We start from the raw sequence: 68,890 nt of genomic DNA, 5'->3' as shown, positions 1-68,890 counted from the left end.
GCCCAGCCAATCCACTTCGATCACAGCGCCCTCTATTCTCTCGACAGCCAGCGCCTCGCTTTGAACGCCTTGTTCGTCTCACTCAGATCTTTCTAGTACACTCTACCGGAAGCGAGGGCTCCGCCCTGACACTTGGCCGTTTTCTCAGCCAATGGCATGCGAGCGCCGCGAAGATCAATGCGAGCGGCGCGAGCAGACGATTTCGCGCCGCGCCAGGCTGTCGGCAGCTGTCAGACACGGCGGAAAGTGAGACTTCTGCTCCCATTGACAACAAAGACGCTGCGATGCCCAGCTGCTGCGTTCCTGGGTGTCGGCCGCGCACGCCAGGACAAGAACCGGGCGTCACTTTCCACACGTAAGTATACTGCATTTTGTTTTCGTATTTAATTGACTGCGTAATGAGTAAAATGCATGCTCGCAGAACATAACGCACGACACGGCGTGAACGTGGTATTCGTACCGCCCCGGCCTTATTGGTGGCTCTTTGTCCGAGTGCAGTGAATAGTATTGTTTTCAGACAGGTTTCCGAAAGATCCAGAGCGAAGGAGGCAGTGGACTGAGGCCGTTAGACCAGGCCAAAGAGACTGGGAGCCAGCAAAATGGGCCTGCGTATGTTCAAAACATTTCCTGCCCGAGCACTTCGATCGGATGTCGCCGCTCGTAGTTCATATACGTGCGGATGCCGTCCCCCTTCAGGTGAGGAACCACCTTCTATACATTCTCAAGAGATTGGAAAGAAATGCTCTTATTGAGAAGGTGCTTTATTATAACTTGACTGCATAAGCATGCGTTCAATATGATGTTTTAGGTGTTCATGCAAGAAATAGAACGATTTGTGAATAAATGGCTTTAGCTAGACGTTATGATCGAGTAGCGCGGCTACAGTACTCCCGCACTGATAAAAAGTAATTGTGTCATTATACTCCTAAACTGGCTGCGGTTTATATATGGCTCTGGTGCAATTCTGCTTACTGTACATGATAATTTATTCATTTATTAGCTTACGACTCCATCATTAGAAGAAAATAAAAAAAAGAGCATCGAGCACACCACAGTTTTCTTTGGGGCATCATTTCTATTTAATTATTACTTGTAGTGTGCAAATGTTTGCGCCTAGCAGTAGGCGGTGCATTTTTTGTTGTCATCTCGGCCATAGCACCTGGGAAGTGTCACTGAGAGAGCACTGTAATTCTTTAAAACTATAGTTCGTTTACAAAGGAGATCACAAAGAAGTTCCATAAGGCAATTAGAGCACCGTACGTATTTGCTCGCGTGATTTGCGCACGTTTTTTCTTTAATTAGGGCTCCAAAAAGAGGGTGCGCAATTTACGCGCAAGCGAGTTATCCGAACACGTCCTAAAAAAAAGGTTGGCACCCCTCGCCCCATGGCAACAAGGTTGACACGTCCCCCCCCCCTTCCCCACGCTATAGCTCCCCGCGGGGTGGCATGACATGACAGCACGTGCTTAGCTCAAAGCAATAAACGCGCAGATTCAATCGCGAAGTCAGCCGTGGGAGGAGATAACGGGCAATAAAACGGGGCCCTTGCGTGTGGCCCGACTGACTAGCGGCAAACCGTATAGCAAACGGTACGGTAGAGTTTTGGATTCGGGCGCGCGCGCAACTGTTCATCCGGGACAGCGACCGCCAGTGCGAGCAAGCCGGGTAAACGGCACAGTTCGCACCCGCTTACATGCTGGTGGTCTGGCTCAGCATAGTGCGCAAAATGTGCGAGTAGTTTTTTTTTTTATCGGGTTAAAAGTTTGAAACTTTTTGGGGTGCACAATCTATGTGCGGGCGCAAATTACGCGAGTAAATACGGTAAATGTCATACACATAAGGAAAAAGGGAAGCATGAGACAAAGAAAAAAGACAAAACACAGGCAGAAAGCTTGGCCAAATGTTTAGGGGAATCCCGTTTTCTTTTGCGAAGTTTCTGTGGAAACAATTTATAGCTTTCCTTTAGCCGCATAGCTGCGCTTGGGTGGATGCCAATGAGTATAATTAGCTCCCTTATTACACAGATACGGCAGTTCTGCATATATAATTCCTCATACACATACCATACACACTTCATGGGGTATAGCTGGGTGAGCCTGAGGAGAGACACCCCACTCTCCCTTCTCAAAAATATGGTAGACCTGCTGTACTAACAATGCATTTCTCTGCTGTTGCTTTCTTAAGAAATGGGTGCACTCTCGCCCACTGGCTGTGTTCCATATTGACAGTCTCAGATTGGTACATCTGTCTGTTGAATTACATGCATCTTTTTAGCTAAGACTGGCGTTCCACTGCGAGCATGTGATGCACCTCATTATTCATTTACAGCAGGAACCCCTTTCACAGCAGCCAGGCGATGGCACAGCTGTTGCTGCCACTGCTCAGCATGGCGCCCAGCAAGCACTAACACAAAGTCACACATCTCCAGCGTCTCCACTGCAACAGGTATTTTCAAACAGCGCTGTTTTGTGACTACTACAGCTATTCAAAGCATCACAGTGGCTGTGTATATGTTGGAGTAGGAGCTACGAACACTGCTTCCTGGCACGGGCTCACCAGAAGATTTATCCGAATCCCATGACACACTAGTCATCATATTTCTTAACCCTTCAGACAGCACTCAAAACAGTCTTAAAGTGTGATGCTCCACCTCCATCTTTCACTAGCTGCTTAAAGCTGAACACCTTGTATGCTTGGTACATGATGTATGCGTTAACAGACAAAGAGGGCAATATCATTAGCAATATGGATAAGATATCAAATAGCCAAAGAGACACAAATCTATGCAGTAGCCAATGCAATCAGAACGTTAATGAGAGAAGCCGCAGCGCACAGCAATGGGACATCCCGTAGCAGTAAGAGAAGAGGAAGTAACGGAAGCCTTAGTAGGAATGAAAAGCGGGAAAGCAGCTGGTGAGGATCAGGTAACAGCAGATTTGTTGAAGGAGGGAGGGGAGATTGTGCTAGTAGAACTAGCCATCCTATATATGCAATGCCTTGTGACCTCGAGAGTACCAGGAGCTTGGAAGAATGCTAACATTATCTTTATAAAGGAGACATCAAGGACTTGAAGAATTACAGACCGATCAGCTTACTGGTCAATGTCTACTAAGTATTTGCTAAGGTAATCGCTAATAGTCAGGACAACCTTAGGCTTTAATCAACCAAATAATTAGGCAGGCTTTCGTAAAAGATACTCAACAATAGATCATGTTCACGCTATCAGTGAGTGATAGAGGAATGCACAGATTATAACCGACCCCTATATATGGCCTTCACTGATTACGAGAAAGCATTTAACTCAGTGGTAAGCTCAACTGTCATGCAGGCACTGCAGAATCAGCGTGTGGAAGAGTGTTATGTGAAAATATTGGAAGATATTTATAACGATTGCACGCCTACCATAGTCCTCCATATAGTCAGCAATAAAATTCCAATAAGGAAGGGTGTCAGGCAGGGGGACACGATCTCGCCAATGCTATTCACTGCCTGTTTACAGGAGGTATTCCGCGGCCTGAAATGGGAACATTTGGGGATAAGAGTTAATGGAGAATACCTGAGTAATTTGCGATTCGCTGATGACATTGCCTTGCTAAGCCACTCAGGACAAGAACTGCAAAGCATGATCAATGAGTTAGACAGGCAGAGCAGAATGGTGGGGCTAAAAAATAATATGCAGAAAACCAAAGTAGAAACAGCAGTTCGCAATTGGTAGCGAGGTGCTGGAAGTAGTAAGAGAATATGCCTACTTAGGGCAGGTAGTGACCGCTAATACAGATCATGAAAGGGAAATAACTATAAGAATAAGAATGGGTGGAGCACATATGGCAGGTTCTCCCAGATCATGAATGGCAGTTTACCATTATCCCTCAAGAGAAAAGTCTACGACAGCTGTATCTTACCGGTACTCATCTATGGGGCAGAAATGTGGAGGCTAATAAAGAGGGTTCAGCTTAAGTTAAGGGCAACACAGTGAGCTATGGATAGGAAAATGACGTGTAACGTTAAGAAACCAGAAGTAGGCAGAGTGGATGAGGGAACAAACGTGGGTTAATGACATCCGAGTTGAAATCAAGAGGAAGAAGTGGGCTTGGGCAGGGCACGTAATGCAAAGGCAAGATAACCGCTGGTCCTTAAGGGTAACAGAGTGGATTCCAAGAGAAGGCAAGCGTAGCAGGGGGCGGCAGGAAGTTAGGTGGGCGGGTGAGATTAAGGAGATTGCGGGAATGCGGTGGCCACAGCTGGCAAAAAACAGGGTTAATTGGAGACATGGGAGAGGCCTTCACCCTTCAGTGGGCGTAGTCAGGCTGATGATGACGATGGTGACATTCCTCCAGAATAATTTTTTTTTTTACAGGCACCGATGGATGTCGCTGAAAGCCAGGAGACTTTGGCAGGCCCATCACAACAGGTATTTTACAATATGCCATTTTGTGACTGCATCAATTCGAAGAACAACAGTGTCTGCGTTTATGTCGCAGCACGAGCGACCAAAAACAGATTTCTGTAACAGAATGCATCCTGGCACTGGCTCAGAGGAAGTTTTCTCTGAATCGCCTCAACACATTAGTCATTTTTTATAATTTTTTTGACAGAACTGAAAACACAGCCTAGCAGTGTGATGCTTTTCTATTTTTCAGAAGTTGCTTAGAACTGAATACATCTTATGCTTTGGTAGAAGCATATTTCTCAAGAATAAAATTTTTTTTCACAGGCACCTATGGATGTCACCGAAAGCCAGGAAACTTTACCAGGCCCATCACAACAGGTATGTTACGATATACCATTTTGTGACAGCAACTGCTAGAAGATTGACAGTGTCTGAGTTTATCTCGCAGCACGAGTCACGAAACGGGTGAATTTTTATGTAAAAGAAAGCTTCCTGGCGCAGGCTCAGAGGAAGTTTTGACCAAGCCACCTCAGCACACCATTCATATCTTTATTCCTTCAGACATAACTCAAAACGGTCTAGTAGTGTGATGCTTCTCCACTTTTCACTAGGTGTTTAAAACTGAACGCTTGTTATGTCTCGATACACACACATTTCTCCTGAACAAAATTTTTTTACAGGCATCTATGGATGTGGCCACAATGCTGGACATTCAGCCAGGGCCATCTCAAGCCTTTCAACTTACACCAGTAAGTTTCATATCGTCCTGTGTGGTTTCCATCCAGGTTTATTCACTGCATGAGGTAGGATGTCGTTGCAATTCTGCAATGTAAAGTGCAGTAGAACCTGCAGTTGTTTGTCAGGCCCCGTGCTTACCGGAGACAGTAGCAGAGGGCAGTAGGTTCTGCAAAGATCCTTCATATAGGATGGTAGCTTTTTGTGGAACCACATAAGCACATTAGTAACTGCCACAATATTCTTTCAGCCGCCGCGGTGGCTGAGTGGTTACGGCGCTCGACTGCCGGCCCGAAAGACGCGGGTTCGATCCCGGCCGCGGCGGTCGAATTTCGATGGAGGCGAAATTCTAGAGGCCCGTGTACTGTGCGATGTCAGTGCATGTTAAAGAACCCCAGGTGGCCGAAATCTCCGGAGCCCTTCACTACGGCGTCCATCATAGCCTGAGTCACTTTGGGACGTTAAACCCCCATAAACCAGACCAAACCAACAATATTCTTTCATGTACCTTCATTGCTTATGTTCGTTACACAAATCAATATAGTCATCTCGTCAGAGTTCCACTACAAATAATCTGTCAGTATCAAGAAAAATTTGGTTATGCAAGACATACTCCACCAGGTCAGTGATATCTTTTCTACAAAATTTTCTCACGTTATTCCAAACTGGTTTTACTGATTTTGGACAACGTCATTGACAGCTATGTAGAAAGTATTCGGTGCAAACTGGCATGCGTGCTACATGAAAAATTTGTACAGTCATGTTTTCTTCTTTTTCAGTTGTTCCTTGTATAAGTTTTCATGAAATAATTCTTATATGGGTACATGCCAACCTCTTTAACGTCAGTTCCAGTGGGCATTCAGAAAAGGAGATTGCACGACACAAAATTTAATGCAATAATTTTTAAAGCTGTATGTATTCACGCTTCTACACAGTTGTGCTATTAACCCTGCTTTATTTCTGCAACACTTTGAGTGTATAATAAAAATAAAATGTGTAGACATATAACATTACCTTAACATGCTAGGTGATATGAGTTTAACAATGTGCGAGCGTTTTTCTTTTGCAGTGACATCGAAAGGCATTGAGTACATATGCACTGAAGCTGTTGCATGGCCCAGTAGTGGGCATGCCGAGTAATTTTGTGATTAGCTTCATGTCTTGCTTTCCTTCTTATGCCTTGATGCATGGCGGAGAACAGGGCAACAGGCATTCTAAGGTGGGCTGCATTACTAAGCAGTTTATCTTATGCAGGAACTTCCGACTTTGCCAACCGCCCCAGCCTCTGTTAGGACGCCACGAAGGAGGCCAGCAATGGTAAATGGACCTGTCAAATGTGCCTATTTCTGAAGCAGAATTCAACACCATGAATGTCAAATTCTTGTGCATATGCCAAGAGCGTATTTGATAGCGTGAGTGGCCCATCCACAGCATGCATTATTAGCATAATCTTTAACACAGCATGTGCAGGCACCCAGACTGTGTGAATGAACTTAGCTTGATTTCGCCGTGGCAATTTTTACTAATATCTACTAACTGATCTGCATGTTATATTGTATGCAATGATGAATCAATAAACGAATAAATTTTTAAGTGTGTGAGTGGCCTGCATATCAAGCTGAGGAGCACATTATGGAATCTTCTTCTTGGACACCTCTCCATCTACCAGAGGAGAATCGGTGAGTCACAGCTTCATTTATTGATCTATTTAAGTACCCTAAGGGTCCACTAGGGGCATTACATAGGGGGAGATGGGGGGGACTCAAAGCGGAACAAAATTGTTTCAAAAACAAAAAAAAGCAGCGTAGGTACGGCACTCAGGTGCAAGTCGAGAAACATCATTGCCAAGTAAATATTCTTACGAAAATTCACAAAGAAAAAAAACAGCAGGTGCAAATTAGTCATCTGAGAAATCAAATTTTGTTACTGAAAGTGTGAGGAACCCATATAAGAAAGTGATCCTGACTGAAATAACAAACCGTTGTAGGCATTACCGGCTTGATGCGAGGTGAGGTGCTGGTAAAATATGTGACAGGGCAAATAATCTGTTGCTATGGCACGATGTGCGAGAAAAAAATGATCAAGTGAATTTTCTGTGCGTTGTGAGTGATGGCATGCTGAGCATTTCCATCAGAGGTGAAACACTTTGATATTAAAGTAGGACGAGAAGATTAACTGAGCTCCTTCATTCTTCTTTTAATGGAACATTCAGAGTGCTTTGTGTTTTATATGTGCACACTGTTGTAACTGTGGTATGCAAGGCTTGGGTGTGCATTGTTCTAATGATGCATTGCATTTTCTATCTCTCTTCATAGGAGGACACACCCGAAAAAGCTTACTTGAGAGCAAGGGCTGCATGGTTTTCTGCAATGCATGCTCAGTCAAGAAAAAGCATAAAAAGGCTGCAGCAAACAAGGCAGAGACTGCAAAAGAAAAATGCGGAACTAAAATCTGTTCTGTCAGCTTTAACTACGGAGAATATCCACCTGACAGAGCAAGTGTCTGTTTTAGATGGCCTGGGTAAAGTAAATAAGCACCTACTTGAAAGACAAGTCGGAAAGCATGGTGGAATTGGCACTCCAAAGCAGTACTCCCCTGAACTGAGAACTTTTGCCTTAACTTTAAATTTCTATTCCCCACGAGCCTATCAGTATGTCAGGAAAGTTTTTGACACGTGCCTCCCACATCCCAGAACTCTGCGAAAATGGTATGAGACTTGATGGCCAGGCAGGACTTTCAACAGAAGCTTTCAATGCACTAAAAATGAAGTGTGCTGAAACAGCAAGCAAGGGGCACCGAACAGTTTGCAGCCTCATGGTTGATGAAATGGCTATTCGGCAAAACATCCAGTGGAACAAACGCAACTTTGAAGGGTTTGTTGACTTTGGCAGTGGCATTGACAGCGACTCTTTGCCACAAGCAAAGGCTGCATTCGTTATAATGGCTGTGGCTATTAATGGGCGATGGAAGTTGCCCCTTGGGTACTTCCTAGTTGATGGCCTAATTGGAACACAGAGGGCTAACCTTGTCACCCAGTGCCTTCATAAGGCACATGATGCTGGAGCTATGGTTGCTTCACTCACTTGTGACGAGGCGCCCGCAAATCTGGCTATGTTGCAAGAGCTTGGGTGTGATTTCCAACATGTGGGAGACCTAAAAACAACCTTTCGACACCCAGCTACCCAGGAACCAGTGGCAGCTTTTTTGGATCCCTGCCATATGCTAAAACTTGTGAGGAATGCACTGGCACACAAGAGGTACTTTATTGACCACCAAGGAAGGACAGTGTCATGGGAGCATATTGAGCGGCTGCATACTGTGCAGCAGAAAGAAGGCCTACATTTGGCTAACAAGTTGCGCAGAGCTCGTATTGAGTGGCAGCGGCAGCCCATGAAAGTTAGACTTGCTGCCCAAGTAATGAGCACTTCTGTTGCGACAGCACTAGCCGAGTGCAGGGAACTTGACCTGGAAGGTTTTTCTGGCACACAGGCAACAGAGAATTTTTTGTTGAAAATTAATGAGACATTTGATGCCCTAAATTTTAGCCCATATCAGAAAGGTCGGAAGAAACCTATAAATGAAAAGAACATCGAAGCTTTCGAAGGCATGTTCAAAACCACAACCCATTACCTCTCTTCCTTGAAGGAGTCTGCAAATGGAAGACGAATGATTGAAACAAACCGAAAGACAGGTTTCTTAGGTTTTATCATCTGCATGCAAAGCTTGATTAGTCTTTTTCATTTCCTTGTCACTGAAAAACGAGTGCTGAAGTACATTCCGGCCCACAAAATTTGCCAGGACCATTTGGAACTGTTTTTTGGCCTGATTCGAGTACATGGCGGGCATAATGACAACCCTACTGCACAGCAGTTTCATGCTGCCTTCAAAAAAGTGATTGTTCAAAGTGGACTGGCTGATGTATCAACAGGCAACTGTCTGAGCCTGGACAGCATCTCCATATTGTCATGCAGCAGTGCAACAGTTATTTCTTCTCAGGTCTTGAATATATCTGCACCAAGGAGGCAACTTCTAGACAGTGATGCTTTTCAGCAGTCTCAGGTAACAGCTGCAGACCATGACTACATCATAGCTCCAGGCTACATCAGTGAATGTGGAGGCCAAATTGTGGCTTACATAGCAGGTTATGTAGCTCATAAATTGGCTGCAAAGCTGACTTGTGAGCACTGCACAAGTGCACTACTCACAACAGAACGAGGAAACATTTACTCACTAATTAAGAGGAAAAGCAGAGGAGGGCTGAAATACCCATCAGAAAGTGTACTGAAGATCTGTCAATAATCGGAGGCGGTGATCAGGACGGCAGTGCGCCTGAACAAATTGGCATCAAGAACACTACTCACTGATCTCCACGAGGTTCTTTACGCATTCCAGGGTAGAGAGCTCTTCAATGAACTTCATGAGCACACGTTCGACAACTCTCCACTCGACAATCATTACATACACCTTGTAAGAAGTGTTGCAGAAAATTACATCAACATGCACTTGTTTCATGTTGGCAAGCAGGCAACCGAGAGCCTGCACACTGCTCAGGTCCGGCAGATGTTTAAAAAAATAACTCAATTCAAGGGGCAGTGACTGATGCGACAGTGAGAATTCAAAAATCAGACTTGGTTTTCGTCAGCACATGTCTTAATTTACCGTAGAGTATGAATGCAACCAGCCCATAGGGGTCCCATGCTTCATGTTGACACTGCAGCTTGCTGCCGCAATATGAGCTGAATAAGAATCTTACATGTAACAGACTTTCATGTCTGACTTTGTCAGAATAAAATTCTATTCAAACGGCCGCTCACAGTTTAGAGTACATTACAACCTGTCATACTGAGTATTGAAAAGAATAGCTTTTTAATGTGAATGTGTCATGTACACCACCGACTTATGCTCATGCTTGATGGCAGTCACTGTCAGTTTTTTCAGGAGTAATCAGGGTTTTGATTTAGCTTGATTGCTACTGAATCAACCAGAAATTACCTGCTTCCTGAAATCAGATTTTCGTCTTTTGTCGTAAATGAACAATACGCACATTTTAAAAAAGAAGTCAGTTAAGTAAAATCAGTACATGTCCAGAGCACAAATGCTAGTTCTTGTTCATGAATCTATATGCTGTAGATTCACAGATGGACATGTACTATTGGTCACTGATGTTCAAGAATAGGGGCTGCAGTTAGCAGTCTCCCAGAGCTTTCTTTACAGCGTGCCTGCACTACTGTCCTTTAGGGTACAGGGTGACTGAAGTATCTCGTATTTTGTAAAAAATATGGAGTGCATGTTTTTCATACTATAGAAGCCAGAATAATCAAGAGAGTAATTAGTGTACCATACTTACAATTTTAGTTCTAGATATTCAACACAACTGAAGGTCATTTTGGCCTTTCAAAGTAATAGTGTCAAAAGGGGGTGATCATCCCACTGCACGCAGCAACAGAGTAAGCACTAGCATATAAGTTTTGCAACAAATTCATGTTCTTAAATGATGAAAACACTTTTCCACATGCACTTGGTACATTCATGCATACAGAGGACAACCTTATCATTCTACCAGCCGCAATTTGTACATTATATTAAACATTCTTTAGCTGTCATCATGCCTTAGTTGTGCACAGCTCAAATGCCCGACTTATGTGCAGACTATGTTGGTTGGCTCGTGGTTTTGACAAATATAAAACAGCATGTGCACACAAGTACCACATAGTACACAACAAACAGAACAGAAAATTGGACAGAAAACTATGCTATTTCTATACTGTTTCAGGCTAGGCAGATAAGAGTCAAATACAACAATGCAACAATAGAAACAGTGCCAGCAGGGTGCTCTCTTTCTTTACATATATTACAGAAAGGAATACATGAAGCAGAAGGGAGGAAAATGATTCACTTTTTCCACTAGCTGCCACAACTGTTACCAATTTTTCAAGTCACTTCCATGCAGTGCTCCAATTACTTTGCATTTGCATCGCTTAAATTTTATCAACTTTGTGATGCAGAAACAACTACCGAGAAATGAAAGCTTTCACAAAATTTGGCACGATCGGTCCACAAATATTTTTCTGTCTCAAAGCCCCCATTTACTGCCTTCCTATATATGTTTTACTCTCTCTGTTCAAATGGTTCATGGTTGCAAAGTGATCTAATTTAGTTGTGCATTTCTTCTTCTGGTCTTTTTTGTTGAATCCTTTTTATGTGTGTTCTCCTTCCATGTGTTATCACTTTTGTTAAAAGATTTTGCTTGCTTCAGGTAGCAAGCTATGTTTTGTAATAAGTGTTATGCTGTATCAAACCTTTTTAAAGCTCATATTTTGATTGTCCAATAAAATACAAATTTTCGACTTCGTTAATCCGTTTAATCAGCTGAATGCAAGAAAGTGCAACTCGGCGAGGTGGTCGCGAGGGTCAACTCGGCATCTCGGTAAACGGTAAGTTGCGAGGTACACTCAATCTTACAGAGGCATGGCCTTACACTTCACCACCCTTAAGCGCAAATGTTTTAAACCTAACACTGCGCCTCCTAAACCCGGCTATGTGTCCTTACGCTCGCACAACAGCACTTGATCGAGACAGCAGCGCGGGTCGGTCGATCCACTGGGTCCATATTGGAGAAAACTTGCACGCAGTTGACATATCGCTCGCACAGCGTACAGTAAACATATGGTACGCTTCAGACTGCTTCGCGTATCGCTTTGCTGACGGATACCATCGCATGCGGCGCGGCTTCCTTGGCACTGCACGCTTCGGTGAGCACACCGCGGCCCACGCATATCGGTCGCCACCAGTTGTGACCGTCATGCATAGGGGAATGTAGACGCAACGGGTATGCTTACAAGGACACGGGCTGGACGAGTTTGTATTTATTTGTGGTTAAAACAGCGCGGGAAAAATACACATAAATGAAGGAACACGCAGAACACGTATTCACACACAAAACAATTAAGCGCCGACTCGCACTTTTTCTTCCCGCGCTGCTGTAACCATAAACCAGCGTGTCACCGTCGTCTATCGCTTTATGAGCCGTCGGCACTGTCAATTTCTGCTTGGAACAAGGCTAGCAGCGTTGAGGGATGCAACCGCACAAAGCCGAAAGAGAATACCGCCAAGCTAATCCTTTTCAGAGAAAGCTGTCGCGGGCTTCCAAAACAACCGCTTTCGTCAAGACGGCATCCTGAATGAACTAAGCGCACAGCAATGAAGACCAGCACCAACTACAGGCCTCTGGAACTTTGTGCCTCCCGCGGACCACAACGATTGAATAAAAATGCGAATTTCCAACTCTACTCGACCGGTCTGCCGACATGGGTGATGCGTGAAGCAGACGACGCCGCTGCGCCCAACGCTGCTATTGGCTGCGCCATCGGCCAACAAATCCCAGTAGGCCTTGCAAAACCACGTGACTTCCTGCACGTTTTTTGTCATGCGGCTTGGATAGCGAGGGCCTCTCGTATGGTTTCCTTCCTCCGTGGCTGGATGGATGATAGTGGCTTAGCCCTTTGTAACGGGCGGTGGCTTGCGCCCCCTAGCCTAAGATCCCCCCCCCCTTTTTTTTCCCTTAATTTTGTTCGTATTGTGAACTGTAATTTGTCCCTCTTTTATAGACTCACTCGTCCCTAGCCCTTTTCCACCAATCTTCCAACCTACTCTTTGTCACCATTACCCTTCTCTCATCCACCCGTCCATCCTCCCCTGCAAATCCCAGGGCACCCTTTATATCTATTGCCGCGTCTTCGGCAATGTCCGGGCGAAGTGTTCTGCACCGCAAAACGATGTGCTCCGTGGTCTCCGCTTCCACATGGTCTTCTTCCAGTCCATACTGGCCTTCGGTGGTCAAAAGAATGGTGCAATATTAATATGCACTGCAACACAGTGCAGGAATATTCGCGTATTACCCGCACCCCCACTTTTTAAACACATTTTTTCAATTTTTGGTGCGGGTTATATGCGAGTAAATACGGTAATCCCTAAGGCAAGTCTTAGTTTCGAAATTAACAGTAACCAACATTAGAGTAGCCAAAATTACATGAGAAAAAAATGATAGAAAAGACAAAATTTCATGAATGTTGCTTTTCACTACAAAGTTAGAGGGTCATGAAAAGACCTGAATGAAAATTGAGAACACCACAATGAGCCATCAAGAGAAAAACTACAGCTATATTGTTAAGAGACTGGAGTTTGTAAGGAACAGAAGTTGATGATACCTTAGATAAAATAAAGAAACGAACATGGGCAAGATGTGCAATTCAAACGGAAGCTAAATAATGGTCCCTCACAGAAGCAAGGCGGATTCCAAAATATGGCAAACATGGCAAAGGACGGCAAATGGTCCGGTGGGCATATGAGATTGAAAATTTCCTGCGGCAATGTGGCTGGCACAGCATAGGAATTAAATGAGATATCATAGAGACCCATCAACAGTAGTGGATATCATCAAGCTGATGGCGATATGAAAAAATGCTGTGCAACATTCACCAATCAATACATGCGTATCTCCTTGAGGCGCTACATTCACATTTGTACATGCATACTAAATGCTGTCAAAATTCTGTATAAAACATGCATGCAATGGGCCGACGTCTTGCAAGTGCTGAAGTCTGCAAAATCCTTTACATAATTTCAAGTAAAGCATGCGAAACAATCACAATACATTGTTTTAAAGATAAATGCTTCTGTATTTTATGGCTGGTGTTGCACGCCTCTGGTCAATGCAACATTTGTTTCACTCATTTTGAACAATTAGTATTTTAAGTACTTCAAATGCACTGCTTTCTCTACATATTAGGCCATGACAGGACAGATTCAAAAGCAGCTTAAGTGAGACTGTCAAATCAGTGTCGAGTCACAATGTGGAGATTTTAGGCACCGACAAGAACTGCATTATAAGCCAACAGGGACCCAATTTTTTTTTCTGGGTAATCCTGGCAAGCTTCAAAGTGAAACCTCAATGCTTCACCATTTTCATTCCTTGAGAAAATAATCTGCGCCTGAGGGGGACCAACATGTGTCACTTCAACGTCACTAGCAAGTTACTGAAAAAAACTTTTCACACTACTTTTGCAAAGTACACTTTGTCACCTAGATCCATAAGGATACAAGGAGCAACATCTGGAGTAATTTCAACAAGTACTCTGTGAAGGTGAAGCTGTGCTTCTACAATGTGAGTGGTCATGAGCGCTGGCGAGGTAGAATACTTTTTGGCAACTGCAAAAACCCTCATCTTATTTGCGGTGTCTATAAAAGACACTATGTTCTCGATTTTGATGGCCGATCCTGTTGACGCCATCAGAGCTGTTGAGTCTGCTTCGTTTGGCCTGCAGTGCTGTTTACTATGAAATATATGGCCAGACACTAAAGTTCTGCAATTTTCTAAAATTGGCCCATTCACAATGCTGCCCATGTTAGATTTGACAAACGTCAGTACTGGTTCACATACTTCTCGTGGCTTACCCTGGAGCAGCACTGCATTCCTGCTAGACAACTTTGGAGCTTTTGACAAAAAGCTCAAAGTCTGAGCAGAGGCCAATGCCATCAGGCTTTTACTGTTGCTGATCATCAGTAAGCGTTCCACAATTTGCAGTGGAACACCTTTGGCTGATGTCACCAGCTCTTTTAAACGGCCCATGTTTGCCTCAAAAGCAAAGCAAGAATGCGCCCATAATGGCCCCTGAAGCATCGCACTCTTTGGCAAGTGCATAATCTGATGCACGTTAAATGTCATCTGTCTCTTGCTATAAAGAAACTGCGTGTCCACAACAAATTTCACAAGGCAATGAGTGCTCTCAGTCACATTTGGCACAGTCACTGTGTCTTTCAGCAAGAGATAGATGCCTTGAACAAGAAGAGCAAAATGCTTTAAGTACCGTGAGGGCAAAATGCCTTCAAGACATGGCAATGCGAAGTACAACAGCCATTGCTGCCACTCTGTGGCCTTCCAAAATTTTCTCACTGACAACGTACGCTGAACTCGTCTGATACACTGTGGTGGCTTCAGTATTAAGAGGCGGGCATCTAAAAGCTGAAAAATTTGGGGTGAACCAATATAGTATGGTTCATGCACCTCAGTTAGCCAGAGCTCAGTAAGCTGCCGTGTCACTCCAAGCAATACGCAATGCATGTAATCTGGGGTAAGTCCCCAAATTACATCACAGTGCTTTAAGTTCATAAAGGGGGATGGCCCCTTCACTCCAGCAATGACTGTTTTCAGTGCTGCAGCATCAGCCATTTGCACTCTGGTCGCAGAGTCAGTCCTTTCTTGCACAGTGGTGCCAACCGGGTACTTTATGGTTCCTGTGCGTACAAGAAGTGAAAGGTAGAGAGAGGATGTAGTATACACACCCATACTGCGACAATCATTTAGCATAAAGCTATATTGAAATGGAGGAAATTTAGTTGTCACAATTGTCTATTCCAGCATTTGTAACTTTTTCAACATTAAACTTGTAACCCTTCCTTAAAGAATGACAAATATGCATTGAAACTGAAGACCATAAGCAATCAATGAAGTTCAAGGAATCAGATTATGACAGGTGTATAACTACAACTCACAATTTACACGCAAAACAACCATTCATATAGCACAAAAATGAAATAAACATCAACGCAGATACACGAACAATTTGCCTACCGTCAATAGTTTGTCCTGGGTGAAGGCACCAACCACAGCCGTAGCGGCCATTGAACTGAACCATGTTTTGCAAGAGTGCCCGTGCCGGAGAATCGGCGCAACAGCTGAGGCAGTAAACCTGCAGTAATAAAACGAAGAACTCGAATTAGAAAAGTAGCACTAAATCTTTTCTCCATATCGTTTGCATGCCTAATGCACTTGCAGGCAAAGAACAACAACAAAATGTTAAACATTAATCGTCTAATAAATTACCTTGGAGTGCATGGTTTGCAGCCCAGCTTTCCAGGCAATTCCAGTTTGCTCAAGCTGATGCATCTGCTTGACGAATGCTTGCATGAAGAGGGTCATATCCGCATGTGACTGGCCGTACCACAAAGCTGGTATGAGAATATTTCTGGAGCGCAGGTGTGCAGGTAGTTCATTAATCATGACTTGAATTGGCCATATTGAATATTTGGATGACTTGAACATCGGTGCACCATCCACGCTGAGCGTGAGAGTGAGATCGTGTTGAGAAAGATTGGTCCGAACTTCTTAATACAAGCAACCATCAGTAAGGTCGCTCATTCCTTCGCTTCTTCCTTCATCAATGTTTTCAAGCCGGCCTAGACGTGCGTTTGACACAGCTTGGTCAGCGAGTAATGAGTTTAACTGCAATTCAAGAGGCAATGTTAAAAAGAAGTGACCATCTTGCAATATTTTTTTGCCACTGTAGGAATTACCACATACTGGACAGCATCCATTGACACCGTTCCTTTCATTTAGTTTTCCAGACGTTTCCTGTACAGTAGTCATGCAGTTTGCACAATAAAAATGAAAATGTGCAGCCTCAACACTTGCACCAACGTATTTCTTGAACAGGTACTTTGTTTTTGGCACATCCTGTCTGTCAAGGATGTGCGCTATGAGATTTTGGAGTGCCTCGACACCTTTCCAAGGTAGCCCAAACTCAATCGCAAAGTTCAGCGTCAGGGCCAGTAAATCGTGCGGCGAAAGAGCTTTTGTGCAAGTATCAGTTTCTTCATCGGGAGGTGCTTGTGAATTGTCACCAGGCTGAACAGACCCTGTTTCAGAAGTGCCACTGTGCACTGTTACAGAGCCTTGCGTAGCAGGAGACCCAAAGAGCGGGGCAGCGGCACCTGGTGACTCTTGAAGCCGGCTGTCGACTGGGCTTACTGCCGTTTCCGGTGCTTTGTCAGTGTTCGACGTACTACGTCGATGCACGGTGGTGCCTGGCGACTCTTGGCTGTCATAGTCGATCGGGTTTCCTGCTGTTTCCGGTGCTGCGTTGTTCGGCGCACCAATTACCCGAGGCACAGAAGCACCTGTTGCCTCTTGAAGCTGAATGTCTAACGGGCTCTCTGCTGTTTGTGATGCTATGTTAGTGTTCTGCGTATCTCCCACCTGAGGCATGGAGGCACCAGATGGTTCTTGAAATTCACTGTACACTTCGCATGTTGTTTGCAGTGCTGAGTCAGTGTTTGGTGCACCTGTAGGTTGAGGTCCACATGGTGAGTCAGTGTTCGGCGCACCTATAACTTTAGGTCCACATCGCGGACCATTCATCATTCAATGTTTAGTGGTCTTTGGAATGTCTTCTATGTCACCGCCGCATTCCAAGTAACGCTTCCGCCGCTTCATCGTTCTCACAATGAGCTGAGAGCGCGCTAACAAAAAATCGAAATCGACTTCAGCTTCGAACGCTCTAGTATGGTAAACTACAACTAATAGTAGTAAGCCGCACTATAAATTGTGCAAACCGAACAGCAGAGTCGCCATGTTGTTTATCCTGCAAAAGATTGGATTGGATTGGACTGGAGATTGGATAGCACACTGGGTATGTCCAAGTGTACTAAAGTTGATATTGAGCTTAATACTCGCATCAAAGAATAATATCCTTACAAAGATAAGTTTTATACTCAATCTAGTAGTACCCATGCAATGTCATTAATTTTACCTTCCTCCATTAGTTTAGGGATTTGTTCAGTGACCCTACGGATTTCGAAAGCGTAGCGCCATGAACATCACCAATGTGGGTTTTCTTTAGTTTGGTGTTGCTGTTCGCACGTGAATCAAAATTCCTCCCTGTGTAAGTGTTTTTTCACCTTTCCTTCAAGCAATCTGCAGTTTATGGCAGTTGGCATTCTTTCTTTTTTTTTCAGCACCGCAAGTGACAAAGGACGAGACAAGTGCACGGACTCGGCGCTAACACAGTGCACAGCGCCGAGTCTGTGCACTTGTCTCGTCCTTTGTTCCTTACGCTGCTGAAAAACAATGTCACACCAACTTGCCCAAGCTTATACACTTTTTGTTTTTTGTTTTTGAAGTTCTAGATGACGACTAAGAGCATCTTTGCACTCGTGCGCTTTGTGCACAAAGAGGATAACCGCTTGCACGTGGTGCCAGTTGAAGATATTGATGGATTCAACCCCCAAAGCACCACAGATTTCGACAACAGACTGTTGTATTCAGTGATGTGGCGGGACTCCGTCAATGAAGAGAACACGGGCACTTACAATGCTCAAGTTCTTATGCTGGACTGTAAGTGCATTCTTTTTGACGTGCTCTGTGTGTGTAGCATCGGGGACAAAATTTTACGAGACACCGGAGCGCCGTTCCGAAGCTGCCTCTGGGACACTAGACGGCGCGGTGCATGCGTCGAGGCTGCGCTGTGCCATGACTAGGCGCATGCGCGTCCTATATGCGTCCGCTTGCCTTCCTTGGCAATTCGTTTTGCATGTAGTGCTGCTTATTCCGCGCTTGGAAGCCGGTAGTCGCTTTTCACCATGCTTTCCACTGCTTGCGCTGCTCGAGCCATGCGGCTGTCGTGCTCCGCGCGCAGCCAGTCGACAGCGATAACAGAGCGCGTTGGCGGGGCCCATCGCATCCAAATCGCGTTTTTTAGAAAAACAAGTGGAGCACGGTCAGCTTTTTTTCTTTGGCTAATCATTTCTAATTTCTTGCATGCGAACAAGGCCGTGTTTCTGCAAACTGCCCGTTGCGATTTATACATCTCTCGACGAAAAAACTCGGCCCGTGTGCTTCAACTGCGAGCTTTAGCGTGCATTGCAACCCATTCATACTATCGTGCCGACAGATTCAAATCGAAAAAGAGAGAAAGAGTCCTTAAGCAACGCATTTCTTGTCACGAAATATGAAACTGAGAGCAAGAAACAACCACGATCCAGGCATCACTGGCAATGGACAATTCCAAGCTCTAGGAGAAATCGCCATTAGCAGCGATAACGCCTGCCAAACGACGTGATATCTATTCGTACAGAGAACGGAGCACACCTATGTCGGCGCGAAGCCCTTTGATGGTTTCCCCCAGTGTGTTTGCCCTGGCGTTCCCGAAGTGGGAGCTCAATAGATTAGCTTTTATTAGGCCCCACACATTTTCAATGAGGTTCCTGTCGGCTCGCTTTGGAGGCCATGGAAGCTGCCACACCCCTGCGAGCATCGGAGAAGGCGCTCACTCTTCGAGATGTGAGTACGAGACTCCTATTGTGTTGAATCAAGTAGAATCCGTCCGGGAATGGTCCAATAAGTACGTATGACAAGAACACGTTCTCGATGATGCCGACGTAAAACTTCTCGACGAAAGGCCCGTGGATTCTCACCAGAGGCCCGGGCCTGTTCCTAGATATGGCGCCTCACACAGTGACGAAACAGCAAGTGCCAGCTGTCGAACACGTTTTGCGCGTGGAAGCTCCTGGTCCCGCCACTGATTTCCGTCATTACTCAAGCACTACTACAAAAACGAAACAGCTGAAATATTACGCTAGCAAGTAAGACAGTGCTCTTTACGCCTTCAATCCCCGACGTACTGACGCGCAGGCGCCTAGCTTGATCACAGATAAAGGACATAGCGGGAGCACTGTTTCCGCAGAACGCCTCTATTTTCTGCTTAGTCGTCGATGTTACTCGGTTTATGAATGGCTAGTGGTATCGAGGAAACGCTATATATCTTCATCCCAAATTCTTCCTGGTGCAAAATACCTCCGAGGGTGCCGATCAACGACAGGAGACTAATTGCGCGCCTGTTCGTGGAAGGGGTTCCCCAGAGGGAAATAGCTCGTCAGACTGGCCATTCAATATAGGCTGTGGCCTGCACCATTCGCGTTTTCCGCAATGAAGACAGCATGGCTGATTCCAAGCGCTCAGGTCGACCGGGAGCCACACGTGAAGGTGATGACCTCCTTATCATAGCTGCATCGGTGGCCGACCCCTTCATGACTGCTCGACAAATCCGCAAGGAACTCACGCTAAAGATATCTACAAAGACTGTCAAGCGACGGCTGAAGGAAATTGGCCTCCGATCCTGCATGGCTGCACAGAAGCCCCACCTAACTGCCAAACAGCGCCAAGAACGGCTCGAGTTCGCTAACTCTCTGAAAGAGTGGCCTGTGGACAAGTGGTCCGAGGTTATATTCTCGGACGAGTCCACATTTTCTCCCTGCTGGGACAAGAAGTGCCGAGTTTGGAGACCAGTGAATTGCAGGTATGGATATCTTTTTTTGGGGGTGTATATGTAAATCCTTATCATTCTGTATGAAGAATACGAAGAAGGCTGGGTTTTGTGGGAACGGGCGACCTCCGTGGTCTCAAATGACAAATGCTGCAAAAGAAACTCATCATTCTGATAGAACCACCCCTCCCCAAAGGGCCCCATAACCTCATCCTTCATCGAGCCGAAGCCGCAAGTCCTTGAAGATTATTTCTCTTTAGAGACGACTGTTGTATCTTAGTGGCGCAATTAGTAATATTATGAAATATTTCACACATGCGACTAAACCTTGGTACACTGAAAGGATAGTTTTCATTCGCGCTACAGCTAATCCATAAGACCCAAATTATGATCTCTTACCGGTTCCCTCTTCTTATACATGTATATCCCATCATACGTGCAGAGCCCGTTCTCGAGCGGTCGCTGCTCCGTAGCTGTCTGGGGCGCCATGTCAAGGAATGGATTAGGTCCTTTGGTGAGAGTCGACGGATCGTTCACTTCGAACTCTTACGTCGACATCATCGAGAATGTCTTCCTTCCATACGTCCTTGACGGAACCTTCCCGGATGGATTCTACTTCTTTCAACAAGATAGGAGTCCTGTACACACATAGATGAGTGAGCGCTCTTCTAGACGCTCGTGTCGTGCGGCAGCTGCCATGGCCTCCAAAGGGAGCTGACATGAACCCCATTGAAAATGTATGGGGCCTAATGAAAGTCAATTTAATGAGGTCTCACATTGGAAATGCCAACGCAGACACGATGTGGGAAGCCATAAAAGCAGAATGAGAAAGGCTCCGCGCCGACACAGACGTGATCCGTGCATTGTACGAATCCATGCCGCGCTGTTTGGCAAGCGTTATCGCTCCTGATGGCAGTTTCTCCAAGTACTGTTAATTGCACCTTTGACAGTGATGCCTGGATTGTTGTTGTTCTCAGTTTTGAGTTTAGAAACTGTGCTCCACTTTTCTAAAAAATGTGTTATAAATACGGCTGCTTCGCTATCAATGCGTGCTGTTATCGCTGTCGACTGGCTGCGCACGGAGCACGACAGCCGCATGGCTCTAGCAGCGCGAGCAGTGGAAAGCACGGTGAAAAGCGATACCGGCGCCCAAGCGCGGAATAAGCAGCGCTCCACGCAAAGCGAATTGCCAAGGAAGGCAAGCGGACGCATATAGGACGCGCATGCGCCTAGTCATAGCACAGCGCAGCCTCGACGCACGCACCGCGCCGTCTAGTGTCCCAGAGGCAGCTTCGGAACGACGCTCCGGCGTCTCGCAAAATTTTGTCCCCGATGGTACTACCGGCGTCAAATGAAACGCGAACAGCGGAAAGCGTGGCGGTAGGCCCAATTGAGGCCGCCTGCTTGTCGTTATCAGAGAGGCGAGAATTTCCGGTTCGCGATAGTTTACTTGTATTTTCTTTGGCGTTCGTTTTCTTGCTTTGCCACTGGAGCGCCACATTCATACTTACCACCAATTACACCTTGCGCAGCGCTTTGATTTTGCTTCCACCGATGCCATGTTAGTAGCGTCTGGTTGCGATGCGAACAGCGCAGGAGGCAGATCGGGAACAGCCGGTATGCAACGTGACGTTTTTAATCGCTCTTTTTCTGATAATGCGCACAACTTATCGCCACCAGAAAATATAAATGCACCAGACGGTATCGCCTTTGCGCGATCATAAACAACGATACCTGTTTTATTGAACCGGTTGACCTTTATTTGTTCTCACCGCAACCAGACGTTGACAACACAGCAATGATAGGAGCAAAATCAAAGCGCTATAACGGAGCTATCAGCGCTCGCTTCACCCGCGCTGGCGACAGCCTCTCTCGCCAGAGAAACCGCGCTGCGGCAATTGCGATCGGTGGTAAGTGCGAATGTAGCGCTCCAGTGGCAAAGCAAGAAAACGAACGCCAAAGAAAATAGAAGCAAACTATCGCGAACCGGAAATTCGCGCCTCTCTCGATAACGACAGGCAGGCAGCCTCAATTGGGCCTGCCGCCATGCTTTCCACTGTTCGCGTTTCATTTGACGCCGATAGTACACACGCCGATGTAATCAACAGCAAAGGTGAAATGTTCTTTTCATATGTTCCAAGGCACCCGAGATGGTCTCGAAAACCGCTACGCAAAGAAGAGGGTGCATATCCCTAAGCTCTATGCCGAGGAACTCGAAACCAACAGTGAGGAGGATGACCAAGAGCAGCAAAGAAAAGAGAGGAAGGTAAGCAACCGAGCAGAGTTCCAGGTGCCCGAAAAGAGCAACGAGACGGCGCGGTGATGACTGCCGTTGTTCTTGCATACTTCACTTGACGTAAATGTGTATTTGACATCATAGCTATGAAATACGCCTTCGACTGTTGAAACGAAATGACCTGGGGAAAGATTCAGTTATAAATCATTCAGCTGGCGTGGGTGAAATTCATGTGGTGGCTAATGCATAGCATTGTCTGGTGCATAACTGTAAAGAAAAATGTGCGGCAGCTTTCTATTGATGAAAATTTCTGCACTGTGTAGCATAAAACATCTGGAGTGATTTTCTTATGCATGTCCAGCCAGTTTGAATACCACAAAGCAAGCGGTATTTTAATGGCAAAATGTTAGACCAGAGGCACTGCCTAAAGAACTTAGAACCAGTACTTCTGGCTGCAGCAGAAAAACAGCTGCCATTAGTTTTCTGCTGAACAAAATACAAAGGTGGCCTTTGGATAATTACTGCTTACTGTCCTACGGCACATATCAATATATGCTTCTTTTTAATATATGTTATGTGTGCCACTGCTTCAGCAATGCAATTTTTTCCTTGTTGCAGAGACGGAAGATCAACCGAGCAGCTGCGAAATCGTCTGCATACAAGGCATTTTTAAATGACAATCTGCAAGCATCCTTGATGAGTAGCATAGGGAAAGCGTCGGGAAGTGCTAGGGGAACTAAAGTGGTAAGCTTAGTATTCCCCTGTGCCATGGTGAACAAACTGGTTCAATTTAAATCTCTGCAGGGTGGTAAACGATCAACGACACCATCTTTCACATCGAGTGAGGAAGACTCCTTGTGCGCGAAAAGCGAACTTGATAGAGCCTTGAAGGAAAAGAAAATGTGGAAAAACAAGGCATTGAATTTGGAGAAGCAAAATGAGCTGCTTCTGTCGCAGGTTGCTTCATTGCAGCGATGCCTTGAAGCAAAAATATTTGACTGTAAGTGTTCCACATCACAGGAAAACCTAAACAGCTGTGTCTCTGTGTCACATCTTTTGTCTTTGAATTCTGGCTTTCAGTGGAAACACGTGCAACTACTTCGAACAGCGAGGGAGCTGCAAGGTGGCAAAATCTCGTGGCGAATGGTAGGCTTGATAATTTCACCTAACTCCTACCAATTTGTGGAAAATCCCGAGATACCTTTACACTCAAGGCTACAAGGCAGCCTAACTAAAGTCATTAAATTTACTTATTGTGATGCAATTTCAACTGTTGTCTCAGACCATACTGTGCCAGAGCACAGTGCATCTAAGGGCCCTGGGTGCAGCTCATGGAGTCCTGCAGAGAGAAGGGATGCAGAGTTTGTGGAGCTGCCCCTTCCAGTTCAAAATGAAGCACCGGCAGCTGTCCAGCCACAAGGTAGGCTTACATTTTAGACCAGCCTACACCGTGATATACAGTTAGAAATGTATGGGCACCAAATTTGTGGTTACTTGGAGTGGCAGCACTATGTACATCGATCGCAATGTAGAATTCATGTCGCATGGTAAATAATTTACACTTAGCTTCTTTTCTCATGTTCCTAAGGTTACAATAGACAAATTGCTATGTGTTCCAGCGAACTTTACTTTAGGTCACATGAGGCATAAAAAAGTGCAATATGATCTCTGCTTTCTTATTTCAGTTCGTTTGAACTATGTCTACTGGTCCAAAGTACCAGAACGACAGTGGATGAAGAATAAAGTGTGTTAGTTTTCATGTGCTTTTTCTGCTCAGCAGTTCACACCAAAGAGTAGCATTTGAGAATTGTCGGTTACAAAGTTTGAGGCCTAGGTGTTGTGGTTTGTTTATTAGGGTTGCTTTCTGGGGGTTTAACGTCCCAAAGCGACTCAGGCTATGAGGGACGCCGTAGTGAAGGGCTCCCGGAAATTTCGACCATCTGGGGTTCTTTAATGTGCACTGACATCGCACAGTACACAGGCTCGACTGCCCCGGCCGGGATCAAACCTGCGTCTTTCTGGTCAGCAGCCGAATGCCATAACCACTGAGCGACCGCGGCGGCTGTTTGGTTATTAGTATAATGGGATAGATATGACGTTCTTTGGCTAAAGGACAACCTAAGCCTCTAGGATGTATTAGTCAAAGGAAGCAGCATGCAATGTTTGTGGTTTTTTGGGTTTAGCTTTCTGACCGGCTAGTTGGTACACTTTCATTTTTGAAACGCTGTGCGCTATAAAACGTTCACAGGAGAAAAAGGAGTAGAGACGACAAGATAGAAGCACAACATCCCAAAATGACCTGCATTAAGAGGGACGCCACATTGGAGATGTCTGGATAAAGTTTGCCCCCTGAGGCTCTTTAACTTGCACCGACATTCACAGTACACAAGCCTCTTGTATTTAACCGCCATCTAAACGTGGCCTCTACCACCGGGATCAAACTCGCGTCCTTGGGGTCAGCGGTCGAATTCCTTCCACTGAGCCTCCACACCGGGGCAGCAGCGCGAGGAGAAGAGTAGTGGCCTTCCTGCCTGAGTGATGAGGCATGTGCTGACAAATTGTTTTAGGAATCCTTTAGTGAGTAACTGCCTTTTTAAGCATGAAATGCTTTTAGCGCTTCCATTGACAGCAACCTTGACATGAGTCTGCCAAAGCTACGAGAAAAAACCTAGAGGGGAACCAAAGAGAACATCTTGGCAACCAGGAAGTGAATCTAAGCGACCTTGGGAAACCACATCTGCTTAAGGGCACAGGGTAAGCCCTATACTTCCCATGCATTTTAGGCCATGTTGAGGTACATGTTTCTCACTAACTAATAACAGTAGCCTAATAATACATATATCATTGTTTGCCAAATTTTGTGCTCTTTTTACTGAACTAGAATATTTGAAATGTGTTGAAAATTCGATTTTTAATAAAATTTTTTTCGGTAGTACACAAATCTGGCCTTTCTTTGCGCATTTCAAAATTCATAACAGAATAACTGCTCAGTGAAATTGCTTAATTCTAGTTCAGTAGGCCCCGCCGCGGTGGCTCAGTGGTTAGGGCGCTCGACTACTGATCCGGAGTTCCCGGGTTCGAACCCGACCGCGGCGGCTGCGTTTTTATGGAGGAAAAACGCTAAGGCGCCCGTGTGCTGTGCGATGTCAGTGCACGTTAAAGATCCCCAGGTGGTCGAAATTATTCCGGAGCCCTCCACTACGGCACCTCCCTCTTCCTTTCTTCTTTCACTCCCTCCTTTACCCTTCCCTTACGGCGCGGTTCAGGTGTCCAACGATATATGAGACAGATACTGCGCCATTTCCTTTCCCCCTAAAACTAATTATTATTCTAGTTCAGTAGTTGGCAACACTTATGTAGATGATTGAAAAAAAAAATCAGCCGTCTGTCTTGAAAGGCATTGGAAATAATGGTACCTTTGTAAGAAAAAACACTGTTTTGAGATAATAGAGCGTAAAGAGAAAAAAGATGTGAAAAACCATTTTTTATTCACAGAAACGCCTCCATAGTAATTTGTTTAATAGCCCCCTGCTTCGTAATCACTGTCGCCGTCATTTTTTCGCTTTTCGGCTTGTCGTTTTGACTGTCGGGCCTCTTTTGTAAGCTGTCGTGTTGCTCGGTCCGCAAAGTACATGCGCTTATTGTCAGCTTCCCTCAGCCACTTGATGGTGTTGCTCCCTGGGTTCAATCCACACGCCTTCAAAACGTTTGCCCGTGCGATGCTACCATCATTAAATGAAAGAACAGCATCCAGTGTTGCCATCCGTAGGGTCCGAAGCCTAACAAACACATTCTTTGGCGCGCGTTCCCAAACAACATGGTTGAACGACTCATTTGCATTTTGAGTTCGCCCATGCAGGCACTTCTCTAGGAGCTCAGCCTTCGATAGCTCCCTATAAATGGGTTTGATAGCCTCCAAGACAGATGCAGGCAAACTCTCCTTGTGGAAAAATGGCTTGCCCTCTGACTGACTTCTGTTGAAGGCACACCACGTATCAGGTCCCTTTGGGCAAAGTCCATGGCATGGGTCATCGTCTGTGGCCGATAAGTGGAAGAAGGTTGCCCAAACGGCCTTTCGCATTTCATCCAGGTTTCCTACATTTCTTCTGATGGCCAAACCATAGTACGTCTGGAGCTTGTCTATTACTGCATCAGTCAGTCGGCCTCGGCCCGAGAGGCTCTTTCCATCAGAGAGTTTTCCTCCTTTGTTTCCTTTTTTTTAGCCTTCGTAACCTTGTGCCCATCCTTTTTTGCACGTGCCCTATGCACTCAACCTTGGATATTTCAACGGAATCACCATATGGCATTTGTGCCTTCACAGCCATAAAAGCCTTGCTGTCACCATCCCCAAGGTATTTGACGTATCGAACGCCGTGAAGCTCCTCACTCCTGCCGAAAATTTTCAGTGCTCCTGCGACTTCCATTCCACCGCTGGTGCCTTGGTAGTTGCTTTGGCACACCTCTCTATGAAGGGGGTCACTGTTTGTACCCTTGATGCTGCACTTTGGACAACGTTTAGACAAAACCTCCACATCCAGCACTTTCCCAGAGTCTACACTGGTCGCAGAGACTATGCCGTTATTGGAAGTATGGCCTCGCTTCTGCCAGCTTCCATCAAGAGCAACTGCGATGTCTTTATCCCCCTCATTCAGCTGCACAGCTTCGTCAGCTGCCCTTTTCATCGACTCCTGAGCAGCAGCTTCGATGTGACCTAGAAGCTCTTGATTGTATTTCGCAAACTTTGTCGGTGGCTTAGGAAGGTTTAGCATAGCACAGAGTATATTTCCTGCAGCCATTCCCTTACCAATGGACCTCAAGGCATACACTAACCTGAGGTTGGCTTCATAGAGGCCAGAAGTAGTTTTCTTCGACGTCTCAAATCGTTGTGTGGCACTACACACTTCACAGTTCAAACTGTAAACGCTTGCAACACCTACCCGTTTTGTCACAATTTCGATGAGCTCAACACTTCCACCGCACTCTCTGCACACACAAATCTGTGTAATTGCGGCACAAATGCCGTCCATGTCCATTAAGGCATATTGGCTGCTGCTCTGTAGCACATCCTCTTCCTGGAAGCACAGAGAAAATCTTGAAAGCTTCGATGTCGAGGAGCTGGCGCGTTCGGCGTTCAGGATCTCATTCGGTCGTGGACATCCTTTTGCTTTTTCACGATGAGCGTAGCGGTTGCCGTGAAATTCACGCCTGACGAAGGCCTTCTTTGCCCTGGGCATCTCAACTTATCAGCAGCAACCAACACCGGCACAATTTACAATACTGATCGAAAGGGATAGCCCTCGGACGCAGCTGCATGAAGGTTGCAGAAACGTGGAAAAAACGTGCAAAGCGTCTCAGGATTGTCTTGGCTAAAAAAGAGGAGCTGTACAATAGTTGCCAGACAATTTTTTATATGTAGCTGATTTTAGACAAGTTTTGAAATCAGGTGGTGGACTTTTTGGTTGAAAAAATTGACGTTAATTCTGAAAGGGGGCGTGGCCGCTCACTACTTGGTTTCGGAAAAAGCGTTTTTCAGCCGTAAATATGGCTTTCTGAGGAAAGTGCGATCATGGAACATGTGTAGAAAGAATTGAACTTGTAGAAAGAATTGAACTTCTAAAATTCCAAAAGAAAAAAAAACGATTTTTTTCTAATTTTACCTTACCCTGTGCCCTTAAGCGACTCCTGATGCAACTGATATCCCCACTCACCTGAACAGAACAGATATAGCTGCATCACAGCAATTGCCCCAGTGGTCGCTGCAAGAGCATATACACACTGTCCACTCTATCCATGGCACTGAATTCAATGAAAAAGTGATCTTTATCATATCCTGATTCACTAGTGTAATAAGTGTCACAAAAAAAAAGGAATGTTGCCAAAAGCTGTCTGTGTCTGTTCCTAGCAAAGCAAATAATTATAAAAAGGCACCGTACACTTACAGTGCCAGTAAGCTCCTCTCATTATTAATGTTGAGTAATCTTTGATTCATTCGTACTGCACTGCAAACAATTGATTTTTATAAAAAGAAAGGCTCACAACTACCTCCCGTCTCGGTAGACACCTCAACCGCACAGTGAGAAAAAAGATGAATGTGACCTAGCAGAACTGAGATGCCCTTGAGTATGGTGCACCTTTTTAATACATTTCTTGCTTTCACCTACTCCCAGGGATGGGTTTTATTGTGATTTTTTTGTACTGTGCCTTTGGCTGCAGCTAATAAAAAATGGTATGTTTTCTCGTTCACAGCACCAAAGCAGGATTTTTCTTATACAGAAGATGGGTTAGTAAGCGATACTTAATCTTTCTCCTTAGCCCCTTAGTCAATTCTTCATGGTTTCTTGGTGCGTATAGTATCTGATTCAAGCTGTGCAAAAAGCTCCCGTTTCCTCTGTGACAAGTTTCTGCAATAGTTTTGCTCTACGATGTTTCTGAAGATTGCAGTAGGACTTGCGTTAATATGGTTCAAACTGAAGGCACAGCTCACGAAGGACAGGACTAAGAAAGAAACAAACAGCCCTGCTGTGTTTGTCTGCTGTGTTTGCAATACAGATCTAATATGTCTTATAGGAGCGGGTGCAAATTTCTTATAATGCTTTACTCATTCAGGCATTCTGACAAAAGATAGCGCTTATGGCAGTTGACATTTAAGAAGACTGCACCTACATCATATCTTTCTGCTACACCTGGCTTGTGCAGTTGTGATGAGGTTTGAAACTATAGCACAGGTATACAATATAGTGTCCAACAGTCAGTTACTGTGCGCTTTATCTTTTTTTCTCAGTTCCACTTGACCGCTGGCATCATTATTTCTGGGGGCCAAGCCTCGAAAATAATGTCTAACAAGAAGCCATCATTGGTCTGCAAAGACACTGCTCAAGCTGTATGGGGTAACGAAGTGCTTGCTACGAGGAGCTTCAGTGGCGCAGTTGCTCCTAAGCAGCGCGCATTGGGGGAAAAACCAAAACAACCTTTGACACCTCACAAGGTTGATGTCGTGATAGGTAAGCAGTGCCTTCCTGCATGTTGATTGTGCTTATAAAAAGACTACATGTGACTTTGTTATTTGCAGCCACAATGAAACACTGGGGCACTGTGAAAGGAGTGGACGTGTCCGAGGCTGTGTGGAATGTGCCTCGGATGTTGACTGAAAAAATACAGGATGTCAAGAAGGCACTGCGGAAAGTTGATTCATTGAATTCTTTCAAGGAATAAAAAAAAAGTAAAGTGATTCTGGCTGAGTGATGCTCTCTACACCTGCTTTTGGTACCGGTACGAGCCGAAACCAGCTGCAGTGGGGATCAATGGGGACTACCTGCAGCGGGGACCAACTGGAACCAGTTGCAGCGGGGACCAACTGGAACCAGTTGCAGCGGGGACCAACTGGGAATTGTTCCATAAACCATTTTAACTGGAACCCGTTGGAGTTGGATTCCCAGTTGGAAATTTTCACCAGGGTTCCCTCTTCCGATCCCTGCTTGTGAAGTAAAACCATCCGGCTCTGTCATCCGCTGCAGCCGCGATGTGCACCGCGCTTGGAACGAACGCCGCAACGGCTGCCAAGGTCGCGTCATCCGCCGGTCCACGCTCAGGCACTCCGCTGCTGCTGGTTTACATCCCTGCCGACGTACTTGTGTCTTCCGCTTGCTTGCTGCGGCCTTTTTTACGTTTTTTCCCAAACTTAGGGGCGCTGCGAACTTCCGATACGATTTCACGCCACGGTGGTCTTTTTCAAAATGGCGTCGCAGGACGAGCGCGGAGCCTCAAAAAATGTCGCCGGCCAATGAGGCGCTTGAATTTCGCCGCGTAGTGTCCAATAGCATTGCAGCTTTTTATATTTTGTTTTCTTTTTTTCGGCGACCAATCGCAGTAGGCCTTTCGTTCTGGCGGGAAAGAAAGCTGAGGCGTCGCTCTTTCAAACGAGACAAAAGTCGCCTCGCTGCGCCGGCTACTTTTGACGTGACACGCGACTCAAGACGGGCATTTTCTAACCGATCTTCGCGAGCTTTCGTGTAAAAATTGCATCTTTGCGTGTCGATTTCTCGTAAACTACAGGGCATTCAGCCATGAAACTTGAGATTATGATGGAAAATGATGACACACACCCAACTATGATTTTTCAAGTCGATTTTTGCGCGATTTTTTGGTCCCAAAGATCCGCGTCCCCCCTTAAATCTCGACTGTGTTAGCTTTCTCGAGCTTGTCGCCTATATCGAATTATCGCTTATAACGAATTTTTTCGCCGTCCCGCTGACTTCGTTATAACGAGGGTTTACTGTACTTGAAACATTTTATTTCTGCCTTTGTCCTGTAATACAGGGCCCTCCTGTATAATACAGGGCTAGCCTACATGATACAGGGCTAGCCTGATACAGGATACTCCGGTAATCCGGTAACGCAAACCCTGTATAATAAACCAGTATGTGGCTCCAGTTAAAAATTCATATCGGATTATTCAACAGGGGAGCGCCCACAGTGGAATGTGGCACCAGTCCCGCTGGACTGAGATCCGCCTCCCTTAGGACTGCCGGACGGCCTGCCCGGACTAAGATTTTTGTTCTGACATTCCCTGTGTAGTCTGTGCTTTTGTGTCTAAGTGTGTTCGGGCACATTTGGCGCGTTTCCTATAAGCAACACATTACAACACATAAGCAACACATTACTAAACACGGATCACCACGTTTTATTCACCTATGACCGTTAAATAATTGTAATTGAATTTTGTTTCTCACCTGCCTACAGCACAGCAATGGCTATGACAATGGCTATGCACTGGTCCATTCCATAGGAATAAAATAGACGATCAGAAATCATCTTGTGACGATGCACTGCAAGCACTCATGAATAACTCTGTGCTTTGTGAAAACAGTATCTACGAACAGGAAGTTTGCCAATGCACTTCCCTAATGCACTGTGCAGCCTGCATCACCCACTGTGCACAACGGTCGAGCAGCATGTATTAATCACTAAAAACTTCGTTTTTGAGGGCACTGAACTGCTCAAGCGCTCTGTAGATGAATGACGCAGACAGTATGTGTTGTCTATCACTCAAAAGAGTAAATCTGATTGCTGTCTAGCTTTTGGCATTAGTTTTTAATGCAGCTGCTTCAGTTACACATAATTGTTTCTCCTGCCAGTAAGGTGGCCTCATACAACTTCTTGCAGCTACTTTCTTCAGACATGCTGCTGCACAACGGAAATCTCGTTGATACTCCACAGTCTCAAGACGTTATTCCAATCCAAGACAGTGCTTCTTGCAACTAGGAGTTTGGATTCATAAAGACGACATAAGTGATTAAGAACGTGCACCTTCCAGCAGCGTTCACATGGCAAGACAGGACTGACTGCTGAGTAGCTGCAGCTTATAAAATTTTCAATTTAACAATGAAGATGCATATTGCACTGAACCAACAGGTGCTAAAGATGAGGCATCCCATGATGATAGTGTGGGTGAATGGTGAGGATACTGATTGGTGCCCAAGTGCAATAGAGCAAGTCAAGGCCTGTGAAGTATTGCAGTCCAAAGCACTTTTGAACTTGAACTTGATCTTTATTTACCAGAAAGGCTGGTGGGTCACCCGGGCTAAAAGCTGTAATCAAACAGCTTGACGAGGCCCAGGCAACCCTTACAAGGCAGCATAGACGAGACCACTAATGATGGAAAAAGGGTTAACATGAAATATTCAACTTTACAAAAAATAAGAAACACTTTCAGGTAGGTCGATAGAAAATGTGTACACAAAGACTGCATTTTTTGATACAGGGTGTACACAAAGACTGCATTTTTTTGTTACAGGTTGACACAAATCGCATGAATAGTGAGAAGGCATCTTTGTGAGCAATTGGAGGGAAACTGTAAAAGAATAACTAAGAAACGCTGTAGCGAAAAGAAAACCGCATCACAAATTGGAAAAAAGCTGTAGCAGTTAAACAGGTGTCAAACAGTTGATGTGTTGATATTTGTTTAATACGGACGGAAGATTGTGACGTAAAGACTGGAGCTTGTAATCGGTGCGGAAAAAGGGTACGAGCCGTGTGTCTTTACTGTGTGTTTAGGTTGTTAGTGTGACGCTGCAATGGACCAGTAAATGCTAAAAGTGACCGAAAGCTAACAGGTGAAAAGTAATGTGAGCATAAGAGTCTGTACTTATACATGCAGTTTACATGAATTTTGCACTGCTGGAAAAAATGTAGGGTGGAAGGTAGATAATCAAGACAAAATATATGACGAATAGCCTTTTTTTGCAGCACGAGAATTTTGTTTAGGTTCTGTTTAATTGTTAGCCACACCAAGCTGCAGTAATTAATTTGTGAGGCAAACAAACCGTAATATATTTGAAGTTTTATTTTTTACCGGAAGAATGGTGCGTGTACGTGATATTGCCCTAGTTGCAGAGGAAAGCTTCTTGCATAATTTCTCGTGTAAATCCCATGTTAAATATGAGGAGAATATAACGCCAAGAATCTTGTGGTGCTCAACCACTTCAATATCCTGTCCATCAAATTTAATTGGTCGATCTAAAACTAATACTTTATTTCGAGCTTGGAAAAGCATGACCTTTGTTTTTTTAGGATTGATTTTAAGCTGATTTGATTGTGACCAATGACCAATTTTTTCAAGCAATTGATTACATCTGATCACTAAATTTGCATCAGTACCTGAAAGGAGAGTATTGCAATCATCAGCATATATAACGAAATTAACTGTCGTGTCGACACAAACTATGTCGTTAATGAACAAATTAAATAAAAGAGGACCTAACACACTCCCTTGCGGGATGCCATTTAATATCTGTGATAGGGATGACATTCAATTGTTAATACAAATGCATTGTGATCTGTTTTCCAAATATGACTTGAACAGCTGAAGAGGTCTATCAGCATATATAACGAAATTAACTGTCGTGTCGACACAAACTGTCGTTAATGAACAAATTAAATAAAAGAGGACCTAACACACTCCCTTGCGGGATGCCATTTAATATCCGCGATAGGGATGACATTCAATTGTTAATACAAACGCACTGTGATCTGTTTTCCAAATATGACTTGAACAGCTGAAGAGGTTTACCACGAAAGCCATTTATTAAGAGTTTTTTAGTTAAAATATCACGATGAAGAGAGTCAAAAGCCTGGCTAAAGTCTATAAACAACCCAAGGGTAATTTGTCGGTTTTCAACATTTTGGATAATGTGTTCTTCTAGCGTCAGGAATGCTGACTCTTGACCTTCCCTTTCTGAAACCATACTGCACATCCGAAATAACGCCTATTCTATTGAAAAAGTTATTTCATCTCGTGTATAAAATTTTCTCAAAGCCCTTCGAGAACACGAGCAGAACAGATATAGGTCGATAGTTTGTGGGTTCTTTCGTATCACCGCCTTTATACAACACCGACACTCTAGCTCGTTTCATGGCACTGGGAAATTCACCAACGTCAATGGCAAGGTTAAAGATATAACTACGTACTGGAGTAATGATCTGAATGACTTCTTTTATTGGCTTGATTTGCAAATTGTCTATATCCAATGATCTACTGTTTTTTAGTGACATGAATGTTGTATATACTTCTATCTCATCTGTGGGAGTAAGAAATAGGCTATCAACAGAATTCGAAGCAGACTTATTATGCCGTGAAAGCAAGGAATTGTTTGGCTTCGCTATATTAACAAAATATTTGTTAAAAAAATTCGCCAGCTCTACACCGGAAAGTACTCGTTCATTGTGTTTAATGTAATCAGGTAAAGCGTCTTTCCTTTTATCCCGGCCTAGTAGATTATTTACCACTTTCCAGGCAGCTTCAGGGTGTTTTTTAGTCACATTGGAAAATAATTTCTCCAGATAATTTTTCTTAGAGCTCCGTAGTTCGAAATTTAGCTTATTTCGGAAAGCCTTAAATTCCTTTATTAATGCTTCAGTTCTAGTGCTAAAAAAATATGAAAAAGTCTGTTTTTCATTTTAATCATCTTAGCGTCAGCAAGAGTTACCCAGGGTTTCCGGACTTTTCTTGACGGTTTCATTGTTTTGATGGGAAAATGTTTTTTATAAAGTTGCGAAAATACTTGCATAATTTCTGATATGCGTCATTAACATTGCATGCATCCTGAACAAACGACGAGTCACATGCCTCGATGTCATGCCTGAAGGCAGATATTGCCACATCTGAAATACACTGCACTGTAACAATTTTATCTGCACAAGTATTAGCGTGGTCAAGAGGATAATAAAACATGAATACAGGGCAGTCGTCACTGATATCACATGCAATTGAACCGGCATCGGAGATTACAGTTTCAGCGTTAGTTATCAGGAGATCTAAAGCAGATGATGTTTACAGTGTGACACGAGTGGGTGTTGTAATTATATTAATGAAACCTGATGAAGACAGCCTTGAGGTGAAGTCGTGTGTGATCGATGTATCTTGTAGAACGTTAATGTTGAAATCGCCTCCGCATAATAAACGAAAGTTATTTGTGCGTACATAATCTAAAAACATTTTAAAAAAAGTCAAGGAAAGACGGCAAGTTTCCACTTGGAGGTCGGTATACAAACGAAGCTGTTTTGTTTCTATATTTCAGTGTCAAAATTTCACAATCATCACTTGATATAGGAAAATTGGAAAGTAACTCGCAATCATGACCAGTTTTGACATAAAGAGCGACGCAACCTCCTCGGCGGCCCGCACAATTTACAAAAAATTTCCTATACCCCTGTGGACTAAAAACATCGGAGTTATCGCAATACCAAGTCTCGGTTAGCATTATTATGCCTGGTTTAAAAGAAAGTTGGCCAAAAAAACACTCCAGATCTTCTGTTTTGCCTACCGCAGAACGAACATTAATATGCAAAACAGAATGCACTGCGGGTGACGGAAGGAAAATAATCTGGGCTACAACGAAGTTAGATAGTTTATGACTACTGACGGAAAACAAGTACGGATAACAGTACCGTTCATTGTATTTTCTGAAGGTCTTGCTCACGAGTTATCTCTGCCGAGCATGAATCGTCACTTTGCTCAGCGAAGACTCTGCCGTTGTAGACCCAGACCGACTTCCACTTATACAGATATTTTCGTTTTACAGCCATGCCGAGCATTTTCTTCAAAGCAAGGCAGAGGTGCTCGTTTACGTAGAACGGTACTGAACTGTCAATTCCGATGTCTTGGTTTGTGAGTCGCAACTTTTTTGCCTTTCTCAGCACTGTATCACGCGTTGCTCTGGACCTGAACCGAACAATGTTAAATTTCTCAGAGTCCCGAGTGAGGACACGATGACAAGACTCAATCTCGCCTTCGGCAATTGGCTCATGTATGGCTTTCCCGATTTCCGACACAATTTTCCCAACATCTTCACCTTCTTCCTTAACAACGCCCTGTATTTCGATGTTTGTATTCCTCCAGTATAGCTCCAGTTGGACTACTCACTTTTCAAGCTCTGCATTTTCAGCAGCCAAGGTCACACATTTAGCCTCCATCGTTGCCTTTTCATCTGTCAATTTTGCATTTTTTGCAATCTTTGCATTGTTTTTTTTTTGCAGTTCTTCAATAGTTTCATGTGCGTGTTCAAGGCTCTTAGTGAGAGCAACTGTGAAAGCAACTGCATACACTGTACAGAGAACACTGCACTAGACAGCCTTCCGTTAAATTTAACGGCATGCCATTCACGGCATGCAGTCATTTTAACAGCATGCCATTAAAAAGAGCTAGGGCTGTTGTGTCCATAGCTATCCTGATATTGATGAGGCTAATTTCATCCAAGGAAACACAAGAGCACCAGCAGGTTGAAAAAGGCACTAGACATTTGGACATGTCACAACCGCTGGAGATAAAGACCAGCGGCCTGCTAGCGTCTAAGTAAAAACCTGGGCATCAGCCTGTCGTGGACAAGAGATGCCTGTCCGCGATCCTCCCACAGGCTCCACAAGAACTGGACAATGACTGAGGAAGCAACCCAGGGGGGGGTTTGACCCTGCCCGACCCGGAACCCAAAGGGGCATCAGAGGCGACGGAACAAGCAGAAGACTACCACCACCTGAAAGTGTATCTCTGTGATTATGGTCTGCTATATTTTATTTTAAAAAGGAATGTATCAGCCACTCTTTTCTTGAAGGGCAAAAAGACAGGTTTTGCCTGCTGGATAAGATGGTATAATGGCACCTTGGTTGCTTTCATTTTCATTCTGCAAACTGCTGCAATTTTAAAGCTGTAAAATGCTATATATTTCGAAGTACATAACTGCAGTTGACAGTCAGGAGTTTGCGGAAGCCCTTTTACCCTCTAGTCCCCTTTGCACGCTGTTCTTTAAGGTGCAACATTTTTAATATCTGCAGGCATCGGAAGGCTTTCATGAAGTGAGGAAAAATGCAAACTCTGCATTCTTGTGCCGTTAATTTCCCTATTTCAGCTGTACATAACATGACCAAGTCTTCTGTCCTCACAGAAAGAAGCTTTGCACTCCTTTGCATAGTGCTAAGCAAAATGTTTAGTACTTAAACAATTCCAAAGGCTTTGGAAATGTTTTAACTGTTTGGCTTGGCTCTGGTGTTCTTTCAAACCCTAGACTTGATGTAAACATTCATGAGATGAAAATGAGGCCTTGGGAGACACCCATCCAATATTGGAAATATGTGGCCACGTTTCCAGACTCATGGCAACTTTACAGCATTCACTGTTGTCACAGACCAAGTGCGGCCCATAGGGAGAGGAAAGGAGATGCGTTCATATAGAGCAATATGAGGTCATCAGCACGGCTGCTTGCGGGACAGCGCACCTGAGTGCAGCATCATACGGGAGGGCAAGAAGGAGTGCACAAGGCTTATGTTTCTTGTGACAGCCGTCACCAAGTCCACCAGGCCTGCACGCCAGAGTTTAGCAAAACAGCGCATTCGCACTGCCCTTGAAATCACCATGCTTCCTGGGAAGAGGCAGTTTCGTGGGTTACTGCGTCCCCTCTGCTCTGTTGTCACCGCACTGAAAAAGAAGGGGTAGAGCATCCCAATCATGGGAGTGGAAAAGTATGCTTCCGACCAGTCAAGTGTGCGGTGAGCTGCGGCGGCACAGTCGTGAGGAAACGGGCAGCGAAAGAGGTTGAGTGGAATGTCTGGAGGAATTGAGAGCCGAATTACTGGAGCCAAGTCACGCATTTCACTGCAAAAGGCCCGCCCCCTTCGAGCCAGCTCTGCATCGACAGCCACCCAATTCGGAGTCGTCACCTTGGCCCCCGACTGTCCACCGGACTTTTCCTTTTTCTTGCCTAGTGTAACATTGTCCAGTCAAACCTCTAATGTATTGTATGCATCTTGTTCTTCCCCTAGTTGGATGAGTTCACTCCTGTATTGACATCTCTTGCTTATCACACTTGGTGCTTTGTATACAGAGACTCAGTCTTCGTATACCTCCAATTCCCAAGTGTATTCACCCAGAGCACCATGCACAGCACAAAGCCGATCGAGCCCGCCAACTCCAGAAACGTTTCACTGGTCAGCCCGACGTTAAACACAGTCGCCTCCCATCACCCTCTTCGCCCCGCTACAATTGTGGCAGCATTGGCACCGCACCGAAACTGCCACAATGCCTGCAGCGTCCTCAACGCAGCAACTGTTACCAATGGGGAAGAGTTAGCCATCGTGCTAGCTCTGACCAACCACTCCACCAAAGTAGTCGTTAGCGACTCCCAACAAGCCATTCATAACTTCGATGCAAGTCGTATCTCCCGACAGGCACACACTACCCTCTAATCTCTCCCCTTACCATCTACACCTAGTCTTTTCATATGGGCCTTAGCCCATGAGGTGCTCAGTGAGAACACACAGGCACATGCTCTAGCCCGAGAACTCGAATACCGGGCGGAGTGCTCTCCTCAGCCTGCTGCTTCCTCCGACACTCCCCAAGGCACTCATTCACTACTTGTTACGTACTCGGATATCCTCCAGAATTATCGCCTTGAGCGGTGTCTATACCTGCCAGCACACCGGGAACTCTCCTGGCGCGACGGCGTCCATTGGAGCAAAATACAAACAGGAACCTTCCCAAGCCCATGCTTACATAGCAGACTTTTCCCAAAACTTACTCCACGTATGTGCAAACACTAATCACAATCGACCACATTCCTTCACATGATGTGGACATGTACACAACACAACGCTGACAATTCAACTACCATAGATGCGTGGGAGTCCCTCCTGCGTACCACTGAGCTGGCCCAATAGCGCCAGCTCATTTTGCGGGCAATGAGGGCCAGAGTCCCAATGAATCCCGGCCGACCTCCTCTAATGCAGTGCAGCCAGTCTTCGGGCTCGTTCACCCTATTTTTGGGAGTTGTGGGCATTTGGCCCCTCTGTCACGGCATATAAGGACGCGCATGAGGCACCCAAGCAATGGGCGGCATTCTTGTTGGGGGCGAGTGCAGCCGGCGGTGACGTGCCTGATATGCGCAATAGCGCATGTCAGGCACGTTCAAGGATGGCGGCGCGTAGGAAATGCACGTGACCTATCCCAGGCAAGTGGCAGGTGGGAGCTTTTTCGGCCGGAGCATTTCGGCAGATGGACCAGCATTCCCACGAAGGTGTGTTCCTGCCTAAGTGAAGGAAAGTTTGCAGAAGTCGCCACGGAAGCGTGTCCTTTTTTTTTTTTCCTTTACTAAGCGAGTACGTTCTATTGCCTCGCTGTAGCGGCAGGTTACCTTGTCCCTTGGCTGCCTTTTTGGGCAGCCTTTCCGCGAGTGCTTTTGTTGCGTCCATCAGCATGAGGCCGGCATGATGAAGGAAAAATGATTGCTTTTAATGGCTGGAATGCTAGAGCGTCTAATGGCGTGGAGCTGAGAAGAATGTGACACCAGCACGAGGAGCAAGCTCAATTCAACCGCACTTCGACGTCATTATCTTCGACGACTGGTGCTGCTGCTGCTGCGCAAGGCCGCTGCTGCTGCTACACACTTTTTTCTTCCTTGATTTGCCTTCACTTACCCTTTTTTCCTTCTGCATCCAACCCCAGGTTGACGGTGTTTTCCAATCCACAAGATTGCTTGGATTCTTTCTTTTGGCACTGTTTGAATTAAAACAGTTTTGTTGCTGTAGTAGCTGGTGGTTTGTCGCACGAAGCACGGCTCACGAGCCCCCCCTGAGAGAAGGCTGAGGCCTTCAGAGTAATTAGTTTATCGTCATCTTACTTCATCGGCCCTGAGCTTCTCGGAGCGGGTGGTGAAGTAGTCTAGTGAGCTCTGCCAAGCAGAGTTCTCAGGAGAAGAACGCAAAACTTGCTGCAATTTCAACAGGAAGGAAGGAAGGAATGTGCACCAAAGGTTTTCAAACACTAACTGCACTCTTCCCGTTTCGGCTCACATGAAGAGCTTCCCACAGAACAGCGCCAAACGCAGAAAAAAGGGGAAAGAAAGCTGCAAAATCGGCAAACATCGCTTTGCTAAACTTGCTGCCATTTCAACAGGAAGGTGCACCAGGGGTTTTCAAACATTAACTGCACTCTTCCCGTTTCGGCTCACATGGAGAGCTTCTCACAGAACAGTGCCAAAAGCAGCGAGAAGGCTGCAAAATCGGCAAACATCGCTTTGCTAAACTTGCTGCCATTTCAACAGGAAGGTGCACCAGGGGTTTTCAAACATTAACTGCACTGCCCCCGTTTCGGCTCACATGGAGAGCTCCCCACAGAACAGTGCCAAACGCAGAGAAAAGGCCAAGAAAGCTGCAAAATTGGCAAACATTGTTTTGCTAAACTTGCTGTCATTTCAACAAGAAGGAAGGAATATGCACCTAGGGTTTTCAAACACTAACTGCACTGCCCCCGTTTCGGCTCACATGGAGAACTCCCCACAGAACAGCGCCAAACGCAGAAAAAAGGGGCAAGAAAGCTGCAAAATCGGCAAACATTGCTTTGCTGAACTTGCTGCCATTTCAACAAGAAGGAAGGAATGTGCACCAAAGGGTCTTCAAACACTAACTGCACTGCCCCTGTTCCGGCTCACATGAAGAGCTCCCCACAGAACAGCGCCAAACGCAGAAAAAAGGTCAATAAAGCTGTAAAATCAGCAAACATTGATTTGCTAAACTTGCTGCCATTTCAACAGGAAGGTGTACCAGGGGATTTCAAACACTAACTGCACTGCCCCCGTTTCGGCTCACGTGAAGAGCTTACCATTGTTTGTACACATTGATTGCTGGTCTGGCGGTCAAACTTCCCTTTTTGTATTTAATAAGCGTATGTAGCTATGGATAGCCAGCCCGTCTTCATAAACTTCATTCATTATTTAAATTCACCTTGCAAAATATGGCGCGATTGTTTTCAAGTGTCCGTGCGGTCGCTAGGGGATTTCTTGGCGCACCATTACGCAGATATTGGCAGCTTTTCACGTGACATCTCATCCTGCTGTATTGCTCTTCATCGCACGTAATCCGAGCCGCTAATTAGTGGCACTTACAACTAAGTTTCTTTTAATGTCGTCCCCACAGAACAGCGCCAAACGCAGAAAAAAGGTCAAGAAAGCTGCAAAATTGGCAAACATTGCTTTGCTAAACTTGCTGCCATTTTATCAGGAAGGTGCACCACGGGTTTTCAAACACTAACTGCACTGCCCCCGTTTCGGCTCACATGAAGAGCTCCCCACAGAACAGTGCCAAACGCAGAAAAAAGGTCAAGAAAGTTGCAAAATCGGCAATTATCACTTTGCTAAACTTGCTGCCATTTCAACAAGAAGGAAGGAATGTGCACCAAGGGTCTTCAAACACTAACTGCACTGCCTTTGTTTCTGCTCACATGAAGAGCTCCCCACAGAACAGTGCCAAACGCAGAAAAAAGGTCAGGAAAGTTGCAAAATCGGCAATTATCACATTGCTAAACTTGCTGCCATTTCAACAAGAAGGAAGAATGTGCATCAAGGGTTTTCAAACACTAACTGCACTGCCCCCATTTCGGCTCACATGAAGAGCTCCCCACAGAACAGCACCAAACGTAAAAATTGGGCAACCAAGCTGCAAAATCAATAAACATTGCTTTGCTACTCACGAGATCACAGAGAAAGATAGCAAAGTATATGTAGTGTTGCATAAAAAACTACGAACACTTCAATGAAGTCTGCCACCAGAGGCTGTCCCAGAATCAGACCAGAGTGCTAGCAGATTAGCCACTCCTGTTGTACAAAGTGTTTGCGCATTACATGCAGTGTTCACTGTATTTGAATGTCAAAATATTTAGAAGCTACACTCCGTCAACCCTTCATAAGCTACGAGACGAAAGTGCAATGGAAAATTATCTTATGGGAAAGATTGTTTATAAAACACAGGAGTTATCATTTCAATGAATTTTCATTCTCCTGCAATGCATTCATTGCACAAGAGAGCTGGGACAACATATGTCCCACTAACACAAAAATTCCTACTGTAATGTGGGAAAAGGTACATCCCACAAAACAAGGGGGCAGAAAGCTGTAGTTGGATTCAACTCAAGAACGAAGCAGTGAATGCCCCTCAAAGCAGGCCTTCTAGCCAATGACATCGACCAATTCTCATGGCGGGAGTCACAGGGAGTAGCATCACAGAGGGTGGTAGATAAAAGGGGATTAGTCACAGCTTAATTGAATTAAGCATGGTGTCATGAAAATCGGTTGACGCCACTAGCTAGAGGGCCTTCGAGGGTCACCTGTCACTTCGTTCTTCCTTCTGCTCTCTTCTGAAGCCGTGTGCCATTTCACTGCTTCACGTCATTGTACCACTGATGTTAAGTTTTTTTTTCTGTACAATCTTTAGGTCCGTTAGCAGGAGTACCAGCAAAAATCATCATGCCCAACATCTGAGCAGGCACAAGTGGGTCAAGCCTATGGATGCAACTTGTGGCCCCAAGTACCTCCGTAACACTGCAGACTAAAATTGATAAGTTTAGGATTGGCAACGCAGGGCAGAGAGATTGAGACGATTTTAAAAGTGGTGAATCATGTGTACAAGAAATGAGGGCAGAAAGGGGTCTAGGGGCAGAATATGACTTAAATAATATAAGAAACGAGCAGGCTAAGATAGATAATGACTCAGCACTTGTATTACAGGAAGAAGGGTGACCCCAACAGTCACAGCGGTGACTTTGAGCTAGCATTAATGACACTCCCACAACAAGAATCACTTTCTAAGTTGGGGAGCAGAGAAACTGCACTGACTCCACCCATGGCAGAAATAAGTACAAATTCCAATTGAAAATCCCGCTCACAATTACTGAAGATGGATCTGGTATTCCGTATGCCTACTCAATTTCAAAAAGAGTCAACATGGGCACCATGGTGAGGATTTTCGAGGCCAGCAAAGAAAAAACAAACACAATAAAGTGTTTGGTATTTGTGTCTGATGATGCCTGAGCCCATAACAATGCATGGAAGCAGGTGGCGGGTCCACTGAACAGCCGATTGCTTTGCAGCTGGCATGTTCCACACAACTGGAGCACGTGCCTGAATAGTCACAAGCAAAGACTCAGGAGTGCAATAAAGGACATATTACACACTGTGATAAGTGCAAAGATGAGGAAGAATTTCAACAGTTGCTTCCTGCATTTCTTAGCATTCATTCCAAAGAGTGGCACCTCCACTGCCCAGCTCCAAAGAAGCCAGATGGCTTCATGAGATATTCTGAGAAAACATAAGCAAAGAGAGCTATACTGATATTGGCAGTACATTGGATTAACAACTGAACAGCCGATTGCTCTGCAGCTGGCATCTGCTACACAACTGGAGCACGTGCCTGAATTGTCACTAGCAAAGACTGCAGGACTACAATAAAGGACATATTACACACTCTGATAAGTGCGAAGATGAGGAAGAACTTAAACAGTGGCTCCCTGCATTTCTTAGCACTCATTCCAAAAAGTGGCAGCTCTATTGCCCAGCTCCAAAGAAGCCAGATGGCTTCATCAGATATTCTGACATACGCAAAGACAGCTAAACTGATATTGGCAGTATATTGATTAACAAATAATAATCACTTGGAATCAATGCACAAGACTTTTAAATACTCTGCCTTTGGCGGTACGTTAAATGAGCGATTGGACAAAATAATCTACATCTTACTATTTAATTTGACATCTGACAAGTGGTCACTACCACGGAACGTCGCTATATGGACATTCCAGGAGGGCACGGATGTGCCGGTGGAGTGCGTGTCGTGGCAGCTGTGGAAGTGGCAGGAGCAGGCCAAGAACACGCCACCAGGGAGCCTTTTCAACCTCTTCCGGGGGCGCATAATCGCCAAAGCTGACTAGTGGGCCGAGGGCGCGTTTCTGGCCTTGTCTCCAGGCTGTGCCCGTGAGGGGCACTTCTGATTCACAAGCCCCACAAGGCAGGGGCCCTTCGTGACAGAAGGATGTGGGAAGCGACGGCCCCCATACAGAGAGCAACCAGCAGTGGTAGCTCCCAGTACGGCGACCCGACAGATGCTGTAGCAGGCGGGCTGTCAGGCCGTATTCACGGAGTCTCTCGTGCTCATCGCCGCCCACCACGCCATCGACCAGACAGCACCGAGCCCTGGCCCGCCGCCATCGGCCGCAGTGGCACTTCCACCCTTGGAGACACCACTGGAACCACCATCCCAACTTCGTCAAGGATACTGAACATCACTGTGGCCGATGATTGGCTGATATGACCGGCATGGTTACAATGCACTGGCGGAAGTGTATGGACTTGGTTTTTAAGACAGCTACAAAATTGTTGTTCCCACTGTGACAGCCGTGTCTAATTATTTTACGGAGATATCTTCACCAGATATCTTCACCAGTTTCTGTAACAAAATCCCGTGGTCAACAGTGTCAAAAGCTTTGGATAAGTCTAAAAATAATCCAAGGACAACCTCGTTTCTATCTATATGCAAGTTAATGTGATCGCAGCAATCTTCAAGAAGACACTCCTGCTTGGGCCAAGCAGTGGCCTGCAGTATTATGAAATAAATAAATAAGTAAAATCTACAGTGCTCATATTACGCCTGAATCCATACTGTGTGTTATTGATTATAGAAAATCGGTCACAGAACGACACCATATTTCGATATACAATTTTCTCCATTAAAACAGTAATACTCGGCAATATTGCGATCGGTCGGTAGTTTCTTTTATCAGATTTTTTCCCCGTTTTATAGATTGGTCGTATAACCGATATTTTCATTCCTTGCGGTATATCTCCTGTTGAAAAACAACCATTGAGAATATGCAAAAGCACGCTTTTTAGCTTGTTATAATTATTCTTTAGATCACGTAATCTGATCTTATCATATCCTGGAGGTTTGTTCAATGGGAGGACCTTAATAGTATCCCATAACTCAGTGTCACCCAGTGTCGGTAAGAAAGCAGAGTTTGGAATGCTTGGCCCTATATACGGTGTAAACGGAGCCTGGGGCTGCGATTTTAATTCCTTCACGGATGTAGAGAACTGCTCACTGAACGAGTTCGCTGTTGATTGACTGTTTTCGCTACCAAAGATACGAGTTAGTTCATCATCTAGATTTCTGTTCTTTGTTTTCCCCATCATGTCATGTAGAAGTCCCCACGTCTTTTTCATATTACCGCGATATGTTACAAATTCAGCCGAGAAAAACCGCCGCTTCTCTAATCTCAACTTTGGTGTAAGTTTATTCCTAAGTGCACGATACTGCTTTCGTAACTCAACGTCAGAGGGATTAGACTTACACAGTTGCCATAGCTTACTTTTTTCAAACGATAATGCTATGACATCATTTGTTATCCATTTCTTTTCGGGGTTTCTAATTTTTTGTTTCACTCGTCGCATGGAACGAGAGTAAATCTCATTGAATTTTTTAACAAGTAAGTCATATGCTTCAGTATGATCACGCATTGTTAGGCTTTCCCAGTCAAAGATCTGGATCAAGTCGTCTACGTGTCGGTCGTCAAGAATGGTTATTGTACGCAGAGGTGGCTTCGGCGTTTCAGGTTCTTTACTAGTCATACAAAGAGCCTGGAAATAATGATCAGCTACTTTTTCTCGTACCACTGCAGCCATTGCATCTAATCTTGGACATCTTGTAGCAATGTGATCAATACAAGACTGTGTAAGCAAGGCAGCAGCAAATTCCTCCCGAGTGTAACTACGAATAACATTATCAATGCCATACCCTGCTAGTAAATCAAGATAATCCTCCACACCACTTTTCTTTGGTTGCAGAATGTTAATGTTAAGATCCCCCACTAGTATAATATTACAATGAGAATGTTTGCTTAGGAAACAGGATAGCTCAGTAAAAAATCGTTGCAGGTCAGAACTAGGTGGACGATAAACTGCGATAAGCAAAAATGTCTCAGCATGGTTACTAACAGAAAGTGCAACAACCTCTGCAGCCGTAAATGTACAAGTCGATTTCCCGACAAACCACGAATTTCTAACAAACATTAAGACCCCGCCACCTCTGCCCGAGGACCGACAGAGTGAGAAAGACTGAAATCCCTGCAATACAAACCCATGAGACTCGAGCTCATTTACATTTATTTCAGTTAACATTACGGCATCTAGATTTTTTAATGACTTCCATAAGTGGACGTTTAGAGAATCCCAATACCTTCTAATGCTTCTGATATTTACATGTACAAGGTATAGAACAGGTTTTGAGCGTGATGTCGTGATCATTCATTGTTATGGGAGTTTGCTAATATCATCCTCATTTTGAATCTTAAAAACAGCAGAGCCCTCCATTTTCCTCACGAAAACATGTCCATTTTTTGCCCAAGCATATTTGTATGAGTTTGCCTTTGCAGCATTTTTAGCGAGCCACAGTAGTTTCTTTGTGTAGGATGTTAAGTTCTCATTTATGTAAATGTTGTTATCGCTCAGTGCATAGCGCTTCCGGAGCCAGAGTTCACGGTAGCTCATCGACTTGAATTTTACAAGAATTACTGAAACTTTGCCAACTCTGGCCGGCAGTCTATGCACAGCATCTATATATTCATCTATTTTTTCAGGGATTTCCAACTCACTCGCAAACGACTTCAATTGAGCTACAAGGTCCTCGTTGTCAGTCTTCTCAATTCCATGCACCTCAATATTCTGTCGGCGAGAGTAGGCTTCTAGGTTGTTCACTGTGGCTCTTAGTTCATTTATTACAATGGATTTCTCCGCCGGACTCTCAGCTTGTTCAATACAGTGCTTTTTTAATTCTGCAACCTGAGTGTTCTGGGTGACCAGCGATCTCTTAATTTCTTCGTAGTTTGACGAAAGAAGGTCAATTGACGCTTCAACGCCCTCAATGATTTTCCCTTGTTTGTCAATATTCTCTAGTACAGAATCATTCTTTGCAGATTGATAGTGAATACTTTTGTCAATTTGGTCCACACGCAAACTTATCTCAGACAGTTTACTATTGAGCACACGGATAGCGCGCAGCAGCTGGCTCCTGGTCGGTTCCTCCTTTTTTCCGCCATTATCTTAATCAGACTCCTGTGAATCCTGTGACTTCAGCGTTAAGCAAGCTGAGCACACCCACTTCGATGTATCAAGTGTTTTCAAAACTTTCTTTTTCGCACCTGAGCATTTGCCGGTGTGAAGCCAGCAGCTACATTCACTGCAACTTATACTATTGTCAGGCTGCACAGGTTTCAAGCACACAAAGCACTGAGCATCTGGCGAAGCCATTGAAGCACAAAGCAAGGAGACAATCAGCAAACTACAGTCCGACAAAGTGGTCAAAAGTACTGTCTATCGAGCAAGAAGAAAAGCTCTTACCTAGAACGATAAAGCGTGCGTCAGTAATCGAGCCCACACTCCGTCGGACTGCCATCCGCCGATCGTCGGTAGCAGCTTAAATAGCGTGGCTCCTGACGCCGCCCATGTCGCCGACCCACGTGGCTTGCCGTCGGTTCCTCGGAAGCGCCACAGTGCACGAACGCAGCTGAGGCCAGGCAATCTTCATGTATCCGTCAGCAGGCAGCCAAGGCTTTCATCTTCTTGTTCTTGATAATCTAGAACGATAAAGCGTGCGTCAGTAATCGAGCCCACACTCCGTCGGACTGCAATCCGCCGATCGTCGGTAGCAGCTTAAATAGCGTGGCTCCTGACGCCACCCATGTTGCCGTCCCACGTGGCTTGCCGTCGGTTCCTCGGAAGTGCCACAGTGCAACTGTCGAACGCAGCTGAGGCCAGGCAATCTTCACGTATCCGTCAGCAGGCAGCCAAGGCTTTCATCTTCTTGTTCTTGATAATCTAGAACGATAAAGCGTGCGTCAGTAATCGAGCCCACACTCCGTCGGCCTGCCTTCTACGTAGCCTACGTAGCCTTCTACTTTCGAAGAATGCCTCATTGATGTTTTGGAGCTAGCTAGCCCACTCTGTGCATTATTTGCAAGGGTAATAAATAGCATATGAGTGTTCACGCTTTGTTGTCCCTCCCTTTGTTCCCTCGAGCACGAACCCCTCCACGGTTAGTGAGCGGAAATGCTGCATCCACAGAGTAGGAGTACAGGGCAGAAGGGTGTCCCCCATATTTCCACAATCTAGGACTTCCTCATTTATCAAGGTTCAAGCACTGAGCTCATTCCAGCAGACAAGAAGGGCTTCGGAGTGACCAAAGCATTTGTCCTCCATCTTGTGAGGCAAATACCAGATGGTGCTGAGCACAAGCTTTTTTTTATAATTACCGTATAAACCGGAATATAAGTCGAGATTTTTTCTTAAAAAACAGCAAGCGAAAGTTGCCCCTCATCTTATATAGCAGCCATTAGCAGAATGTGTCACAGTCTGGCAACCCACGGCGTACCTGTCTGCAAACGGATAGCCAAAGCCGTATCGACATCCAAATGCGATTGCTTGTTTTTTTTCGTTCGGAGCCACCGTACTGTTGGTCTTTGCGTGCGCTGTTTTGTTTGACCTCATGTGCAATTCCGCGTTAGCAATGAGTACCAGCGGCATACAGAGTCAGTTCACAGCGGCTTTCAAGAAGAAAGTTATAGAGTTCGCTGAAGCGAACGGGAACATGGCCACTCAGCGCATGTGCGGCGTTTCGGAGAAGAGCATGCGGTATTGGCGCAGACGCAAAGATAAGTTGTAAGCGTGCAAGCCGAGCAAAATGTCCTTTCGCAGACGTCGTGCAGTACATCCAAAACTTGAGGGCGCACTTGCGGACTTTGTGCAGCACCTTCGTGCGCAGTCACTACCCGTGACTGTGCATTCCATTCAATGCAAAGCTTTGGAGCTTGTGCGTGAAGCTGGACTACGCCGAGAAGAGTTTAGCGCACCGAAGTCGTGGATGCACCGTTTTATGAGGCGCAAGGGATTTTCTGTCCGCCGCTACACATCCATAAGCCAGAATTTGCCAGAGGAACTCGCCGATAACCTCATCAGCTTCCAGCGGTATGTGATTCGGCTTCGAGAGGAGCATGATTACATGCTCAGACAAATTGCAAAGACAAGGTCTGTGCGCATGACGTCGTGATCTTGAACCGGAAAAGCTATGCGCACAACACGACCTTAGCGCCCTCAGCGGCAGTAGCGGCTGTCGAGCCCGCGCCCCCGGTGCCGAAGTCTCCCTCTAAACATGGCTTACAGACGGACGCGGAAACTGCCTTCTCGTCGTAGTCAGTTTACTCAAATCGGCGGCCGCACTGCACAGCATTCTGTGCCGCTGCTCATGCTGGCGATACTGATCGATCGCTGGTGCGGTCAGCGCCGTGGTTGTCTTATGCTCGCCTGCTTCCTTGTGCTACGTTACCTTGTCCAAGTGTGCCTGCATAGGCCTGACGGTACCGTAATGAACTGCTCTTACTATGTGACCAGGAGCAAGCAGCATCCGCAAACAGAGTTCAGCGCCAGACAGTCTCATACACGCGACGTTGCTTTGCTTGCTACATTTTTTCGCCCGCCATCCGCGATCAATTTGGATCAGAGATTTGCACCTTCCTGCTTTGTAACAGATGTTACTTCAGACAAATTCAGTGCAAAATGCCACACGTACGGCAACGTGCATGGTTATCTATCTGCATGGCTATCTGCAGTAGATCTACTAGTCGCCAAATTGCAGTCAAGTTTGTTATTTGCTGCAGTCTTCAATATCTTCTCAGCTAGCACACCTATGCCAGTTTAGTTTTATTTCGCTAATAGAGGATGCTTCTATGGCTTAAGAAAGCCACGCGTTAAAGAGCATGCCGTGGTCTGCTGTTACACATGTTAACTTCTCAGGGATTCCTGGAAGACCACCCAGCCAGTCCAGTAGAGTGAACTACTGCTCAGACAAACTTAAGGGCACCATGAGGGAATATTCACTTGAATAAAAATTCGCTCTATTGAAAATTTAAATTAACATGTAACTCATTCCTCCACCAGAGCAAAAACTATAAGAAAGGAAAAAAAATTGCGTGTCACTGACACTTATGGAGTTCTCATTGGTTGAATGTGTTTCGTTTCATACCGGGAGCACATTTAATTGCATAGACAGCAGCGCTCGCAGCGCCTATAGAAAAATTCCCGGCGCATGTTATTGCTGTCGTAGCGTTTATGACTGCTGTTATATGTGATCAGGAGCACCAACCGAAAATAGAGTCCCACGAGCGAGTCAGCCCAACGACGATTAGGGTCGGGGTTTTACTGTTGTAAGGGATGTCAGTTCTGATTCGGAGCGATAGGGCACAAGCACGGCATTGTGCTTTTGAGCGCAACTGCCATGAATCTCGCTGTCAGCAATTCGGGTACCCCTGTAAAAGCATTTCAAATGCAACGCCAGTGTGAGCATGCTGAATTCGCCAAAAAGACACTCCCCATGTCCATCTGCGAGCCGCAATAGATCGCATCCTGGTTTCGTCTGCTAGCACGGCGGCCGAGCCGAAGTCTTCATCGAGCGCGCGCCGCCGCTGAGGGCGCTAAGGTCGCATCGTGCGCATACCTCTTCCAGTTCAAGGTCACGACGTCGTGCACACAGCCTGCATCAACTGCAAATGCCGACGAGACCCCTGTCTGGTTTGATATGCCTTCGCATAGCGAACGCGGCGCCGAACTAGTAAAACTTCTGTCGACAGGAAGTGAGCACTCGTGCTTTACTGTCATGCTTGCATGCACGACAGATGGCAGAAAGTTGCCTCCTTTTGTCATTTTCAAAAGGAAAACCATGCCGAAGGAAGCCTTCCCTTCAGGTGTTGTTCTGCGCGTGAATGAGAAAGCGTTCAAGGACGAGGTTATGATGATTAAATGGATTCGCGTGATGCGGAATCGTCATCCCGTTGCACTGCTGCGTCATCGGAGGATGCTGGTTCTGGATGCATTTCACGGCCACCTGACTGAATCGGTAAAGCGCGCGCTCACGGAAGCTAGGACCGACCTCGTCATCATTCCTGGTGGAATGATGTCTAACCTTCAGCCACTCGACGTGGCACTCAACAAGCCCTTTAAAGACAGACTGCAACAGAAGTAAAATGAGAGGATGTCTGGCGACAATCCGAAGACGCTGACGGGCCACCTGCAAAGGTGTCCGCTTGCGACCGTCTGCAGCTGGGTGCTGTCGGCCTGGCGTTCTTTGCCAGATGCCATGGTGCAAAAGGCTTTCAAGAAGTGCTGCATAAGCAACACGCTGGATGGAACCGAGGACGACGCACTGTGGGAGGCGGTGAGCGACAAGGAATTGTCTTCCGACAACGCTGATGAAAGTTTAGAGCGAAGTCGCAGCTCCGGTGGTCCAGGGACGCAGCCGACTTTGAAAATAAATGGTTTCGGCAATATTTGCTTCTTCTATATTTTTTTCTATTTTCTGCACTTCAAGGTAAGGGGGTCGACCTATATTCCCACTCGACCTATATACGATTTATACAATATCCTATGTCCTTACCAGTTTTGTGGGTGCTTCGTGAGAAGACTATATACGCTGTTGGAACGATATGATCAAACCAGACCAAGAAATGCCTCCTGAAGCCAGCAGGCCAAATGAAGAAGGAGGGAAAGGGTCCTCTGATTGCATGGTAAGCAGCAATGAGAAAATCATCACAAGATGGCTGTACAACAGGGTGGTGAACTTAGCCTCAAATTTCCTCGCAATTGATGACGAGGATGAAGTGTCTCAATGGAGTAAAGCAGACAGGAAATATGTAAATGTGAAGCGTCCCGCAGTTGTCCAGGAGTACAACCAAAGCCTGTACCGAGCATTCATTCACAGCTGAAAATGGACACTGCGAGGTATCACACATTTTATGAACCTGTCCGTGACTAAGTCATAGCTCGAGTACAGGCGTGACACTGAAATTCAAGGGCTAAGAAAACAGAAGATGGATTTACTTGAATTTACTCTAAGTGTCGTGGAAAGTCTAGCAAAAGCTGATTCTGTTGATCTGCCTTGAAAATGTGGAAGGCCACCCTCCTCTCCCCTGCAGCCATTCAAAAGGCAAAATTGTGCAGCCCAGCAACCAGTGTATGACGTGAGATACAACCAAGTTGGGCACTGGCCACTCATGGCCGAAGACCAACAGCGATGCAAGTTGGAAGGATGCAAAGGAAAGCCAAAAACCAAGTGTGAAAAATGCAGCGTCCACCTGTGCATATCAAGCGCAAAGAACTGTTTCAAAATATTTCACACACACTATTAAATGTCCAGCATTAGCTGCACCTCCAGGCAAACAGCATGTCTGTTTTCAATATATGAATTTTTGTGAAAGCTTGAAAATGGACATTAACACCATAACACCAAACTTTGTTTTTTGATTCTTGCAACCAATAAGCCCTGGTGTCCTATATATATGATGCGATGGCATCTTTTATACCAATGGGGTCCTAAAGAAATTTTTTGTGCTAGTGTGTTCCTTGGGTGGTAGTGAAGCAAAATACAATGATAAAAAAATTCCCCAAGAGGTAAAAAAAATTCATAGGTGAAAGAGTTAAGAAAAAAAACTATAAGATACGGCTTCGAAGGTACAACACCTTCAGTCTCCTGCTCTGAGGCAAAAAGGGCATCAGTATTGTCTGCAGAACTAAATTCCGACTACTACGGACGGGTAGGTGCTCATGGGGGCCTGCCCATCTGTCGCAGCTGCCTGCATTGCCAATTCGTTGGGAGAGAGCCGGCAGGCCAGGCTCCCGTTCGTGGCCAGTTCCACCATAGCAGAGCTGGCGGCCGTTTACCTTTTGGCCTAAGTTGAGTTTGCGGGCCGCGGGGCAGTGGGCTATCCACATTTCACCACGGGCGCCGCTGACTAGGTCCTTGTATCCCGATTTTTTTTTCTTTTTTGTTAAGAGGCTCGTTGCGTTGCTCCCACCCCGTCGACAGTCGCCCGGCCATTATAAAACAAACAACAGATGCCGCTCACAGAGGGCGGCCGAACTAAAAAGCAAAAGCAGGAACGGCAGCGAGGGGTGCCGTAATGAGACCCGCACCGCGGACAGCGCCTGCCCGTCTGGCACCCCGGCGCTTTGTTTGGGATCCGTTGGGTGGCTTTTTGAGCGCGGTGTCGAAGAAAGCTTTGAGGACGCCGCTTGAAGAATGAATCTCACTTGGAAGGGTACTGGCGGGCCATCCTCTGGGTGCATGTGCAGACGGTTGTGCAGTTGGATGGCAGTTAAGGACCTGTGTTGGCTCTGCTTCTGGCCAGCGGGGCTCGGATGACACCCTGCATCTGCGTTTCGAGCCACGGATGGTGGAAGTTTGCTTGTGTACATTTCGTTTTCTTTTCAGTGTCATTTTCGCAGCTTGTGAAAAGCGGAAAAGCGCAATCGACTTCTCGGAATGCATGCGGCCCTCGCGAGCAAACAAGCTTGGGGGCACCAGCGTGCCATTGGTGCGTTCAATTTGAGGAGAACGCTCCGATTAGCTGTAAGAAGCTCATTCCTGATTGGTTGCTAAAATGGTCCCCAGAATGCTGGGGAAACTGATTTAAGGAGGCGTTTTGGCGCCAAAAGGGAGACTTGGGCAGGGGCTCTTGGTGGAGAGTCGGAGTTGCGAGAAGACAGACAGGGCCAAGCTTTGCGCTGGTCACGTTCCGTAGAACGAGGAGCCGTTACGAGTAGCACGAGTTAAGTCGGTCAGGCAGGACAGAGCTTCGTAGGGGCGAACTTTGGCCTGACGCTCCCGATCGTTCATCATGGTAGCGACCACCCTGGTCGATGTGTAAAAAGTGTAAATAGCTTGTTAATAAACCCACCTGTACGTTTCTACCGAGAAGTTCGTCTACGCCTCATCTTTCTCCTGTAACGTGTCGCGCCCAAACGGGCCCCCATCTCCACAACCGAAGAGGAACCACTAGCTTGAGCCCAACTGCCTACACCCTAGACTCCCATTCCGCGGTGCAGTCCGCAGCCATCCTGAGCGACTCCAGGGTGGCCCTCCAGCTCCTGCAAGAGCCACAGGGCCGGCTTCCCATTGTTCGCAAGCTGGCCGTCAGGCTCAAAAGCATCTGCTCCCGTGGCTGCTCCATCTCCCTTGTCTGGATCCCCAGCCACGTCGGAGTCCCGGGCAATGAGGCTGCTGATGCCGTGGCCAAGGCAGCTCAAGGAGCCTCTACACCTTGTTCTATTGCAGTGGTGCCTCTGGATGCTGCCAGAGCCATCACAGAACGGCAGCGTCTACAGGAACACCCCGAACCAGGGTTGCCCAAGGGACACCACCACAACTCCTACCGGACAAGGGGATCCCTAGATGGCAGAGGTCCCTCCTCCTCCGGCTTGGCTGCTCATGGACTGGGGCTAGGCTCTATAGAAAGGGTTTGGAGCCCTTGAGCTCTCGAGCCTGGGCTTTCCTGAAATTATACAAAGACACTCACAACTTGTAGTGTTCATGATGGCCCTGGCTGGTTGACAGTGTGAAGGTGGCCACTTGTCCAATACGCCTGGTGCTTCCCTGCGAAAGCAGCACCACAGCGGGTAGCAATGCGATCAGCGCTCAAAATCGAAAGCATCCGTCAGAGACACTTCATGCTTCGAGGCTATGGTGCTAAAATTTGCCTGCGAACCAAATCTCCAAGTACCTGACAAGAGTGAAGCAACATCCAAAGATTCATTGAATGCAAATACTGCTCCTTCCATATATTAGCTCAGGTGCATTCTCATGCAGTCACCATGAGCTGTGCGAGTTTGTTGCACAATTCCTTAAGGTCCTGCTTGTATACTTGGGACTCTCCAAACCATGGCATTACTCGGCTCCTGGCCACCACGGTATGATGAAAAGAAAAGTCATGCCCATTGAACGCACATTTTAAGCCCACCTTTTAACAGTTCTTTGCAGGAGAAGCGCTCTAGTTACTGCACTACCAATGTCGTGCAACACACTTTTAATGCTGAGAGCAAAAAAAAATGAGAGGCAACATTCCCCCATGCTTTCCTTGGCTTCATACATCCTAATGGGCCATCATTCCCCTAATCCTTTTCAGCCCATACGGCATAGCGATGGTGTCAGTCCTGGCACTTTTGATGCCACAGGTAGCAAAAGAGGCTTCTCGCACAACAGCCACTTCCACCATTTGGTTGCGCCCCAAACAGCACTTGTGACACAACAGGACATACCAGACCCGCCAGTTTGGTCAAGCATTGCACTACTGAACACTCGAGGTTAGGCTACATGTCCCATTAATGCCTATAAAAGCTGAAGGCCAAACAGCCGCTGCCATAGCTCGGTTGCTAGAGCCCCGTATGTGACATGTGGCACCTATGGGCAGCATGCGTTTTCTCTTCTAATCCCTGTACAATTGTCTATCTAAAAGCATTATGCAGTTAATTTCTCCCTTTAATTAACAGCAACATAATAAAAGGAAGTAACATTCCCCCATGCTTTCCTTGCTTTCAGTGAATGTTGGCTTCTTTTGCAAACCCATCTAAAGAGTTTTGCACTCACTGTTGAGATGAAAGTGATTTTTTTTTATCCCAGTGCATCAATGTGCATGGCTAAAATTGAGAACAACTCGTGACCTTTGAAGCCATGTCCCAGAACATACTGTAGCTCCTGCCATACCCCATGCTAACAGTTCTTTGAACAAGGCTGTCTATTTCAAATGGCACCTGTGACACTGGTTTTGAATTTGAAAGAGAGGGAGCGCAAGAATGGGCGCAGATATGCTCTGTGCTCAGGTGGCTATGTGCCAAATAGAAGTAAATAAAACAAAAAAAGTGATTCTGTAAACACTTCCTCAGTACAGTTAACCTAGCATGCATTCTAGCCTGTTTCCTAAATACACTGGACTTATATAAAATGCTAGCCTTCTATAGAGAACTGCTTCTTAAGGCCTCCAAATAGCAGCCCGTGGTTTTTAACTCTTCTCACAGCTGTCCCAAGATGGAACACTATGACCGATTTCTGTATGGATATTGGATACCATTTTTACAGATGGTAGCCGTGGTTCCTTTTTTTTTTATTGAATGTATTTGTGTTCGCACCTACTGATGTTTTCACTGACTTTTTCCTGGCATACAAGGTGGCTTCCACAGGAAGAAAACACGCCATCTCTAATGAAGAAATTGTTGATATTTCTCTCAAGCAGTGACGATGACATTGCAAGGCCAAAAACGAAAAGTCGGAGCAGATGGGAGCACAAAAATGTAAAGCAGTGCTCTGCATACCAGTCTGTCTTATGACTGCAAGCATGAAAAAAGCAAATATCATGTTTTTACTGCACTAAAATTAAATACTTTATGTAATTACCAGTGCTTAATTAACGTATGTTCAAAATCAAAACAAAGAAAAAAACTGTGATGAACCCAGTTGTGCAAGCACAAGAAAACCTGATGATGTTCATTCCCTAGCTTTCTCAGATAACACCACTAAATGTGCTACACAATCCAAAAGGTGCTTGAACCTGCACTCAACCTGTGTTTTACCTTTCATCCAATGTACCTCACAGTCCTGCCAATCTACATCACTCTGTTCTTCGTACACAGCTTTTATTCTGTGTATTGTGATGAACTGTTTTTGAACGACTCCATCCATTCATGTCACTCAGCCCAAGCTAGCATCCAACAACACACTGCCTGTAGTTACTACAGCCACTGAGTACGTCAAACCCACCGCTTCCTATGTGCAAGGAACTGACATTGGCATCCTATTCAGCCTCCTGTACTGGATATTGCTAATGCAGGGCATAAGCTGCGGAGCTTGAAGTCTCTCTCAACTGAAGAGGGGCTGCTTACATGCACGTCTATGTGTGAGAAGTTGTACGATACCAGTCAACACAAGCAACATGTTACCATCCTGCAAAAAATTTCACTGTATGCTTGCAAGACACATTAGGGTCAGCCCCATCAGAACAGTGTCCTTGTGAACAATGAACAACACCAAGACTAATTTCTCTCACACTTGTGTTGTCTGCATTTCCTAGCCACGGGGTGAAAGGCACTCCCTGCCTAACAGTCTGTCACTGCACTGCATCTTAACATCCATCCCATCAGCTGCACAAATGCAGCGGCACTGCACAGCCGGGGCATCCGCCTTTACCCGAACATTACCAGGTCTAGCTGAAGCTGACCAGACACTGCTAGCGGCTACCCCCCGGCTGAACTACTCCATTTACCCTTTCATTACTTTCTTTCTCTCCACCTCAGTCCCCTATTCTCTTTTCAACCTTGCGCGTGCCCTCATCCAGAGTTACGGGATCGCTGGTGGGACTTAACAGCCCTGGCATTCCACCCTTTTTCCTCAGTCAGGAACTAATATATTTATGGCCCTTCGTTTTCGGGTGTTATTTTTTCCCAGAATTCAGGGGGCAAAGATTGGGCAATATTTCTTTTGTGCAAATTGGGTTATTCAATAATATTTCTATAATTATGATATTTTTTAGCCCTTAAGTGACAACAAATTAGTAATCGTTTATGTACGGGACACAGAATGCCCTATTGTTTTGCTCAGTATATTTCACAAACAATGACAGGTTGCACAGAAAAAAAAAAAAACTTCATTAAACTCTACTTTTTTCTCACCTATTAGAATTATGTTGTCGTGTAAACTGTTAACCTCCCTCGCCGCACTTTGCGTACATGCAAAACCTGCTGTCTTGTACATTGCAAAAACAGCCATTAAACATAGCAGTGGCTACTTTAAACAGACAAGAGTCCTGCAGCAGGATATCGTTAGCATGGATAGCGCTTGTTACATGATGCTGAATAAATGCCAGGTATCATGTTTTGGCGTCTCGCTTCTAAAAGTTAACTTTTTGAATTGACCCTCAAATTAAGTCACGTCATGAATAACAAGTACTACGAGAGGTTTAACACCACTAATTGAAAGCATGCTTCTCTGGAACAAGCACAGAATATCCATTAATTTTCGTACAGTGTGTTCACCCATGCTCAAGAAAACATATGTTCTCTATGCCCTTTCATATATATGTATACAGTCCCGGCCACTTATAATGGCCACAGTTATAATGAACACTTGCTTTTTACTAACAAGGGCAGTGCTATTGTCAAAATATGCATTAGGGCAATGGGACTGCATCCCAGATACAATGAATAACCGTGGCGTAAACTCGGAACGAACAAGGAGGCGCCGCAAGTGAGGCCCCTCAATCGAAAAACTTCCGGTAAGAGCACCAATAGAAGAGTGCTTCCGGGTGCCCATGACAGCCTCCCTGAAAGTATGTGGGGACCCAAAAGCACAGTAAAAAATAGGCGAGACATTATCAACAAAATGGAACACTGAGAAATGGTCACTGTCACGCACTAGAACAAATTTTGGTAAACAAACACTTGATTTCCTAATATGTGATATTCTTAATAGATACAAATCTAACCGACTTAGCGTGTGTAACCTCCTAAGACATGATTTCAAAGTGTACTTTGCAAACAAATTTTTATGACCTCTACCTATTGTAGTATATATGCGCATCCTTTAGCTATCATCACCCCACCAGTGCGCGACACTTTGTTTGCTGTACTTCGTTTGTTGTACTTTGTTCGTCCCTAATGTATTTTCCAAGTAGTCTGTACATAATTTCTCAAGTTTACTGTACTCTGTACAAAGACCTTTTCTGCTTTTTCGTTCTCATAATTGTCCACCAGTGTGCAACCTGCCTCCGCTGTATTTTTTTTTTTCACGTGGGTTTTATAAAGGCCACAGGTATTTTCAAGCTATTTTTTTAGCTTCTGGCCTGCGGCCGATTCAGAACATGTACCACATTTGGAAATAAAATGGTCTGGTCTTCAACAAAACCCCGTCTTGTGACGAGCGTAACGAACTGTTGTAAGAAATCAATGCCAGTTTCGACGTGGTTCATATTTCTGGCTGTAAAATTACTAACCTCGGAAACGACGAACGCAATCGGCAAAGTCAGGTTCGTTGTAAGTGGGTTCGACTGTATCTAAACCAGCCGCTCATTCCCTTGAGCTGCTCAGTATTCTAGAAGGGGAATTTTAGGGGAGAAATTGGGTTTAACCCGATTTTTAAGGAATGTGTTCAGGGTGCAAGAATTGCATAAAATCAGGTTTTACCGAAAAACAAATATGTCTAAATATACTCTATGTTTGCTGCGATATCAGTGGGAATTTTGTGCAACTCTTCCCTAAATGCAAATAAATATTTTAAGTTGACTAGACAGCATGCTGTTCCAGGTTTCCTTTGTGTAAAGATAGATGCCTGTTGAGATGAAGGGCTAAGTCTACATAAAAGTGATGAGGCTAACAATGCTGCACGGAACCAAAGCAATACCCTTAAAGAAGGCCAGCACACATCACATGAAAGCTGCAGATATGGGAATGTCGACCACACAAAAGGGACAGTCGGAGATATTGAACGAAAAATTCAAGAAAGAAGGCAGTGATGATATGGTCAAGTAACAACCAGGAACAAAGAATAGATTAAAAACTAGGTAATCAAGCTTGAAGTTAGAGCGAAGAGGGACCCCAGAAGACGCGGCAAGGAATTGTGGCGGAATATCTAAGGGTGAACCAGATCAAGAGGGAATGGGTTAATGGTGGGTGAACTAGCTCATCAAAAACAATGATCCCATATGAAAACAGGACAAAGTTGGAAAGAAGTCTGCAGGCTGGCACATAGGGCACACAGTCACGCACCCATTGCAGCACTCAAAAGGTGCAACGTTTGCCTAGTCAGATGTGCGAAGAATGGAAAAAATAAATAAATAAATAGTGGTCTAATCTGTGCTCCACCTAGATTACCTGTAGGAATGCATGCGTGCTGTTCAGTGTTTCAGCATATTTACAGGCATTTTATACACTCGGAGAACCAACCAGGCGCACAAAAACGATCACACTCGAAGAGTGAAACATGCCCACGAGCGCAGACGGCTACAAACACATCACAAACAAACACACCCTGTGCATTCCAAATATGTAAAAAGCCCCAATGTTTTCAAGGAGTCCCTGTTTGGCCATCTCGTTTGTAAGTGGATAAAATTTACCTCTTGTACAGCGTCTTTTATATAAGTATTTTCTTTCCTCCGTGTGCTTCAGTGCGTATGAGCTTAGAACCAGTTTTTAGCAACGCCGTTGTTGTTATTGTCGCACTTATTGAAAGCTCAACAAGTGTCCTTTGCATAAGCTTGCATTGTATTACCTGCATGCCAAATGACAGTGCGGGGAATATCTGTTCCTGATGCAATCACCTGCGTGGACATGGTTATTACAATCAGCCTATTTTTTCACTTTTTTTGGGGGGGGGGAGGGGGGGGCAGGTATTGGGAGGTGTCTGTTGCTGCCGCAATTACTTCGGTGGACACGGTTCCTGCCACATGTCAATTCTTTTTTACCATTCTTTTTCGGCATCTATTTCTTTCAACTCCCTTCTGTCTGCATGTGGCAGTGATAGTGGCATAGTAGTGGAGATATCACGGTTAAGTGATACAGAAAACATGGAACATGCACAAAACAGCAGACGGACGAAACGCCGTTTTGTGCACGTTCCATGTTTTCTGTATCAGTTAAGCTCAATATCTCCTCTACGAAGCACCAACTAGCCCCCACCCTTGCCTCATTAGTGATAGTGACACAGATGAAGACAGTCATTTTCCTGTGCTGTGCACAGATGGACACTGAACGGAAGGACATAAATCTGTAAACATGTAGACAAAGAGGTGAAAATGTAGCCATTAAATGAATTTCTGCATTAAAATGTACACACAGTGAGGGTCAATTTAGAACTTCTTTTTCATGTTTGAACACAGGGGGAACAAGTTGTAAGGTGGGGCAAATTTAGGTGGCAGGGGGGGTGGGGGCTGGCATTAACTGGAAAATTAAAAAAGCAAACATATTGTTTGCTTTGTTTGATGCCGCTCAAGATTCTGTAAAGAATACTTTTTGCATTCGCGACGGTTTGCTTTATAAGAAGAATTTCGCTTCTGGAGGAGCACGCATGCTTCTTGTCGTACCCGAAAGCCTACGCATCACAGTTCTTGAAATGATGCACGACGACGCCACGTCTGGGCACTTGGGAGTGACACGCACACTCCACCGCACACAACAACGATTTTACTGGCCTAACATGCGTTCAACCATCCAGCACTATGTAGCCAGCTGTGTGCAATGCCAGCGCTTTAAGCTGCCGACTTCAAGTCCACCGGGCAAATTGCGGCCAATCACACCTCCAACAGCCCCGTTTGAGCAAGTTGGCATTGACCTCCTTGGACCTTTCCCACGATCCTCTAAAGGAAATCGATGGATTCTTGTGTGCGTAGACCACTTAACCCGTTATTGTGAGACAGCCGCGATACCAGTTGCTACTGCGTCTGAAGTATCTAACTTCTTACTTCGATTCGTCATTCTTCGGCACGGCCCTCCTGCAGTTCTCATTAGCGACCGTGGACGTCAATTTACAGCGGACGTTGTTGAAGAACTTCTCCGCCTCAGTAGCTGCTGTTTTCGCCACTCCACGCCATATCATCCCCAAACGAACGGTGTGGTAGAACGCACTAATCGTACGCTCACCACCATGCTTGCCATGTACGTCGCTGCAGATCATAAGGACTGGGATGGCGTACTCCCGTTCATCACTCATGCGTACAACACCGCGCAACATGAGACAACTGGCTACAGCCCCTTTTACCTGCTTTATGCTCGCTCGCCTCGCTGCGGCCTTGACACCATGCTACCATTTTTCATCCACGATGAACCTTCTCTTGCGACCACACTCTGCAGAGCTGAAGAAGCTCGCCAGCTTGCCCGCGTTCGAATTTTATCTTCGCAAGAGCGTTCCAAGAACCGCTACGACGTCCAACACCAAGAAGTTTCTTATGTTCCTGGTGACATTGTGTGGTTGTGGACCCCTCTACGCAAGCGTGGTCTGTGTCAGAAACTGCTATCCCACTACACTGGACCATTTGTTGTGTTGGAGTGCATAAGTGACGTTAATTACGTTATAGCACGACTAACTGCTAGTGGTCGACGGTCACGCCAATCTCAGGTGGTGCATGTAGCCCGCCTCAAGCGATTCCATCCCAGACGGTCTGTTTAACTCGCCCGACGGGCATCGTCTGCGAGGAGGGAAATGTAACGTGCTTCCACAGAACCTCGACGGAAGAAGCAGAAGATGAAGGACTGACCCGCGGAGAAAGAGGAAGAAAAAGAGAGAGCTGAAGGACGCTGCTAGGCTTCCTGCTTCCATCCTGCTTCGACCGGTCCCCTCTTTGAATAAACCCCCGTGCGTGCAAAGCACGTAACAATATGGCAGAAATGGGATGACCCCGCTCCCAAACACCTCTCCTCCAAGAGTCACCCATAAAACCACCTCCGGCAAATGGTAGAATCACTCGGCCAAAATTTTCCCAGCCCCACCTCTGATTGACTACTTAGGACAACTGCCTTTTCCTGTCCCAATTCTCCTAACACTGTTCTTTATTAAGCACAAGAGTGCAGTATTAGGAATGGCAAAGAGCATTTCAACGCAGGTTTCAAGCAGAAAAAAGGGCAATTTGTAGCAGGATCCTACTAATTTGTAGCAGGAGCTCAGTGCTTGGGAAGTAAGGTGCAAATGATAATTTATGCTATTTATCCTATTGACTGGAGCCCAGATACCTGCGCACTGCACCCTCGATGTGGTGTCATTGTGAGATCATGGTATTAAAACCTATGCACGGTGACCGCATTTCAATGGCAGCAAAATGCAAAAACATCCGTGCCGTGGGACGTTACTGCAAGTCAAGGAGCCCCATGCAGTAAAAATAACCCGAAGCCCTCTGCTATGCATGGTGTCTCTCATAGCCCAGGTGGAGCTTCCGGGAGCTACAGCCTAAATGCCTTCCTATCCGAGTGTCCCAGACCACAAATATGTGAAAGAGGAACCTCACAAATTGAGCTGAGTTGAAAGCCCATTATTAGATAAGGAAGGCGCATGGCCACGGGAGGGGAAAATGAGTAGACAGAGTCTGCAGTTTTCACAGTCATCATGCAGTCACTTTACATTGCTCTGATCAGACCACTAAGGCAGCCACATCTTGCAAACACCATTTGGACATCAGAATCAGCTGCTAGAAGGGAGCGGCAGTTCTGATAGTAGGGTTGGATCTCGGAATGCCTGGTGGCGAACTCAGGGCAGTCCAACAGGGGGTGGGATATGCTGCCACCCGTTAGCACTGTGCAATGAGGGCACGTAATCAAATCATTTCCTCTGTGTAGAGACGCCAGAAAGCCAGAATATAGGGGTTATAAGCCACATGGGCAAACTCAGAAGCATAGACAAAAGCTGAGAGAAAACATAAATGAGATAATAATGAAATTCCAGCTAACTATGCCAAAAGCTTCCTTGCACACTTTCCAATACATGCATGCTGCCTCTAGTACCTCTTTTTCGTAGACTACAGCAAGTACACATAGCTGATCGACTTGGGATGTGTTTTGGTTTCCAGCTGCCATGCACTAAAAGGTGGGACTTGACTACATCATGAGGAGAGAAGTGAAAACTCAGAAGTTTGTGCCCTCAGGCTCGAATGCTCCGAGCTTAGTCATATGGAGCAGGACACAGACACGACAGACTGGTCGCATGTTAGACCATGAGGAACTGGCATTGCTATCATGTATTGCTAAGATTCATGAGACGCACCAAACACCTGATGTGCTAAAGATCTGAGACAGCAGCTAAAACACAATGGAAAGAATGTGAGGCTTGGAAATGAAAGTATGGGGACTAGCTACCAAGAGCAAAGTCCAGAAAAGAGTTTCTTAAAGGAATATAGACACCTCACTTTTGGGTACGTTTTTTCTAGTTTGTAATGATGAGTAAGGAATCATTATACATGGATTACCACCTGGCATTCTCCTACGACTGCTAAATAATTTATAATCACATTTCTTTCTCGTGCTGTTTAGGTTTGAACAGCCAAATGAGGACTGTGACGTCAACGTGTGCTTACAGGTCACGTAAGACATGAAAAAACAAGTATAATCGCTGCTCCCACATTCGTTGTCATTCCAGCTCTTGAGGAACGCTAGCTTCAGCACTGCAGTAAATTAAAACGATGACACAGCAATTATATGGACGTTTTTCCATGCCTCACGTGATACAAAAGCACTCTTTGAGGTCAGAGCCATCATTCAGTTTTTGAAACTGAAACCGAAACAGCATGACAAAAAAAATTTAGATTATAAATTATTTAGCGGTCGTAGGTGAATATCACACAGTGACTCATGCAAAGTAGTGTCTTCCGCATCATTGTAGAGAAGAAAAAACGCCACCAAAATTAGGTGTCTATGCTCCTTTAAACGCAGTGCAAACTGTGTATATGCACTGCCTTAACATGGAAAGTAGTTCCATGCACAGCTGGTGTTGCAACAGGTGCATGTGCACACCTGCCGCTGCCCAAGCACAATTGGCTCTCCGCTGAACTTACTGAAACTAGGGTATTAGCCTAAAGCGATTTGCATCCCCATTATGCGAAGCGCCAGCAAACATGTGCTGCCCTATTTCAGAAATGCAGCCCATGCACAGAAAAAACGGCCTAGTAACACATATTGCTAAGCTAAAATGCTCTGTGCTCTAAAGCTAGACGGCAGCAGAGATGGCTGGCAATGGGGTGGGTAGTGGAAGATTGAAGGTTCAGGAAAAGGGACAACACATAGAAAAGGAGGTAGCAGAAGAAACGCACATGCAAGACAAAGCAGATTGACGGAAGCCAGCATCTGGGCATTACCATAAACGTGGCAATCATCACATTATAACCCTTTTGGTTACACTCCAACAGGTCTGGTAAGACTAGATTCCATCACACTCAAACGTGTCCGTCAATACTAGATTTCGTCGGTACCCATTATTATCACTCATTAAAAGGATAAACCATTGAGCCATGCCCGAGCCCAAAGGCAGCCCCATTGCCGTGGTCAGCGGTTACTGAAACACTGATTTGGAGAGCATTGGTGCAATTTCATGGAACAAATTTGTAGTAGCAGGTAGCATGGTTAATGTAATGCCATGGGTTGATGCAAATGGTACGAAATTCCCACCACCAAGATTCGCTCAGCACTTTCCACTGAGCGACAACATAGTACGGCCTCAGAGCAGTTCCTTTACGATCTCCTTAACCCTTCTCGGATACTCAGAAATTCAGGGCCAAAGCTTAAAATATCTCAATACACGTGGCCAGACACAGCCACAAGCTTAAGAAATGAACGATAGTTTGAGCCAAGTGCTACAAAGTACAGCCATGCTTCATAATGGTCTGCATATCGTGCACAGGTGCTCCCAAGACTCCTTTGTATTGTGTGCATTGTTCCCCATCTTTATTTAGTCTTTTTTTTTGTTATTATTAGGATCAGTAATCATTTCCAGTGGACTTCATTTCAATGCTAAATATACCGGAACATTTATGAACCAGAAAGCTGGGCATTATTTAGCACACATAAAGGCTTTCTAATATTGATCACCAAAATACAACCAAAGCAGTTGCAACCGAAGCAGCAGTCAAGTTTCTGATGATTAAAATTTCTAGCAGTGCGGAGCGGCATGGATCATCTGGAGCGCTTTTTTCCGTGAAAGATGCAAGATCGTGCGAGTACCAAAAATCAAGTCTTTTCTCGTGGCAAAATGTCACGTAGTTTTCTATAGCCAACCAGGCGAGTGCTTGAAGACAGCAAGGGCTTCAGGCTGCCAGCAGAACTGACACTTGTCACAGGGCTAGTCGTGTGCAAGTGTTACGTTAAGCGTGGTTCAGTACACGTAAAAAGTATGCCCGAAGTTGTACCGGCGCTTACACTGGATAACAGGGGCCCGAAAAACGCTGTGAAAGCAGACAGACGCACAGATGTGTCCAGAGCTGCTCCAGCCAAGATAAAGCCATCAAGAGGAAAACAGCTCACTCCAGTAGCTCCGGCAGACTTAAGCTTGAGGCTAAATGCTACCCTTACCTGCGCCTCTGGACATCTCTTCGAATGCACTTGTAGATTCTGCATGTCTTTCGGGTTTTAAAAGAGGCAAATGTTTCAAACTGCCATCTTTATAAAAGTTTTGGTTTCTCTTTACCACAGTAAAGGAACATCTAGCCTTCTGGTTCGCATGATAGCTGCAGCCGCTTATGCAACACAAAACCCAACACAGTTACACGTGAAATAAATGCGTAACACGCATTTCTCTTGAATAGCAATATGCTATATGCTGCAGTGGATTGACAAGTGCAAAATAAAAAGCTGACAGACGTCGTGCATTCGATGACTGCTGAAAGCGATTTCCGGAATCAGTCCTTGCATATATACTTGACAGCTAGCACGAAAAACAATCAGCAAAAGCAGAACTCCTTGAGCGATGCTGTCTGACCAGGAAATACCGACCCAGTGCAGGCCGATCGTCGGCATCTTCGGACAGGGGGCACATGGCTCCTAAAGTTCCAAGTTCATCACCACCTTTCACGGACGGAACACCAAGTGATGAAGACAGGCAGCGTTAACTTTGCAGCTCACGTGCTTCTTTCAAAACGCACCATGCATGCGCCATGACTAACCCAGTTGCAGCAAGACAACGGGCAAACTGCAGCGACGACATTTCGCAGCACAGGCGGCAGTGGCCGTGCGACACTCTTAAAAAGTTTACTGCAACGCACGTACCCTACGCTAGAAAAACAAGAACTTCACAGCTTCCCAATTGCACGGCGCGCATATGACCAAGATTCCCGCCTTTCTTTCTCCGTGACCAGTATGGATTTACCTTTGTAGAGTGGAGGTGGAAAGAGTGGATGTGTGGATGGATAGGGCGGTGGCCCCTGCCACCTAGCCATGACTCTAAAAAATGTTACTCTTGTTTTGATTTTATCCTTTCGCTAGGTTATTTTTAGACGTTTAAAATCTAATTTTTCCCCGCTGCCCTTATCATTGCTTTGAATAAAGGCTTTGAGCAAGCGCCAGCTGTCACGCTAGGAGTACGGTTAAGGTGCCAATCTAGCACGGTGGCTAGGCACCATAGGCACCATAGAATCGGCCGAGTACGTGTTGCACGGCCACTGCCGCCTGTGCTGTGAAATGTCGTCGCTGCAGTTTGCCCGTTGACTTGCTGCAACTGGGTTAGTCATGGCGCATGCATGGTGCGTTTTGAAAGAAGCACGTGAGCTGCGAAGTTAACGCCGCCTGTCTTCATCAATTCTAAGCTCAATTCCGTGCATTCAAAATGTGAAACCTTATCTGTACGCCGACGATATTGCATTTTTTGCATCAGCAGGTGACATTCACAGTCTTTATCGAACCCTGCAAAATTACCTCAATGTTCTTGATAACTGGTTATTAAGAATTCATCTGTACCTCAATGTGAAGGAATGCGCATTGTTAGTACTTCTGGTTTCTGTTTCTGTAAATATCTGCCTGGTCTATAGACCTCCTGCATGTTTATAAACAAACGAGGTGGCGCTGCAGTCGCTAGCGGGCTCGCGGTAGGCAAAAGGCCAGGGAGCGACGTCGCGGAGAGGTGTTGAGCGCGGGTTTTCCCGGATTGTAGGCGCGTTTCCAGTTTCAGCGAATCACAGCAATGGTTGATGCTTAGTAATTTCTCGAAGTACACGAGCTCGCGTTGGCCACGTGCGGCGTATTCGGAGAAATACTTTGCCACTGTATATTGCCACTGTAAACATGTAGAAAGCGTTTCTGCCGTTGATTTATACGCTAGGCATTGGATAAAATAAGTTTTGACACTCTGCACTAGACGGGATGATTTTACTTCGGGACAGTATATAGTAAAAATATATTGAGGGGAAGTGCTGGCGTTCTTTCGGCGGAGCAGACGTGCGCTCAGCGTCTGCTGACATATGTACTTACGTGTCGCGCTGTGCGAAAAGTGGGGACAGCGTCGTGTTTTAGCCGCAGGATCACGCACCAGCCAGGCCGACTTGTCCCCTTGTTAAGCTGGTCGATTTGGTGAAAATTTTTGATTTCTGGAATTATTTTCTTTCCTAGCCCTGGAGTCTTGTTTCGTGACGAAAAATTATAGCAAAGTATTCAGTAAAAAATTATAAATTACGCTTTCTAAATGTATGGTCGTCGAAAATTGTGAGGTAATTTCATCGATTTCAGTGCCGCATTTCTTTGACCAAAGCGAAAGTGAAGAGACCATAAACGAAGGAATAAACTTTATGGTTCGTTTTCTGACCTCTCACATTTTTGTGGCTGGCATCACTCACACTTTCGTAATTCCGTAACGCATGAAAATAAAATGATTCATTTGTCGCAAACTATTCCTGATACGTTGAGGAGCGTAATAAATCTCACGATTGTTTTCCCTACACGTGCAGTACTGTGTTAGTTATTTCTTGTAAGAAACGTTTTCATGTAACTATGCATGCATAAGTACTGATCATATAGAAAAAGAACTAATCGCGCCATTGTACAGAACAGGGCTTTATGTACATGCTGGCATAAAAAAACTGCGCACTATCTACTCAATTATTTGAGACCTTGGGGGGACTTGCAACGACGGTGTTAACTACAATTACCCAGAACTGCACCAGGTATAGCTATAAGTAAAAGGAATTACTGAAACTAGCGTAGGAATTTCATATTTGCACCAAGTTTAGTTACATATCGCATGCATGAATAACGAAAACACTTTTCATTGCCGCGTCCCCTCTTAATCTCGCCACGTGTCTGTTAGTAGCACGCCTGCGGCTGCTTCTTTCCCAACAAGCTTCGCGATCATGTACTACCTCATGAAACATGACACATGCATGATGCAAAGAAAAAGCATATGGCGTTTAGCACACTTAAGGTACGCTATTCTAAGCACACCAACGCGACCGCGCAAGATTGACACAACTTACCAGACTTCTTTCTACTCGAATGAAATAATTACGTCGTCATATCAAGAAACAGTTTCAAGTAAATATTAAATGTCATAAAACGCGCCATTAAAACATGGTGTGCTATTAACAAAAAAACGCATTCCTTGGGGGCGAGTGAACGTCTCGGCGCCCCGTGCACTCCGGCTCAAGGTGATAAGTACGTGTGCTGCTGCATATGTCTTTTTTTTTCTTGAGCAATTATCAGCCTACTATCCTGAAGTTCAGGTGAATGAACGCAGTAACTTGCATGCTATTAATTGCATTGAGTGGCAGTGCCTATCGACTCTCAGACTTCGCGCTTTACTACCGTG

General features: G+C 45.5%; 2 protein-coding genes and 2 long non-coding RNA genes across 12 annotated transcripts; 2 read left to right on the top strand and 2 right to left on the bottom strand.

The window, feature by feature from the left end:
• The first annotated feature begins 204 nt into the window (after positions 1 to 204).
• On the top strand, positions 205 to 3,118 carry LOC144128003 (uncharacterized). The gene is made up of 3 exons (XR_013313656.1): positions 205 to 355; positions 522 to 696; positions 2,329 to 3,118. It is a non-coding gene; the product is annotated as an uncharacterized LOC144128003 (long non-coding RNA).
• A 10,094-nt stretch (positions 3,119 to 13,212) lies between these two features.
• LOC144129530 (uncharacterized) lies at positions 13,213 to 17,456 on the bottom strand. Its single transcript, XM_077663682.1, has 4 exons — positions 16,008 to 17,456; positions 15,756 to 15,873; positions 14,579 to 15,418; positions 13,213 to 13,232 (listed from the first exon to the last, which is right to left on the bottom strand). The coding sequence occupies exons 1-4, from the start codon at positions 16,224 to 16,226 to the stop codon at positions 13,213 to 13,215; spliced, it is 1,197 nt and encodes a 398-aa protein (XP_077519808.1). The 5' UTR covers positions 16,227 to 17,456.
• Positions 17,457 to 22,121: 4,665 nt separating this feature from the next.
• Positions 22,122 to 30,270, top strand: LOC144127993 (BEN domain-containing protein 5-like). Of its 3 annotated transcripts, XM_077661035.1 has the most exons (7): positions 22,122 to 22,489; positions 23,078 to 23,203; positions 23,264 to 23,459; positions 23,540 to 23,605; positions 23,742 to 23,879; positions 28,706 to 28,739; positions 29,241 to 29,376. In XM_077661035.1, exons 1-7 carry the CDS (start codon positions 22,355 to 22,357, stop codon positions 29,248 to 29,250), a joined length of 705 nt encoding a protein of 234 aa, XP_077517161.1. In that variant the 5' UTR covers positions 22,122 to 22,354; the 3' UTR covers positions 29,251 to 29,376. The 3 variants fall into 3 exon arrangements, with proteins under 3 accessions (XP_077517161.1, XP_077517160.1, XP_077517162.1); XM_077661034.1 differs by lacking the exon at positions 28,706 to 28,739 and having other exon boundaries at positions 29,241 to 29,413; XM_077661036.1 differs by lacking the exons at positions 22,122 to 22,489; positions 23,078 to 23,203; positions 28,706 to 28,739 and adding an exon at positions 29,529 to 30,270 and having other exon boundaries at positions 23,269 to 23,459; positions 29,241 to 29,460.
• LOC144127994 (uncharacterized) lies at positions 30,270 to 66,649 on the bottom strand. Of its 7 annotated transcripts, none has more exons than XR_013313652.1 (5): positions 66,240 to 66,641; positions 66,091 to 66,162; positions 54,162 to 54,238; positions 47,161 to 47,637; positions 30,270 to 44,012 (listed from the first exon to the last, which is right to left on the bottom strand). It is a non-coding gene; the product is annotated as an uncharacterized LOC144127994 (long non-coding RNA). The 7 variants fall into 7 exon arrangements; XR_013313653.1 differs by having other exon boundaries at positions 66,261 to 66,641; XR_013313649.1 differs by having other exon boundaries at positions 66,091 to 66,637.
• Between the last annotated feature and the right edge of the window lie 2,241 nt (positions 66,650 to 68,890).

This window comes from Amblyomma americanum, chromosome 4 (genome assembly GCF_052857255.1).
Source record: "Amblyomma americanum isolate KBUSLIRL-KWMA chromosome 4, ASM5285725v1, whole genome shotgun sequence".
In the NCBI taxonomy this organism is placed as follows: Eukaryota; Metazoa; Arthropoda; class Arachnida; order Ixodida; family Ixodidae; genus Amblyomma; species Amblyomma americanum.
This window is presented reverse-complemented; position numbering and strand designations above follow the sequence as displayed.

Excerpts from the sequence above, each read along its gene's own strand:
- LOC144129530 (XM_077663682.1), bottom strand. The coding sequence starts at position 16,226 with ATGTTCAAGTCATCCAAATATTCAATATGGCCAATTCAAGTCATGATT. Across the intron at positions 15,419-15,755 it reads CCCAGGACAAACTATTGACG|GAACCATAAAGTACCCGGTT; the intron begins GTAGGCAAATTG and ends TTGTACGCACAG. Across the intron at positions 13,233-14,578 it reads GAATGCAGTGCTGCTCCAGG|GTCTTTTCATGACCCTCTAA; the intron begins GTAAGCCACGAG and ends ATTTTCATTCAG.
- LOC144127993 (XM_077661034.1), top strand. The coding sequence starts at position 22,355 with ATGTTCCAAGGCACCCGAGATGGTCTCGAAAACCGCTACGCAAAGAAG. Across the intron at positions 22,490-23,077 it reads AGCAAAGAAAAGAGAGGAAG|AGACGGAAGATCAACCGAGC; the intron begins GTAAGCAACCGA and ends TCCTTGTTGCAG. Across the intron at positions 23,204-23,263 it reads GTGCTAGGGGAACTAAAGTG|GGTGGTAAACGATCAACGAC; the intron begins GTAAGCTTAGTA and ends AAATCTCTGCAG.